We start from the raw sequence: 72,089 nt of genomic DNA, 5'->3' as shown, positions 1-72,089 counted from the left end.
CTTAATAGAGTCTATGCCATTAGAAATTTAGTGTTATTAAGATTGTTTTTGAGGGTGCGTCTCTTGGAACGTGAATTTGATTACATTGAATATCAGCATATTCCAAGGTCTTTAAATACATTAGCAGATGCAATGGCGTCTCAAATGTTAAATAGACATTTGTAACAATCATAAATGTAAATTTATAAACATTTCATCACACATGTTTAACAAAATAAGCCAGTAATAATGATATATATAGATAGGAGTGTGTCAAAAAAATATACATCGTCTTCGATCATAGGTTGAAAAACACCTTATGATCGACAAAAATGATAAGTACAAAAAACCAAAAATGTCACATGTGTCTACAAAAGTGACTAGCCAATCATTGGTGGTGCTCTCTATATGAGACCACTGCCCGCGCTACCCTACACAGGAACCTCCTGAAAGGTCCTGGGACTGCGACCACATAGCGCTGAAGTCGGATAGGAATATCGTCTATAGTCGTCTCTGGTATGTCCGCCATGAGACACTCTAAGTCCTGTTCCAGCTCGGCTAAGGTCTCTGCGGCCGCATCCTGTGGGGTTGGTGCTGGTGCAACTGGTACTTTTCTCTCAAAAGCCCGGAGATTGGCCGGACGCCATGGGCCTACATCTGCATTTTGAAAATTTTTTGTTGTCAGTTTTGAGACGATATATAAAAAACAAAAAAAATAGATAATTTAAAAACTTGTGAAAAATGAAGTACCTCTGTCGTCCCATTGTTCTCCCTGTGGAAGAACCATGTCTGGATCATTGCGAAAATCTACTCCGGCATAAGGAAAATCCTGAATCGAAAAGACCTGGCTCTCCAACCAGTGAAAGTAACCCGCAGGAAATTGGAAAACTCCCGCTCCCTCATAAGGATGTCGGGCCATTACCGAAACCCACCGCGTCAACTTAGGCTCCCGAGGAGGCCCAACTGGAATAGTAAGATGCCGGGGGATCAGCATTGGAACTCTCTCTAGGGAAAAGCTCACAACTAAAGGCCCATATCCAAAGGTCTTCAATTGTCCGTTCTTTGCCCTAGTCAGTTGGCCTTTCATATTGGCCAGCACAGCATCGCACCAGTTGAAAATGGTGCCTCGGAAGAAATCTATAGCCATCCGCATTTGGGAACCAGTGGCTATGTGCAAAGCGGCAGCACCACAAAGTCTGGTAACTGTAAAGGCAATTACAATAAGTTCAGGTCGGGATATGTATTTGATTTCTATCCCCTTATCCTGGTTTTGATTGTTGCACCACTCTAGCCGGAGACTAGCAAGGGATTGGCCACCCGGCCTAGTCCCGAATAGAGAGAGTTACTCGCCCCTGTTAGGCAAGCCAGTGAGAAAATATATGTCGAAGGACTCTATCTCGAGTTGGTGTTCTCCGATGTAAAAACATTGATCCTGAATGTTCCACCTTTCAACCAGCCACTCTAAGAATGGCACCTAGGCCCTCATGCCAGGTATGGCCTAGTACTTGTAGAGACCGCATGCCTTTAAAGCATCAATGGAAGGTTGATGACCTATTGCGGCCAAATCGACATCTTCGTGTTCTCTTTCACGCCAATCTAGCATGGTGGGAAATCTACACACCAAAAAACATTGATTAGAATTCATTAAATCAATTTTTGATGGTTAGGTTTTGAGTTCGGGTTTTGAAAATCCACTTTGTGCGGAGTACGCACCCCGCATTTAGAAAACAGAGTGTGGGTACGCAGTTGTTCTGAAGGTGGGCTGCGTACTCCGACCATTTTCCCATTTACGAAAATGTCGGGGTACGCAGGTCACCCATGGGGCACCTGCGTCCCCCGAAAAGCGGACCCTAAAACCCCAAACCCTCCAAAAAATCAAACTAGAACTTAAAATGGAATTGTAAATAGATGAAATTGAAGAGGAGGATGTTGTGAAATACCTGAAAGAGACGGCGCTCGATTCTGACGGTCGGATTCTCCGCAAAGTCCACGGGAAGTTTCTTGCCAAAAGCCCTTTTCTCACCCTCAACAGTAAAATGGTAAAAATGACATGGTAAAAAGTCTTTTTATAGGTTTTTTGGATAAATGAATGCTAAGTTTGTTTATTTTTCACCGTGAAAGGATATTTTTCAATGTATTTTTTCCCATCTTAAACAGGTATGAGTAATGTGTTGTTTTTGTGCAGGACAAAAAGGACTTTAGGGTAAAATCATCATTTTTCACAAACAAAGACATCAGAGTCATCTTTTAAGCTCTTTTCTGACTCCTAAAACATGAAAAGATTGCCGAGCATTTCTTTTACACTCGTTAAAATTGAATTAAAAGACGGTCCTCTTACAGCCCTTTTCTGACCGTAAAAACATGAAAAGATTGCCGGACGTTTGTCGTTTCAAATTCGATATTGGAAATAAAACGACATGCCTCTGATCGTTTTTTACTTTTCAGGTCAAAGGCTTTAATCATGAAAGTACTCCTTGGTCGCAAGGCTAAGCGGTTCTCTCAGGTATTATTTTATACTTTTTCAGGCTTGGGAGACACAAATTTACGAAAAAGTTCACCTTGGAGTCTTCTTTAGTTTTTTCAGACTCTCTAAAATTGAAAAATGCCGAGTTTCTCCTATACTGGACTCGTTAAAATTTCACAGTAAAGGACCTATTTGATTACAAACAGGAACGGACCACTCCTTCTTAGGGTCCGAATCTAAATTAAGTTGGACTCGTCCGAAGGATGAGCTTATAATCAAGCATATGTTATCCTCCTCAAGCTTGTAAAAAATAAAGAGGTACTTGCCAGAAATGGTGGGGGAAAAGAGAGAAGAATGAACCTATTTGTTATCCTTTGTTACAGAAGAACCTTATCACCGCTCTTGAACACGACACGTTTCATTCACCTGGGTTGGGAAATCCTTTGCCTTAAAGCTGGTAAAACCACTCTGAAAGTCTTCAACCGTTTCTAGGTATCAACTTTGGGTCAATTGTCACCAAGCCATCTGTCGTGTTGTTATGTGTTCAAGAGGTCTCTACAAATAAACCATTCATATGCAAAATACTTTTCATCCATTTGACCATCCCTGAGTCAGTCCTTACAGCAACATTTCTTCAACTTGAACAATGATTTCGTGTTGTGGGCTTCCCTGCAACGGGTCACTTTCTATCGACATCAGCACATTATCTAGAAAGATGACTTAGAAATCGTCAGTACCTTGAAGTCTGCATGCATCAATGGCAGGTTTCTCGCCTTTGATGACAGTTTACATCATTGACTTTCGATCAAAGGATTCCGTGACGTGTTCGACATCAACCCATTCATTCACATTTCATGGATTGTACTGGGTACTTTGAGAACCATTGACATCACTGGTGGTCTCTCTCACACTTGTTAACAGTTTACATCATCGACTGGTAATCAAGTGGTTTCTACCATGTTCGACATCAACTCATTTATTCGCATGGATAGAATCGTACCAATTCAGGAAGTAGAGATGAAGACCCTGGATCTAGTTTCCACCATCCAGGCTGCGAGGAGTTTTGTATTCATTATATAGTAGACTAACCATAAACAGATGGATTCGTCTATACTGTGTCTACAAAAGTCTACGATTGTGATGTACTGCAAAATCATTCTTGTATCAGAGCAGTAGTTAGATTGTTAGTTAAAGTTTTCAATCTGAGTATGGGAATGCCTACCTCAGCGATGATATCATCTTATATATGTATTTTGTATTGAATATTTGCAGGTTCTGATCGGGCTCTCCGCAAGATACTCCTTGAAATGATAAAGTACTTCACCCTTCCTAGATCATATAAAACCCTAATCTACTACAGGCTTCGCACTTTAGGGGGCAATCTGTTACACTAAAAAATGTCACCATGACTATTTGCAGTTAGTATGGCTCCATCCACTGTCATACTATCCTCCTTGGCAAGTCTCATGCCTCTGCTCTTCATGTCAAACTTCAAGAAAGAGAGAAAAGTCATTTAAAGTCAATTATCTCTGGTACGCAGTTTCTCTTAGCCTGACCTGCATGTACGCAACCCAAGTTCACAATACCTGCGTACTTGTATGCTCTGTATGTAAAGGGGTGGGTGCGTACCCCTGTAAAGGTCAAAAGGCGCGAGTTTCATCTTAAAAAAGTTACTTGTGGTCATTTCTAGAGTCTTCTAGAAGCTTGTTTGACGTGTATGAAGCGCCTCCAGATGGTTCATGTATCCCTACCAAAGAGGAACTTATCCCATCAAGAGGGGAGCTATCCCATCCAAAGAGGAGCTTATCCCATTGATGGTGGACCTGAATAACTTCCTCTAGAGCACTATAAATACAGGCATTGGGCCAAAGGGAGAGGAGGTTGAAAGCTTAACATTCCTAAGGGTAGATGCTGCTGGAATTAGGACTTCCTTGTAGAGGCTTGTGAGGAGAGATTACCATCTTTGCTTGTTCTATTTGGAAGTGGGTGAGCTGATCAGAGTAAAGGAGAACTCTTGTGGACCCTGGGAGGGACTTGCACAACACCAAGGCTCAAGTTGTAATGGTTCCTTTTGTTACCTTTTAATACAAATTAGTCCATTCTTCTCAACAATTTGTTATTTATGAGTTGTTTCATATACTCCTTCGTCTATATGTTAAATATGTTTTATTTTATGTGATATTCAGGTGCTATTTAATCGTTTGATTGTTAGTGAATGCAGGTTTCGAAGGGAAGGAGGAGCTCATCCGGATCAACGAAGCTGGACTACTACAACAGCGTTGGGTTACAAGTAGGATCTAAACACTTGATTTCTCATATTGTAAAAGCATATTTAGAGAAGGATTGCTCTTATTTGTCTTGTTTGTCACTAGAAAGTCTTAGGCTTCTAGGGAGGTCGGTTGTGTCCGCACTAACGACTCTTTCCGCATGACAGGATTGATGAGCATGCAATTCATAAGCAATATGAACTATCCCAAGCATTGAGTAAGTTGCAATCATTAAATGAACAGATGAGTAAATCAAAGGAAGAACAGATTGCTCAGCTATCACTCCAGATAGAAAGATTCAAGGAATATCCCCAAGTGGGAGAATTCAGATTGGAGGCCCTACAAATTACCAGGGAATTGTCTAGTCAGTTGAGCCTATTATGTCATAATATCTCACTCGTTCTTCCTATGTGTGAAATCTCATCATCCATGGTTGAAAAATCAGTTGATGTGAGACTGAACTTGGAAAAAGCAGATGAAATACTAACAAATTTTCTCTCTTGGCAAGAAACTAAAGAGGGGAAAGTTGCTAATCTACCACAAATTCTGGAATTACATAAAGAAATTTTATTTACTGAATGGAAATCTCAACTAATAAAAGCAGAAAGAGTGACATCAAGATGCAGATCAACAATAGGAAATATGATTGAATTGATTAATAATAGTCTTTATTTATCAAATTTAATAACAGAGTGTTCTCCAGGGAAACTTCCATCAGTAAAAGCATTAGAACAGACATGGAAACAAGAGCTGGAGTAGAGGGAAAGATTGATTGCAGGTATTCAAAGTTTAACATGGGAAACCTTTTGGTTTTTCCTTGTCAAACCATATAGTCAGCGGACAATGATGAAATGCCTCACCGATGCAATCGGCCATATGATTCCCGAACTTACTGATGCCACATACACCGCTCAGTTACACTCACACATGAGTCATCCACCAGAACTTCAACTGATGCTCGCCATTTGTCAGCTCCAATCACAAGATGATCAGCCAATACAATGAACCATTCTGACTGACTGCAGCATGCCTATTTCGAGAAGATTTTCACATTTTTGTGATTTGGTTATACCAACGCATAGCATATTTATTTCATAGTTTATTAGTTTAAGTAGTATTTATAGACCCTTTCATGTTTTTAGAAGGGGTCTTAAATTTTTTGTATTAAGACTTGGATTGGAAGTTGCACTACTGTACTTCCAATATACTTATTTTTATAAAAGCTAGACCTGAATTCTGAGTTTTGATGAAGAATGCTTTTATGTGATATGCACTATTGCTTCCTGTAAAAGTATTTCCAAGTTAAAAGGCGGGATTTGAATGTGATTCATATCGAAGGAGACTCAAATGCATATGGTACTACTATCTATGTTTTTGCTTCATGCTTTTATGTGAATCAACATTTATTTATTTTGCTATCATTGATATATGTACAACAATTCTTTGACTTAGCACTATTGAATGTTTAAGAGTTGTTATCTTTCATGTATATGTGTGTCAGTAATATATAAAGATTAGTGTGATAACATTTTAATTATTACTTTTTTCAACTACTTGAACAAAGTAATTATCATATGAATGAATATTTTTGTTTATGAGTAGAGTCATCTATATGCCTACTTGTCAATAAGAACCATAAAAAATTTCACTAAGAGAAAGACTTGGATAGATTAGTTACTTTATATTGTTGCATTTTAGAATAGATTATCCATTATTCCCATTAGATATTAGAAAATCGATCACTTATCTATCCCATTTATAAATCATTGGGAAACTGGTCCCATTATATCCAGTTGGAGCCACCACACCAAACGGAAAAGGAGCTACTTTTAAGGTTCGGACCGAGTGGTTCTCCCTGATGTTGATGCAACGATTTTCGAGGCATCAACATGTCCCAAATCCACATCACTTGGTTAAATATTGTTGGCATGTATCAGGGAACAAAAATCAATTTTCTTTACCTTATGCATGTCATTTTAGCAGTGACTATTATAAATAGACTGTCAATTTGTTATGTTTTCCTACAGTTATTTTTTTATGATAGTCCATGGAATATAGTTGTAAGGAAGGATGCATGCCTGCACACTATATTGGTAAGACCATATCACTCTAAATGGGAATCGACCCTTTCGTAATAGGGGGGCTATTCCAATATTTTTTAGTTCTTATAATGGATTTCACTGTGAACAGTTGGGGACTTCGGTCCAGACAAAGGGAGCAAATTTTTCCCTTGAAAGCATTCACAACGTTAGAGAAACACTCCCTGAGATATGGGTTGAAGAAGATGTAGGGAGCTGAAAAACATGTTGTGCGTTCAAGAGGAGCAACTGCAACAATTGAAACAATTATCATTTTATAATCCATGATCTCATAGAATGAAACAATAGGAGGATTATGCTAATCCCTTTCGAGATCTACAAAAGGCTAGAAGAAACCTTGTTTAAGTGTGTATGCAAAGTAGACTCCTATATTTGTTTTTGTAATATCAAATCCAGACACTTTGATGAAATTAACTACACAAATGTGCACTACCTAAGTGTTTTAACTATGGGCATGGACTCGGTTAATGATTGAGACATTGTTAACAAGCTTAATTATGATAGAGCATGTAGGATTTGTTGTACCTAGGGTTTAAGACTTCAGATAGTTTTGTGCAACATACTAAGTGTCCTCGACATTTAGTGTCCAACAGGAAATACACTATTTGGAGTGCAACCTCCCATGTATCTTTTTTGAAGCCTAAAGAGGGATGAGCTAAAACAAGGGAAAGGACTATCTTAGTAAACCAATGCCCTTAAGCCCTACCTATTAAAGACTTTCACTTGTCGAAGCTAAAAAGGGATATATGTAGGCATATTAAACTATGCATGTCCATTCCACCTTGAAGTATGGAAGGACAATCACTTTTCTCATAGAAATAAAATTGGGGCCTTTTCACTTTTCAATCTCAGAAAAAATTGCATTGTTGTTGAATATTTTGTCATTAAGTCAGAAACACGATCTGAACACACATTTTTTTTAATAACAACAACATTCAGTGGCAACAATGATCATCTTCAACCAACAAATAACCATCAGAATGCAAACTTTTCCAAGAAATAATTCTTTTTGAAACAATTTAGAAAATTACACTCAACCAAAGTGTAGAATTACATCCAATATAAGTGCCAATTTTCTACCTCTATCAATACATTCAAAAAATAAGTTCAAATAATTTTTACCTAGAAAAAGTTGGAATGTGACGAGGACAATAGTTCAATTATGATTTGTTTACATTGTACTTGGTTCGTTTGGGTTCTACGAACATTGTATCACTCTAGATTGAAGACCATATCATGGCTTTGGATTTCCTCCCTGAGGGCTTTCATGGTGACATGGTGGAGAAGAAGTAGGGGTTTATTGTTTAAGGTGGGTGCGACAATTGATCATTTTGGCACATCCTTCTACTACAGATGGAACATTGTTTTGGAGGTGAGGATGATGGGTGTCCCATTATGGCCTGACCACCACTTCAACTCTAAGTTTGTGTTCGACGAATACAAATCTCCCAAATCCTAAATTTGGTTTTTAAAATAGATGCAAACTTCTAAACAAATCCAAAAAAAAAAAACCCTTCATTTCCCATCAAGTGGTCTCACCCAAAAAATGGTGGGGAATTCACCACGCCCTAGTCTTTGCCTTTCCCATGATATTCTCTATCTATATATGTTTTCTTCCTCTACCCCTGTCTCTGATGGTGGCTACCTTTACTACTACCCATGCTATTGTAGGTTGTGGGTAATCTTTATATTTTCTATCAATATTTGACAACGATGAACTATGGAGGCTTACAAATAATTAATCCTTATTAACTCAATGCCATGAGTAGTTTTCTAACTCATTCCCTCAACGCTGACCCACCCACTCAACCATCCTTCCTAATATCTAAATACCTAAACCTAATCTATCTAATTCCTCAGCATCTGAAACATCGTTTTCTCAATAACCAATGGCTTTAAGAAATCAAGGCTGCTATAACGAAGTTGTTTGTGTCGTGGAGCTTTCAACACGCCCTAAGCTCTGCACCTCTCTTATATAAATTGGTTTCCTTGCACCCTACTCAGTATAGAACTAAGGCAGATGGTAGGAAACAACACCACTGAATAGACAAATGGATATTCACTATAGTAAATCCTTGGTGCGATGCCCTAAGTCCAAAAAGTCCATATCCCACCCTGATAATTATTTCTTTCATCATAGTTAAAAAATCCAACCTCACGCCCGAGGATGATTATTTCTTTTAGTCTTAATTAAGACAATTAACTGTCTTATTTTTAATTGAATAGATAATGAAGAAATCATTTTAAGGTGAAAACATATTTTCATTTTTTGTAGTAGTGAAAAATTGCATATCATGGATTTTATGTCAAATAATAGAAGATAAGAAGGGAAGAAAAATAAATTATATTCTAGTGAGTTTTGAAAATGGTTTTCCTTTCTCAGAATTAAAGGTGGTAAGAACTTAAAAGAACCTACTCCTCAGCAAAGAAAATTTGTGTTTAGATCTAATTGACAATTACTCATGAGAAATTAGTGCGCGAGAGTGATTTAAATGTTCAACATTTCCTTCATGTTGTAATAGGGCTTGATTAATGTCAATGTTAGGCTCTTCTATTGTTTTAATTATTACAACATCATCATGTGTACGTGTAAATGGCATCATCATACATTTCCCGAGTTGTATACATTTACATTAACATCGCCATACATTGACGAGGGATATTGTTGTTGAACTAGGAAGCATTCCTTACTTTTAAAACTACCTAACACAATGTTCACTTGTCAATGGAAAAATTTGCAATACAAATGAAAAGGATCAAAGGATATTAAATTATAGAAAAATTCTTGCTTAGAAAGTTACAATGTGCTCTTGATAAAAGTTCAAAAAAAATTAGGACTGAAAATAAAGCAATTGTATTCAAGAAGATATAACCAAAACCAAATTGCAACTTTACAAGAATGTTAGAATGGAGAAATTGGCAAACATATAACCTTTTATCCAAAAACATACAATATCATAGCATCATCTCTTCTTTTTGTGGATATTTATATGCAGTCTCTTCTTTTATCTAACATCACATGTTAATAAAAAGGAATAACATGAATTAATGTTTCCGATGAAGTTGCATCTCCTCAAGAATGATGACCAATCAAAAAATTGACCTAGTACTCAAAATAATAGACTGAAATAATAATGATTATAAAAATGTTTCTTACTAGTGGTCAACGTGGACCAAACCAACACCCTAAAATAAACTGTAACTAAGTAAAAAGTGAATAGAAGACCTAAGAAGATATATTTCCTTTAATTCAAACTTAATGTTCTTGCACACTACTTCCAATTCTAACAAGAAAAACCTTCCCTAGAGGGTTTCCAAAGAAATTGGTCCTTTTTCACTTATAGAATATAGCAAAGTTAAAAATTTACAATAAAGATCATTACATAATAATGCCAAAGCTACAAGCATGGTAAACAAGAAGCTCGCCAAATTCTTTTTATGCTCTACTTTACATCATAAATGAAAAAAACACAGATAAAAAGACTCACACAGGTCTACTAAGCATGATCATATTATCATACCAAGAATCAAATAGTCAATCAATCCCAAATAGACCTTTCCCTGCACAATATCTACTTTTTATCAGTTCTACAAACCACAAAGTGTAGACCTAGTATTATACTTATATTTCACAAGTTGAAGAACATAATGTGATTAGTAAATATACCTTGGATCATAGAAAATGTGTAACATGCCTCTTGTGGAAAATGCATGAGCTATAACAACTAGCACACCTGAATGTATTCCATGGCTAGAGAGCACTAAAGAAGGCACGATGCTTTGTTGTTGGGAAGCTCCTAGATTTTCCAACCTTAATTCTCCATTTTCATGATGAAAAGGTACAATGTTAGAATACAAAAGCATGCTATGTGAGGTAGCCCTAGTGACAAGTAACAATAGGTCTTTCAACATGAATAGTGAATTCCTATAATACTGGAGTGTACCATAGAAAAGGTACAACATCTCTATCAACAAGACTTTTGTAATTGAAAAAGACACTCCATCTTGTAGTAAGCAAATGCCCACGAGGCTGATCCACAAAAAGATCCTAGGTATAATGGGAAATTCTCAATTCTCATCAATGATTCAACACTCTAATTCTCAGTGGCTTACATGAAAACAACATTTGACAAATTTAATATCTTATATCGCTAATACATGCCTCCTCAACAGGGAAAATTTGTGCAAAAACTAATCCATCACAAAACATCTAAAATAAACATCAAAAACTTCAATCCTATTACATTTTGGTAATAAGGATTTAATAGAGAAATAACCATCAATTGATTGTACCCTCCTATTTTGTGCATGGACTTTTTGCAAGGCACCACATATTACATCATAATCATGTGCCAGAGCTTTATCTATGTGAGGCTAACATAATGAGATTCTTATATGCAACAGGAGAATGGATGGAATTTGTAACCATCCTCTTCATAGAACTTGTTTTGAAACTCAACCTAATGAAGATGCAATGCACGGAGAAAAGCACTGGGAATTTCCATAAGGAGAAACACAATTCTGCTTATAGAAATAAATACAAAAAATCCAACTATATGTATGAATATGTTATAGTTGCATAAAAATCACAATTAAAATGAGACAAGCAAAGACAAAGCAAGATGAGAAGCTAGAAGACATGTAGTTGCAAGAGAAAGGGACCTCTTTAGAAAATAGAGAAAGGGACCTAATACAAACTTAATAGTATGTATCATTTGGTGGAGAAAACCTCACTGAATTCGAATTCTTCATATCCATAATCAAGGTCATGTTCCATTTCAAGAGAATACATGTCTGAATTCCTAAGAATTACAAATGCACTAACTTGAAATCTCTTAATTCCACCAAAATGATATATTTGAAGATCGTTCTTTGAAGAAAGGATAATATAAAGTAAAAATGTCAAATGATTGTTTCAGGCACTTTGTCTAAACAACTTCAATGAACCACATTAACCATTAACTAGGTCCTTGTCTGAATCCTTTCTAGTCACTCTGCTCATACCACAAAAGTTTTACATGTGCTAGACACCCAACATTTTGGGCTTGTAAAAAACATGGATTAATAGTGAACGAAGTTGGAGATGGTTTCACATTTCATTTATTTATAAGTTACCTTGTGAATTAATGTATATAACAAATTCAACACTTGAACTATCTTCTAAGAAGAGAGCATGTTAATATTTTATTTGCAACAATCAAAATTTGATTTGAAAACTCTTTTGAAAATGGATAAATAAGGTGACCAGGGGAAAAATTATATCCCTTTGATTCAACATAATAGTATATAGAGTAAATGATTTATTTCCATGTTTAAGACTAATTACTTTATAAGAAACAGAAAGCCAAATATATTTTCTACGCAAAACAAGATAATTTGAAAGGTGACATGGGGAAAAATCACATCCCTTTGAGGTTAACATGGGTCATTTTGTATCTAAAAGAGGCAAAAGATGTTTGACTTCTCCCTATGAGAGAAAATAAAATCAAAATTATGTTTGTTATTTTACACTGTATATTTGGAAAAGAATAAATTATTGTGGAATCTAGGGGTACATTTACTTTTATGCTAATATTTTATCTCCCTGTTCTTCTAGTATTGGTATGCAATTTCCCATTTTGGCCCCTCTCTATTATCCTATATTTTTATCTATAATTATATTAAAAATATTGTTGCACACATTAGTAGTTTGAACTTTTCTATGTGTCTTTAGGATGCTATATTATATTTAAAATTGCATTCAGAAATATAAATATGCATATAGAGAAGTCAACTATAAATAGTGTTGAATTTATGAAATCAGAAATGACTTCCTCCATTTTTTGTTTTCACTAAAGAAATAAGGTGGAAATGCTTCCAGGAAACAATTTTTTTGGATGTCTCCCACCTGGGAATTCTGGAACCAAAGATTCAAGATGACAACAACAAAAAAATGCGGTTTAAGGGTTACAAATCTTATAAAAGCATAAGTAAAATGATAATAAAAAAATGGAAACAATACATTAAAGTAAAAAAACAAACAAAATATTCAAAACAACACATTGATGATTAACAGTGGAAAAAAATGAAAACATGATTTAAAAAAGGGGGTTTTGTAATCTTTCATCACACATTTTACTTTTGTGAGTTGCTTGGGAAGTGCAAGTTGTTATTGAGGGTTTGTGGACCAAAATCTCCTAAAAGGATTTGCACGAGTCTTGCATGTTGAAATAGATTTTGTAGGTTTTTGCATTTTTTTAACTCTTGAAGAAGGAATATTGCATATTTTCTACATACATCTTTTTTCCTATTCGATGGCATCTTCACAATTTTTCATAGAAGCAATCTCAAATAGCTTGAATGGGCCTATGGTTAAAAACATGTTCTTCCTCATAACATGTTATAGGTTCAAATCTAGAGGAAGGTAGAGCATGTGAACCTCCTTAGACTTTAGTAATCAAATCAAGGAAAACGGTTGCTTCTCTTATGCTAGTAACATTACAATGATCTACCCAAAGGCAACATCAACAATGTGAGTAACATTACAATGGTCTGCCCAAAAGCAACATCAACAATGTCATATTTGGAGGAGCATGATCTATTTTCAACAACTTCCACATGTATTTATGTGTTCATGCTTCTCAAACCATTAAAGGTATTTTTTGTTAAAATCATTGTTTCGAAAACTGAAATATTCTTTTATTTTTCTAGTGACTTAACGTTGAATAGAGCAGTAGGTTCAGATGGTTGAAGTTGTCAATATGGGAGTGTTGTATGAGTGAAATTGGATGCTAGTGTAGGAGCAGGTGCAAGCCTTTTAAACACTGGCACTGCTAAAATTTGATTTAAAAAGAGGCAATTTTCAGGATAAAATAACTCATGCTACTTCAAATTAGAATTAACCAATCTCGGGTCCCTCCAAGTTCAAAAAAACACAAGCATTCGAGCTAAGGCAGGCCATTAAAACTGGGAGTTTAGGGATAAAAAGTGCAGACTTATTTTCTATGGTTGTAGAGAGGGTAGGTGTTATGAAACCAGCTCAAGAGAAGATAGAAAAGAAAGATCAACGCCTTAGAATTCAGCCTCTTCGAGGGGGCAACCTCCTTTACATTACATAAATGAACAATTCTTGGATGATACAAATGACAAAACCTCCTTTCTATATATAGGAGTTTAAGGAGTCACAATATAATCCAGCCGACCTAACAATAATAATATAAAGCCACAAAAATAACAATAGAGGGATTCTATGGGGCACAAAAATAACAATATGGGGGTAATAGGGGCACAACAATATAAATAAGGGGTATAACTACAATAGTAATGGGGTAATCACTAGTATTATAGGGACCCAACATGCCCCTCTCCTTCAAAAAAGTGTTGTCCTCAACGCTTGAGTAGTTCTGGATACTTCTGCATAAAATTCTCATCCTCCCATGTGGAATCTTCAGCGGATAAGTTCTTCCACTTGATAAGATACTCTGAAATTGATCGATTTCGTAGCTGTCGAGTTCTTGTTTCTGTGACTGCTTCCGGTTCCAATATAATTTTTCCTTCCTCGTCAAGTTCTGGCAATATTGTTTGAATTGGGAGCTTGTCACCTATAACCTTCTTTAAACATGAAACATGGAAAACTGGGTGCAATCGAGAAGCTGCAGGAAGCTCCAATTTGTATGCCATAGTACCAATCTTTTCCAACACCTTGTACGGACCATAATACTTTGGTGATAATTTATTATCCTTCTTAGCTTGCTTTAGGGACATTTGCTTATATGGTTGTAGCCGTAGGAATACCCAATCACCTACATCAAAACTTCTTTCACTGCGATGTTGATCTGCCTGTTGTTTCATTCTATTTTGTGCCAACACGAGGTTATCCTTTAAGAGTTGGAGGACTTGTTGTTGATGTTCGATGTGATGTTCCACTGCCTGAACCTTAGAATTTTCTCTTAAATATGATGTGATGGATGGTGGTTGATACCCATAAAGTGCCATAAATGGGGTCATTTTTGTTGCTGTATGGAAGGAAGTGTTATACCACCATTCAGCCAGAGGCAACCATTTGACCCATTGTGTCTGTTTATCAGATACAAAGCAACGAAGATATCCTTCCAAACATTTGTTTACTATCTCAGTTTGCCCATCAGATTGAGGATGATAAGATGAGCTATGAGCTAACTGAGTACCAAGACAAGAAAATAATTCTGTCCAAAAATTTCCAGTGAAAATGGGATCTCTGTCACTTACAATAATCTTTGGGTTTCCATGTAGCTTTTGAACTGTTTCCATAAATGCAGTAGAAACTGTACTGGCTTTAAATGGATGTGATAATGCACAAAAGTGTGCATACTTGGTAAGTCTGTCAACTACCACCATGATGACACTCTTTCCCTCAGACTTGGGTAAACCTGTGATAAAATCCATTGAAACCTCCTCCCAACGTTGGCTTGGAATGGATAAAGGTTGTAATAGACCCGGTGTCTTAATTGTTTCAACTTTATTTTGTTGGCAAACCAAACATTCCGCCACAAACTTTTGAATATCTGATTTAAGGCCATCCCAAAAAAATTCCTTCTTAACCCTGTGGTAAGTTTTTAAAAATCCTGAGTGCCCTCCTAAGGGAGAAGTGTGCAATTCCATAAGAATCTTTTGTTTTAGCTGGGAATTCTTACAGAGGTATAAGCGATCTTTGTACCATAACGAATCATTTTGCCAGCTAAATGTATCAGAAGTACTGGAATCTTGTTGTAGCTTTCGAATAAGTGCCCACACTTCTTCGTCATTCTTCCATTCCTCCCTTGCTTCGTTTATCCAATCTGGTTGGATAATAGAAATGGCACACAACAATGCTTCCACATCCTCATCCTTTCTTGAGAGTGCATCTGCCACCACATTTTGCTTCCCTTTTTTGTAGATGATTTCAAAGTCATAACCCAACATCTTTGTGACCCACTTTTGTTGCTCTTCAGAGGATAATCTTTGTTCTAAAAAGTATTTAAGGCTATCATGATCCGTTTTTACCTTGAAGTGTCTTCCCATTAGGTAGGGTCGCCATTTCTTAAGTGCATGGAGTATTGCCAACATTTCCTTCTCATAAATAGCTTTGCTTAAAAACTTTCCCTTGATTGGACGACTTTCAAAAGCAATGGGTCTTTCATCTTGCATTAGAACAACACCAATTCCATTTCCTGAAGCATCACATTCCACAATAAAGGTTTTTGTGAAGTCCGGTGTAGCTAAGACCGGTGCTTGGCACATTGCCTCTTTAAGATGTTCAAAGGCCTTTGTTGCTTCCGGAGTCCATGAAAATGAATCTTTCTTCAATAATGTTGTTAGAGGTGCTGCTATTCTCCCATAATTCTTAACAAACTTGCGATAATACCCTGTCAACCCAAGAAATCCTCGCAGATGCTTTATGGATGTGGGGATTTTCCATTCCTTAATGGCTTTAATTTTGCTAGGGTCTACCTTAACTCCTTCATGAGATACAATATGACCCAAATATTCCACCTCCTGGACTCCAAAGAAACATTTGGATCTTTTTGCATATAATTGTTTCTCCTCCAATAGTTGTAGCACCTTGTCAACATGTTCAACATGATCCTTCCAAGACTTGCTGTAGATTAGTATATCATCAAAAAATACTAACACAAATTTTCTAAGGAATGGTTTGAAAATTGAATTCATCAAACCTTGAAATGTTGAAGGTGCATTGGTAAGGCCAAAAGGCATGACCAAAAATTCATAATGACCCTCATGAGTTCTAAATGTCGTTTTCGGAATGTCTTCAATCTTCATTCTGATTTGATGATATCCCGAACGAAGATCCAACTTGGTGAAGTAAATTGATCCATGCAATTCATCCAGTAATTCATCAATGACAGGAATGGGGAACTTATCTTTAATAGTGAGCTTGTTGAGCTCCCTATAATTGGACACATGCGCCATGATCCATCCTTCTTGTGCACCAATACTACTGGAGCTGAGAAAGAACTTTGACTCGGTTGAATTATACCAGCCTCTAGCATTTCTGCAACCATACGTTCAATTTCACTTTTTTGGACATAGGGATATCTGTACGGCCTGATGTTTGGAGGAACACTTCCTGGAATCAGATGAATAGCATGATCATGATCACGCATAGGTGGGAGACCTTTGGGAGTCTCAAATACCTTGGAATGATTGTCCAGGACTTTTTGGAGATCTGGAGAAATAGATGATTCCAATGTGGAAACATCTAGCGAACATAATTGTGCAATTACACCTCTTTGCTCCTTTTTTAGAAGCTTTGTCATGCCATTAGAGCTGATTATCTTTCCTGGTTTCCCTGCAATACCCCTTAATTCAACTTCCTTTCCTTCCACAGAAAATTTCATGAAAAGTTCTTGAAAATTAAAAGCTATTGTACCCAAGGATTGTAGCCATTGGACTCCTAGTACAACATCAGCACCTCCCATTGGAATGGAAAGCATTGGGCTAGTCAATACATATTCTCCCATGGATAGCTTGATATTATGGCACTTTCCAGAACAATTTATTGTTCCTCCATTTGCAATCATCACTTGACACTCTGGTGCTGGATATAGGAAGCAATTCAATTCTTTTGCTACCCTACAATGAATAAAATTGTGGGTGCTTCCTGAATCAATCAACACTATTACCTTTTTCTTCTTGATTTGTCCTTCTATCTTGATGGTTTGAGGAGTGGTAATTCCCGCCAATGCATTACAAGATATGGTCGGATTTATTTTTTCTTCATCTAGGCTTTGTTCCTGGAATATATCCTCTTCTTTTGACCTTTCTTGCTCCTTTTCTTCTTCCTCTTCACAATCTATGTAGAATAATTTCTTCTCAGCACACTTATGACCTTTTGTGTATTTGCTATCACAATTGTAACAAAGCCCTTTTGCTCTTTTTTCTTCCAATTGTTGTGGTGTCAACCTTGTAGGTTGTGGAAGACTATGGGCAACAACACTTCCGTCTTTATAGTTGTGAGTGGTATGCTTCCTAGTTGCCATAATTTTGCTTTCCATTTTTCTTGCTAACCTGAATGCCTTCTCTAATGAATCAGGTTCCCAAAGGCGCACATCATGTTGGATATTATCCTTTAAAGACCCTATGAACACATCAATCCTATGCTCCTCTGGAATATCTTTTACCCTTATGTTCAATTTTTGGAACTCCTCAATGTGCTCCATTATTGAACCCTTTTGTTTGAGACTTATCAATTGGCTAAAAAAAGTGTTGCTTTTTGTATCCTCATAATGTGCTATCAATTCTTCCGTAAAAATTGCCCAAGTGATAAATTGTTTACGAGAACAAAGCCATTGATACCATACAAACTGATTTGGTTCCAAATATAAAGTTGCCATACGTACCTTTTGTGTGTTTTGCACATTATTGAGATCGAAGAATTGCTCCATCTGTAATATCCATGTGGCGGGATCCTTGCCATCAAACTTCCTCATATCGATTTTTGGAACATGGTGAGTCTTCGATCCAACATTAGAGTCTATGGAATCATGATTAACATTTCTTTTGTTCTCATCATGAGTTTCCTTTAGTACTCTTTCACCCTTAGTGACCATTTCTTGTAGCAACTTATTCATATTTATCTTCAATTCTTCCATCTTATCATCCATGCCATCAATTTTAGCATCCATGCCATTCACCTTAGCTTCCATGCCATCCATCTTAGCTTCTACGCCTTTCTTTAAACAATCCATCTTAGATTCTACACCTTTCTTTAAACCATCCATCTTAGCTTCTACATCTTTCTTTAAACCATCCATCTTAGATTCTGTTCCTTTTTGTGCAAGGGACAATTGTTGCACTTGGTCTTGTAATTTTGATATATCATGTAGCATTTCTTCCTCTTCTTCATGAGTCATGCTAGAGCTTTCAGGTTCCTTACTAGGTGTTTGCATTTTCTTTCCTCGGGGCATCAGTTACCGATAATAATGCTCTACTATGCCCTTTGAATTCCTTCAAAATAAATTTTCAAACCAAGCTTAAGCAAAAATTTAAAAAAATCTACACACCTTTTTTCACTTTGTAGGAGCTTGATATTGCCTCTGATGTATCTCTGTACTTTCCAATCATCTAGTTCTGAAATTGTGACCTGTAGTAGCCTTCTGTGTCCTCTTTCCAATGCCACCAGTCTGATCCAAATTGGATTCTCCAAGAAAGAGTTATGCACAATCTCCCACATGACCTGATTATAGACTTTCAGTAGAGCGAACTTGTATGAAGTGCCACGTGTACACTTTTTTACCTTTGGATCTGAAAAAGATATACAAGAAACTACAGTCCATCCTCTTTCTGTACCTTCTTACGAAATTTCAATCCGATCCACAGAGAGAAAGTTATGACGATTTTCCCCAGGTCACCTGTTTTGAATGTAATTCAGGAGTCTGCAAAAAGACCAACTTCCTCAGATCATATCTCCGCAAATATCATGCGAAAAGCTCTGAAATTCGGACCCAAGGTTCAGCGCGATTTCTTCTCAAATGGGTTTTTTTTTCGACTTCTGAAACGTCACAGAAAAAAATTTATAGCGAAAATTCCACGATGACCTGTTTGGAGCAGCGAAACCCTAGAATCCAAAGCTCTGATACCAAATGTTATGAAACCAGCTCAAGAAAAGATAGAAAAGATAGATCAACGCCTTAGAATTCAGCCTCTTCGAGGGGGAAACCTCCTTTACATTACATAAATGAACAATTCTTGGATGATACAAATGACAAAACCTCCTTTCTATATATAGGAGTCTAAGGAGTCACAATATAATCCAGCCGACCTAACAATAATAATATAAAGCCACAAAAATAACAATAGAGGGATTCTATGGGGCACAGAAATAACAATATGGGGTAATAGGGGCACAACAATATAAATAAGGGGTATAACTACAATAGTAATGGGGTAATCACTAGTATTATAGGGACCCAACAGTAGGACTTTTTTGTTGAAACTATATTAGAAACCATGAATGCCAATAAATTTAACTAGAGAATTTTTTCCACAACAAATTTTTGTTGAAGGATGCTTCGCTTGAATCGAACTACTTGTGGAACCAATTTATCATAAATGTTGTTAATTTTAGAATCCAACAATCTAAAAATTGATATACAAGCATGCATTGCTACATTAGAAGAAGATGTGGCACCCAAAGATTGAAATTGGGTGGTTTCCACTCCGGAAGTAGCACATTGATTATTTAGTGGTATATCCTCCAAATCATCCACCTCAGCCTTAGCCTCGGTGTCCATTATATCTGCATATGAAGAAAGAATGTGCGAGCCAACGTATCATCTTCATACATTTCCTCTAATACACTCTAGCTCTCCATATCCTCCTCAGGATAAATGGTGATAATGAAGCTTGCAAGCATAGGAAAATACTTAAACCGTAGGAGTTTAAGTGTTGGACATTTGATGATATGAAGGTGGTTTGTTGTGTGGTTGTGTAAGTGTTAGCATTGATGTCAATGTAGATGATAATTAGGCTTCATACCTTGGTGGTTGTGTTCTCAGGTTTGCAGATACTTTTGAGCCCTCTTTGAGGTAGAAAATGGGCTCAATGATCAATTAGACCCCATCCATTGGTTAGAGCTCAAAATAAGCTTTCTATCAATATGTAGATGTCCAGAAATGGACTTGTGGTTCGAAAGTTAGAGCTAGTTGAAATTATACCTCTTTAAAAGAGAACTTCCAGTGTTCGTGTGACATGTGTCCAATCGAAGGTCCCGACAAATTGCAATCGTAGATCAGAGGATGGAGAATCAGTGGTGTAGCACAACATTAAGTTGCGATATGCAATATCGCATATTGGAGGTCCCGACTGTCGGCGCAAAGGTGTATCAGTGTGCAACGATGCATCGGAGAATCAATGATTGGTGGTTTCGTATGTCACATCCATTGGAATTTGTCAATCAGCAAATGATGGTTGAGGCCTCCAATGTCAAATCATTGGGAGAGACGAAAATGTTTTTACAAAGAAAATCACTGCAAAAACAAGAAGGGTAGGCCTCTTTCTCTCTCCTCTAGGAGGAAACGTAGAGGTATCTTATTGGTTCCGATAACGGACACATGGTTTCTTATGTCAGCATGACATCATAGTACGGAGGGACATGTGGTTGGATGTTTTAGTGTTTATGGATGGCCTAATGGGCCATATCGGAGTGACACGTGTCACTGGTCAGATGATGCCACGTGGCATAAGATGACGCCACTTTGATAATCAACGATCAGAGGATTGTGATGGTTGGTTCATGTGCTACAATGTAATTCCACTGATATACAGGAAAGTAGGTGGTCGCAGTGTCCTAAGGAAACCAAGGGCTAGGGCTTCGTACAGGGTGCCCATTACCTATCAGCAATCGATGATTAACATTCTTTGGTGGCTAGAAAAAGTGTAATAGATGGAAAGCATCGATAAGGGGCTCTGATAGTATTAGCGCTTGGTCTGAAAGAAAGGAAAAAAACCAAGGACACAAAACTTTAACACAAGGAGAAAGGCCCCTGACAGATTTTAAAGGACTTAGCACCTCAAGTTTGAGCCATCGGTCACCTCCCTCGGTCCTATGAAGAAAAGCAAGAAAATAGAGCTTATACAAAAGGGGCTAAGGACGATCGAACACCATTGTTTTGTATGGGTTTTATATGTAAAAGCACTGATTTGAAAAGCTCAGATAGTGTTATGCGGTGTAAAACCACTGATATAACAACAATACATAGGTGTATTAAACATGTATGAATCGACAGTTGTGGCTTTGAATGCATATTAGTAAGGTTGATGGCAGAAGGCCTCCCATGCATGCATTATAAAGATTAATGAAGAACATAGGTTCCATGACGATGTACAGGTAGATCTCTACGAGCCATAAAGAAGCATGGGGAACCTCTGTGAAATATGTAAGGGAAACTGAAAGTTAATACACAACATGGAGAGTGAGTTGTATGACAGAGAAGTGATCGTCACCCATCCTTATGAGTATAATGCAACGAATGAACTTGTTATGAAACCAGCTCAAGAAAAATATAGAAAAGATAGATCAACGCCTTAAAATTCAGCCTCTTCGAGGGGGAAACCTCATTTACATTACATAAATGAACAATTCTTGGATGATTCAAATGACAAAACCTCATTTCTATATATAGGAGTCTAAGGAGTCACAATATAACCTAGCCGACCTAACAATAATAATATAAAGCCACAAAAATAACAATAGAGGGATTCTATGGGGCACAGTAATAACAATATGGGGACAATAGGGGCACAACAATATTAATAAGGGGTACAACTACAATAGTAATGGGATAATCACTAGTATTATAGGGACCCAACATGCCCCTATCCTTCAAAAAAGTGTTGTCCTCAACGCTTGAGTAGTTCTGGATGCTTCTGTATAAAATTCTCATCCTCCCATGTGGAATCTTTAGCAGATAACTTCTTCCACTTGATAAGATACTCTGAAATTGATCGATTTCGTAGCTATTGAGTTCTTGTTTCTATGACTGCTTCTGGTTCCAATATAATTTTTCCTTCCTCGTCAACTTCTGGCAATATTGTTTGAACAGGGAGCTTATCGCCTATAACCTTATTTAAACATGAAACATGGAAAATTGGGTGCAATCGAGAAGCTGCAGGAAGCTCCAATTTGTATGCCATAGTACCAATCTTTTGGAACACCTTGTACGGACCATAATACTCTGGTGATAATTTATTATCCTTCTTAGCTTGCTTGAGGGACATTTGCTTATATGGTTGTAGCCGTAGGAATACCCAATCACCTACATCAAAACTTCTTTCGTTGCGATGTTGATCTTCCTGTTGTTTCATTCTATTCTGTGCCAACACAAGGTTATCCTTTAAGAGTTGGAGGACTTGTTGTTAATGTTCGATGTGATGTTCCACTGCTTGAACCTTAGAATTTTCTCTTAAATATGATGTGATGGATGGTGGCTGATACCCATAAAGTGCCATAAATGGGGTCATTTTTGTTGTTGTATGGAAGGAAGTGTTATACCACCATTCAGCCAGAGGTAACCATTTGACCCATTGTGTCTATTTATCAGATACAAAGCAACGAAGATATCCTTCCAAACATTTGTTTACTATCTCAGTTTTCCCATCAGATTGAGGATTATAAGATGAGCTATGAGCTTACTGAGTACCAAGACAAGAAAACAATTCTGTCCAAAAATTTCCAGTGAAAATGGGATCCCTGTCACTTACAATAATCTTTGGGTTTCCATGTAGCAGTTGAATTGTTTCCATAAATGCAGTACAAACTGTATTGGCTTAAAATGGATGTGATAATGCACAAAAGTGTGCATACTTGATAAGTCTATCAACTACCACCATGATGACACTTTTTCCTTCAGACTTGGGTAAACCTATGATAAAATGCATTCAAACCTCCTCCCAACGTTGGCTTGGAATGGATAAAGGTTGTAATAGACCCAGTGTCTTAATTGTTTCAACTTTATTTTGTTGGCAAACCAAACATTCCACCACAAACTTTTGAATATCTGATCTAAGTCCATCCCAAAAAAATTCCTTCTTAACCCTATGGTAAGTTTTTAAAAATCCCGAGTGCCCTCCTAAGGGAGAAGTGTGCAATTCCATAAGAATCATTTGTTTTAGCTGGGAATTATTACAGAGGTATAAGCGATCTTTGTACCATAACGAATCATTTTTCCAACTAAATGTATCTGACGTACTGGAATCTTGTTGTAACTTTTGAATAGGTTCCCACACTTCTTCGTCATTCTTCCATTCCTCCCTTGCTTCATTTATCCAATTTGGTTGAATAATAGAAATGGTGCACAACAATGATTCCACATCCTCATCCTTTCTTGAGAGTGCATCTGCCACCACATTTTGCTTCCCTTTTTTGTAGATGATTTCAAAGTCATAACCCACTTTTGTTGCTCTTCGGAGGATAATATTTGTTCTAAAAAGTATTTAAGGCTATCATGATCCATTTTTACCTTGAAGTGTCTTCCCATTAGGAAGGGTCACCATTTCTTAAGTGCATGGAGTATTGCCAACATTTCCTTCTCATAAATAGCTTTGTGTAAAAACTTTCCCTTGAATGGACAACTTTCAAAAGAAATGGGTCTTTCATCTTGCATTAAAACAGCACCAATTCCATTTCCTAAAGCATCACATTCCACAATAAAGGTTTTTGTGAAGTCCGGTGTAGCTAAGACAGGTGCTTGGCACATTGCCTCTTTAAGATGTTCGAAGGCCATTGTTGCTTCTGGAGTCCATGAAAGTGCATCTTTCTTCAATAGTGTTGTTAGAGGTGCTGCTATTCTCCCATAATCCTTAACAAACTTGCGATAATACCCTGTCGACCCGAGAAATCCTCGCAGATGCTTTATGGATGTGGGGATTTTCCGTTCCTTAATGGATTTAATTTTGCTAGGGTCTACCTTAACTCCTTCATGAGATACAATATGACCCAGATATTCAACCTCTTGTACTTCAAAGAAACATTTGGATCCTTTTGCATATAATTGTTTCTCCTCTAATAGTTGTAGCACCCTGTCAACATGTTCAACATGATCCTTCCAAGACTTTCTATAGATTAGTATATCATCAAAAAATACTAACACAAATTTTCTAAGGAATGGTTTGAAAATTGAATTCATCAAACCTTGAAATGTTGAGGGTGCATTGGTAAGGCCAAAAGGCATGACCAAAAATTCATAATGACCCTCATGAGTTCTAAATGTTGTTTTCAGAATGTCTTCAGTCTTCATTCTGATTTGATGATATCCTGAATGAAGATCCAACTTGGTGAAGTAAATTGATCCATGCAATTCCTCCAGTAATTCATCAATGATAGGAATGGGAAACTTATCTTTAATAGTGAGCTTGTTGAGCTCCCTATAATCTGGACACATGTGTCATGATCCATCCTTCTTGTGCACCAATATTACTAGAGCAGAGAAAGAACTTTGACTCGGTTGAATTATACCAGCCTCTAGCATTTCTACAACCATACGTTCAATTTCACTCTTTTGGGCATAGGGATATCTGTACGGCCTGATGTTTGGAGGAACACTTCCTGGAATCAGATGAATAGCATGATCATGATCAAAAATAGGTGGGAGACCTTTGGGAGTCTCAAATACCTTGGAATGATTGTCCGAGACTTTTTGGAGATCTGGAGAAATAGATGATTCCAATGTGGAAACATCTAGCGAACATAATTGTGAAATTACACCTTTTCATTCCTTTTTTAGAAGCTTTTTCATACCGTTAGAGCTTATTATCTTTCGCGGTTTCCCTGCAATACCCCTTAATTCAACTTCCTTTCCTTCCACAGAAAATTTCATGAAAAGTTCTTGAAAATTAAAAGCTATTGTACCCAAGGATTGTAGCCATTGGACTCCTAATACAACATCAGCACCTCCCATTGGAATGGAAAGCATTGGGCTAGTCAATACATATTCTCCCATGGATAGCTTGATATTATGGCACTTTCCAGAGCAATTTATTGTTCTTCCATTTGCAACCATCACTTGACACTCTGGTGCTAGATATAAGAAGCAATTCAATTCTTTTGCTACCTTACAATGAATAAAATTGTGGGTACTTCCTGAATCAGTCAACACTATTACCTTTTTCTTCTTGATTTGTCCTTCTATCTTGATGGTTTGAGGAGTGGTAGTTCCTGCCAATGCATTACAAGATATGGTCGGATTCATTTGTTCTTCATCTAGGCTTTGTTCTTGGAGTATATCCTCTTCTTTTGACCTTTCTTGCTCCTTTTCTTATTCCTCTTCACAATCTATGTAGAATAATTTCTTCTCAGCACACTTATGACCTTTAGTGTATTTTCTATCACAACTGTAACAAAGCCCTTTTGCTCTTTTTTCTTCCAATTGTTGTGGTGTCAACCTTATAGGTTGTGGAAGACTAACGGCAACAACACTTCTATCTTTATAGTTGTGAGTGGTATGCTTCCTGGTTGCCATAATTTTGCTTTCCATTTTTCTTGCTAATCTGAATTCCTTCTCTAATGAATTAGGTTCCCAAAGGCGAACATCATGTTGGATATTATCCTTTAAAGACCCTATGAACACATCAATCCTATGCTCCTCTGGAATATTTTTTACCCTTATGTTCAATTTTTGGAACTCCTCAATGTGCTCCGTTATTGAACCGTTTTGTTTGAGACTTATCAATTGGCTAAAAAAAGTGTTGCTTTTTGTATCCTCATAATGTGCTATCGATTCTTCTGTAAAAATTTCCCAACTGATAAATTGTTCACGAGAGAAAATCCATTGATACCATACAAACTGATTTGGTTGCAAATATAAAGTTGTAATACGTATCTTTTGTGTGTTTTGCACATTATTGAGATCGAAAGATTGCTCCATCTGTAATATCCATATTGCGGGATCCTTGCCATCAAACTTCCTCATATCGATTTTTGGAATATGGTGCGTCTTCGATCCAACATTAGAGTCTATGAAATCATGATTAACATTTCCTTTGTTTGCATCATGAGTTTCCTTTCCTCCCCTTTCACCATTAGTAAGTATTTCTTGTAGAAAATTTGTCAAATCTGCCTTCAAATCTATCTTCAAATTGTCAATCTTGGCTTCCACACCCTTTATCTTATATTCCACTCCATTTATCTTAGCTTCTGTTAGCTTTTGTGAGAGTGAAATTTGTTGCACTTGGTCGTGTAATTTTGATATATCATGTAGCATTTCTTCCTCTTCTTCATGAGTCATGCTAGAGCTTTCGGATTGCTTACTAGGTGTTTGCATTTTCTTTGCTCGGGGCATCAGTTACCAATACTAATGCTCTACTATGCCCTTTGAATTCCTTCAAAATAATTTTTCAAACCAAACTTAAGCAAAAATTTAAAAAATCTACACACTTTTTTTCACTTTGTAGGAGCTCGATATTGCCTCTGATGTATCTCTGTAATTTCGGATCATCCAATTCTAAAATTTAGACTTGTGGTAGCGCTCTATGTCCTCTTTCCAATGCCACCAGTCTGACCCCAATTGGATTCTCCAATGAAGAGTTATGCCAAATCTCCCACAGTGACCGGATTATAGACTAATTCAGTAGAGCGAACTTGTACGACGTGCCACGTGTCCCTGTTTTGACCTTTGGCTCTGAAAAATATATACAAGAAACTACAATCTGTTCTCTTTCTGTAGCTTCTTACAAAATTTCAATCCGATGCTCAGAGAGACGGTTATGATGATTTTTCCCAGGTCACCTATTTGGAATGTAATTCAGGAGTCTCCAAAAATACCAACTTCCTCCAATCATATCTCCGCAAATATAGCACAAAAAAATCTGAACTTTGGACCCAAGCTTCAAAGCGACGTCTTCTCAAATGGGTTTTCTTTTTAGCTTTTGAAACGTCACAGAAAAAACATTATAGCGAAAATTCCACGATGACCTGTTTGGAGCAGCGAAACCCTAGAATCCAAAGCTCTGATACCAAATGTTATGAAACCAGCTCAAGAAAAAGATAGAAAAGATAGATCAACGCCTTAAAATTCAGCCTCTTCGAGGGGGCAACCTCCTTTACATTATGTAAATGAACAATTATTGTATGATTCAAATGACAAAACCTCCTTTCTATATATAGGAGTCTAAGGAGTCACAATATAACCCAGCCAACCTAACAATAATAATATAAAGCCACAAAAATAACAATAGAGGGATTCTATGGGGCACAGTAATAATAGTATGGGAACAATAGGGGCACAATAATATTAATAAGGGGTACAACTACAATAGTAATGGGGTAATCACTAGTATTATAGGGACCCAATAGAACTGGAGTTAGTAAATCAACAGAAGCATGGGGTTCCATGCCTAGGGTACATGCATGGGCATAATTGATGATGAAAATGACTACATCGAGCCAAGAGAAGCATAGGAACAAAAGTATGAACCTCCATTGAGCTATTGGGGTGTGTGAGCATACTTGCGAAGGAGTAGAGTAGTGAGCTGAGCATCAGAGCATAGGGTTGCAAGGGTACTGCTATAGTGAAACAATGGAGAGCCCTGAGTAGAGAAACAAGAGCACATAGCAAGTGTTTCAGTGAGAAATAAGAGGAAGAATTCCACAAGTGTTTAGAAAGAAAAGTGTAGAAGTTGAATCTGCAGACAACCATTAAGTTGGTATTTTACTTGTATTTTGTATGCCTATGTTTTCAATTTGAAAATTGTATGAAATATTAAAAGAGTGGCAGTGATAGGTTGGTGCCTTTAGGCAAGTTGGTGCTTGCTAAGAAAAATAGGTTGGTGCATCTTGGAAAGTTGGTGCTTGCTAAACAAACGAGGTTGATGCCTCTTGGCAAGTTGGTTCTTGCTAAAAAAAAAGAGGTTGATGCCTCTTGGCAAGTTGATGCTTGCTAAACAAAGGGGCCTGGTGCCTCCAGTGAGTGGGTGCTCACAAAAAAACATATGTAATTAAGTTGGTGGTTACATTACATCATAAAACAAACAAAAAAATTGATGGTTTTTTCCCTCCGAGTTTCCACATGAAAATATTGTGTCAAATGTATGTTGACCATGATATTATTGTTTGAGTATGTGTTCTAAAAGTTTATCACTTTACTGCTTCATGAATGAATTCGTTACATAGGAAATAACATAAGACATAAGAAGGAACTATAAGCACAATAAGAAATGAAAATAAAGAGTTTCTTAAATTACTGGTTCACCCCCCCCCCCCAAGCGATTCCTTAATTCCAACAATTGTTGTTAGAGCAAGGTTCCTTCAGTAACAATTTAACCACTGAAAGGTAGATCCTTAAGGAATTATGAATAGGCAAAAGAGTCAAGAAGTTTGCTCGAGTAGGGTACCGATGTTTGATGGAGTCGATTATGCCTTTTGGAAAGTAAGAATGGAGGCATATCTTATGTCCCTAGGGGTAGATGTTTGGACCTCAATATTAGTAAACTACAATGTCCCAGATATTCCCCCCACAGATGCATATGGTCAGAAACTGTATCTAGGCAATGGTAAAGCCAAGCATGCCATTCTTGTTGGTCTCAGTTAGTCAAAACTTGTGAAAGTCATGCATTATAAGTCTTCTTTTGAAGTGTGGGAGAATCTTAACCAATGTCATGAAGGAGATGAAAAAGTAAATCAAGAAAAACTTTAGACCTTCAAAATGAGGTTTGAAAGCTTGAAGATGACTGAGAATGAGAGCATAGTTGAATACCTCCTCAGAGTTGATGAGGTGGTTAATATGATTAGGGGACTTGGTGAGGAAGTCAAGGAAGAGTTGATAATTCAAAAGGTATTAAGATCTCTACCCATGAGATTTAATCCTAAAATTTCAGTTATAGAGGAAATGGTCAACCTAAAGGATCTCAAGATGGATTAGCTACATGGTACGCTCACTGCCTATGAGATGAGAGTAGGAATGGAGAATTATGAACCAAAGGAAGTTGCATTTAGAGTATCCAATAAGGGCAAGGAACACAAAGTTCATCAAGGGTTCTCTAACAGTGAGTTTGATCGGGATCTGGCTCAACTAGCCAAAAAATTGAAGTGTGGCTCTGGTAAATATAAAGGGAAGCTACCCTTTAAGTGTTTCCACTGTGGAAGAGTTGGACATTTCTCTTCCAAATGCCCTTTCAAAGAGGGGATTGAAAGAGAAGAAGGTATGAAATTTAGAAATAAGTCCAAGACATTTCAAAATAAGAAACCCTACAAGAAGAAGGGCTTCTATTCCAAAGAGGATAGTTCAGACCCATAATCATATTGTGAAGACTCATTGGAAAATGATTCAAATGGATATCTTATTATCGCCCTCGAAATAGACTCCAAGAAACAAGGTCTAATGGACTCTAAAGAGGAAGGATTGGTAGAGCTTGAGGGATACCTCATCAATGCCCTTAATGAGTTGATGAAAGCAAGGAAGACAAACAAGCAGTTGAAGGAACAATTGTAGCATGCAGAAGAAGGAATGTATAACTCAGATAATGAGGATTTTTCATAACAAAAATAAAAACTTGAAGAGACTATCAGGAGCAAGGATAGTTGATCTCTTCTGCTAAAAGGAGAACAATGAAATAGTGAGATGCTAGAAGAGGAGAACAAGCAGTTGAAACATGAGTTGCTCAAGTTGAAAAAGGAAACGACCTCAAAAATATGCAAAGATGATTTTCTGTCTTTAAAGGTTGAGCTGGAGGAAGCCAGACAAAAAGAAGAGGTACTTCAAGATATGATTCAAGAATGGGAAGAAAAATGTTAGTATCTTGAAGCAGAGGTGGTCTCTCTAAGAAATGACCTTGAGAAAGAAAAGACCGAGAAGGGTCTAAGTGAGAGATTTGCTGAAGGGACTAGAAGAATAAATCAGATTCTGAGTTATCAAAGGCCCTCGGGAATCAAAACCGGACTGGGGTACTCAAAGTAACATAAATAATATTCTTTTGGGAAGAAGAAGATAAAATTTAGGTCTGCAGGAGTTGAAGAACCACAGAGTCATAGGAGGAATCATCATGAAAGAGTTCATGAAGACAAAAGAGTAGTCAAACAAAGAGGAGACTGTCAATGGAGGACAAGTCAAACAAACAATTGACCAAGGTATTTCTCTACTAAACCTCATAATGTTTTTGATAATAGGCGTTCCTACTTATTTTATGGTCATTGCTACAAGTGTCATATATTTGGACACAAAGCCATTAATTGTAGAAGTGTCAAAGTTTAAAGAGATGAAAATCTCAGGTTTAATTCACTCTAGAATGATAAGTCACAAGATTCCTCTTTTAGGAATCAGAATGCCTGCACTCCCCTACAAAGTGATGTCGAATTTTTTAAATGTAATAATTTTGGGCACAAGGCAAACGAGTGTAGAAGAAGGTTTTAATACCTATATAAATCTCAAACTGACATAAAGACTCACATATAAAAGGATAAAAGAAGATTGAAACAAAAGACCAAAAAGAGCATGCTATGTGGGCTTGTCTTATCAATGCATGATAAAGAAAACAAATGGTATGTAGACAGTGGTTGTTCCAAAAACATGACTGGAGAAAACAACAAGTTTCTATGACTAAAAGAAAAAGACAGAGGAGGAAATGTCACCTTTGGCAACAATTCTCCAGCAAGAATCAAAGGAAAAGGAATGGTCGGTCTTCATCAGAAGACAAAATCACAAAATGTGTTGTATGTGGAAGGCCTCAAACAAAATCTGCTAAGTTTTAGCCAAATGTGTGACAACGACTATGATGTGACATTCCGATCTAAAGATTTTGAGATCCTAAATATAAAAAATGGAAAACTAGTGGGAAAGGCAATCAAGACTCACAATAACATTTATGTGTTTGATGACTCAAGGGTTAGTTGTTACTTGAGCAAAACCAATAAAGCACGACTATGGCATAAGAGGCTCAGACGCATTAATTTTGATAGCTTGATAAGGATAATCAAGATAGGCACGGTAAAAAGATTACCTAGATTTTCAAGGCCTAATAACACCATCTACAAGTCATGTCAGTTTGGCAAGAAGACTAGGACTCATTTCAAAAAGAAAGAGTCCTCCTAATCCACACCATTGGAGATTATTCACATAGATATATGTGGCCCCACAAGAACAAAAATATCAAAAGGAGAAAGGTACTTCCTACTGTTCATTGATGATTACACAAGGGTTGCTGGATTCTCCTCCTAAAAGAAAAGTCGAAAGAATTTGAGCACTTCAAGAAGTTTAAGGCTTAGGTAGAAAATGAGAAAGATTTGAAGATAAAATGCTTGAGATCAAACAGAGGGGGAGACTTCACCTCAAAAGACTTTGAAGAATTATGTGAAGAGAAAGGTATTAGAAGGAAGTTATCAATGTCCAAAATTCCTCAGCAAAATGGAGTTGTGGAGAGGAAGAGTCGAATAATCCAGGAAATGGCCAGAGCGATGTTATATGAGGCAGGAGTGGCTCACCACTTCTGGGGAGAAGCAGCTCAGGTGGGAGTATACTTGCCAAATAAAACTCATCTTAGGCATGCATGACAGTGAAAAAACTCCATATGAGTTATGGAAGGGTAGATCTGCATTACTTAAACACCTCAAGGTGTTTGGGAGAAAGTGCTTCATTAAAAGAAATGAAAATAACCTTGGGAAGCTTGAATTAAGTGTTGATGAAGGAATACTGCTTGGATGCTACATTCACGGAAAAGGGTACAAATTCTACAACAAGAGGACAAGGAAGATAGAAGACTGAATTGACATAATGGTTGATGAAGTAGGCTCACAACCTGAACCCTCCGAAAGAAACTTGGAATCAGATGATGAAGAGAATCCAGAGTTGAGGGACGCAGATCTGAATGAACCAAATTCAGACAATGAAGGTGAGGAAGCAAGCACATCTTCAAGGTCAAGAACACCTTTGAGGTATGTGCAAAAGGAACACCTTGAGAGTCAGATTTTTTGAGATCAAAGAAAGGGTTTCCAGACCAGAAGGAGACTTGTAGGAAATAAAAAACATGCGAATTTGGCTCTACTATCACAAATAAAACCCAAAATCTCTATCAAGCAAGGGAAGATAAGTTCTTGGTGAAATCCATGAATGAAGAGCTAGACCAAATTGAAAATAATGACACATGGGAGCTTGTCCCAAGACTAAAAGAGAAAAATGTTATTGGAACCAAGTAGGTTTTCAAGAATAAGCTGAATGAAAAAGGTCAAGTAATCAGGAACAAAGCTCAGTTGGTTTGCAAAGGCTATGCCCAGATAGAAGGGGTAGAATTTAAAGAAACCTTTGCACCAGTAGCCTGACTAGAATCCATAAGAATCTTCCTTGCTCTTTCCATTCACAAGAACATCAAATTTTATTAGATGGATGTAAAGTTTTCCTTTCTCAATGGAGACTTAGAAGGTTTTCAAGAATAAGTTGAATGAAAAAGGTCAAGTAATTAGGAACAAAGCTCAGTTGGTTTGCAAAGGGTATGCCCAGATAGAAGGGGTAGAATTTGAAGAAACCTTTGCACCAGTAGCCTGACTAGAAGCCATAAGAATCTTCCTTGCTCTTTCCATTCACAAGAACATCAAATTTTATTAGATGGATGTAAAGTTTGCCTTTCTCAATGGAGACTTAGAAGAGGAGGTTTACATTGAGCAACCTGAAGGTTTTATGCTCTCCTTTGATGAAGGGCTTGTATGCAAATTAAAGAAGGCTTTGTATGGTTTGAAATAGGCCCCTAGAGCCTAGTATGAAAGGCTGGATAAGTATCTCCAACAACAAGGTTTTAAGAAAGGCTCAGTTGACAAAAATCTCTATGTAAAATATGAAGATGATCATTTTCTGATAGTGGTGCGATACGTGGATGAAATCATATTTGGCAACGATGTGGAGAATTTGGGCCATCGATTTGCAAACTGTATGCAAAAAAAGTATGAAATGTCAATGATTGGTGAGTTGCCCTTCGTCTTGGGTCTGCAAAATACTCAGTCTCAACAAGGAGTTTTTATATCTCTATCCAAATACCTCAAGGAAACTTTGAAGAAGTTTGGAATGGAAGACTGAAAACTGATCAACACACCCATGACTACAAGCTGTAAATTGTGCAAGGAAGATGCAACACCACATGTAAATCAGACTGAATAAAGATCAATGATAGGAAGCTTACTGTATCTGATAGCTTCAGGGCCAGATACCATGAAAGTTGTGGGAGTTGTGGCAAGATTTCAGGCCTATCAGTGAGAAATTCATGTGGTAGATGTTAAGGGGATTTTCAAATATCTTCAAGGTACTATTGAATATGGTCTGTGGTATGTTAGGAGTGAATACTTCAGTTTAAAGGCCTACAAAGATGCAAATTGGGTTGGAAGTCTTGATGACAGGAAAAGTACTTCATGTGCAACCTTATTTTTGGGTGATTGCTTGGTATCGTGGGTTAGTAAGAAACAAGGCTCCATCTCTCTATCGACTCCTGAAGCATAATATATTACTGCTACAACTTTCTGTACACAAATTATTTGGAATCTGGATGAAGCAGACCTTAAAGGATATACAGGTAGAGTTTTCTAATCCCATTCCAATAACGTGTGACAACACTAGTGCAATCAACATCTCAAAAAATAAGTCATGCATTAAAAAACCAAGCATATTCCCATCAAGTTTCATTTCTTGAGGGAACAAGTTGCAATCAACATTATTAAATGTGTATATGTTCCCACTAAATATCAAATGATTGATATATTTACCAGACCACTTGCAAGAGAACCATTTGAGTATCTCACGCAGAAGATAGGAGTTGTGACTCCTCCCTCCAAATGATCTCTCTTTGGTAGGTGGTGGAAGCTACATAGCAAGAGGAATACATAGGAGAGTATGTTGCATTGTTTTAGGGGGAGTACATGTGAAGCTTTCTTTACCACTGATGTCAAAGGGGGAGAAATTTGGCATTAGAGAAAATTATGCCAAGCTGAGGGGGAGTCTGTAGTGTTTCCATCAATGCCAAAGGTGGAGATTGTTGGACATTTGATGGTATGAAGGTGGTTGGCTATGTGGCTGTGTAAGTGTTGGCACTGATGTCAACGTCGCTGATAATTTAGCTTCATGCCTTGGTGGTTGTGTTCCCAGGCTTCTAGAGACTTTTGAACCCTATTTGAGGAAAAATATGGGCTCAACGATCAATCAACTCCCCTCCATTGGTTAGAGATAAAAATAATATTTCCAACAATATGTGGAAGTCGAGAAATGGACTTGTGGTTCGAAAGTTAGAGCCAGTTGAAGTTATGCCTCTTTAAAAGAGAAACTCCAATGTTCGCATGACACGTGTCCAATCAGAGGTCCCAACAAATCGCAATCTGAGATTGGAGGATGGAGAATTAGTGGTGCAGCACAACAAGAAGTTGTGATATGTGATATTGCATATCGGAGGTCCCGACAATCAGTGCAGAGGTGTATCGATTCACAATGATGGATCGGAGAATTGAAGATCAATGGTTTCATATGTCACATCCGTTGGAATTCGTTGATTAGTGAACGTCAATTGAGGCCTCCACTGTTAAATCATCGGGAGAGCCAAAAATGTTTTTACAAAGAAAATTGCTACAAAACCAAGAAGGCGGGCCTCTTTCTCTCTCCTCAAGGAGGACACATGGAGGTATCTGATTGGTTCTGATAAGGGACCCATGGCCTCTTATGTCAACATGATGTCACAGTATGGAGGGACACGTGGTAGGATGTTTCACTGTTTATGGATGGCCTAATGGGTCATATCTGAGTGACACATGTCACTGGTCTGAAGATGCTATGTGGCATAAGATGACATCACTTCGATAATCAATGATCGAAGGATTGGGATGGTTGGTTCATGTGATGCAGTGTAATTCCTCCAATATGTAGGAAAGAAGGTGGTTGATGTGTCCTAAGGAAACCAAGGGCTAGGGATTAGTATAGGGTGCCTATCCCCTATAGGAAATCGATGATTAGCAATCCTTGATGGCTAGAAAAAGTGTAATAGATGGAAAATGATGATAAGGGGCTTTGATAGTGTTAGCACTTGGTTTGGAAGAAAGGAAGAAAACCAATGGTGCAGCACTTTAACACAAGAAGTAAGGCCCCCTGCAGAGTCTAAAGGACCTAGCACCTCAAGTCTAAGCCATCGGTCATTGCCCTCGGTCCTATGAACAAAAACGAGAAAAAGGAGCTTATATGAAAGGGGCTAAGGATGATCTGACCCCACTGTTTTGTATGGCTTTTATGTGTAAAAGCGTAGATTTAAAAATGCTCCAATGGTGTTATGCAGTGTAAAACTACTGATATAACAATAGTACAAAGGTGTATTAAAGATGTATGAATCAACAATTGTGGCTTTGAATGTAGATCAGTAAGGTTGATGGCTGAAGACCTCCCGTGCACATATTATAAATATTAATGAAGAACAAAGGTGCCATTACGGTGTACATGTAGATCTCTATGAGCCATAAAGAAGCATGGGTAACCTCTATGAAATATGTAAGAGGTTTGAAAGTTAATACACAACATGGAGAGTTAGTTGTATGATAGAGAAGTGATCATCACCCACCCTTATCAGTTTAATGCAATGACTGAACTGTAGTTAGCGTAAATCAACATAAGAATGGGGTGCCATGCCTAGGGTACATGTGTGGTCAAAATTTATAATGACAGTGACTACATTGAGCCAAGAGTAGCACAAGAATAAAAGGGTGAACCTCCATTGAGATAATGGGGTGTGTAGGCATACTTGGAAAAGAGTAGAGCAGTGAGATGAGCATTAGAGTAGAGTGTTGTAAGGGTAGTGTTGTAGTGAAATAGTGGATATTTCTGATTAGAGAAGGAAGAACACAAAGCAAGTGTTGAAGTGAGTAGCAAGAGGAAGACTACCACAAGTGTTCTAAAAGAAGAGTGCAAAAGTTGAATCTGCGGACAGCCTTTAAGTTGGTATTTTACTTGTATTTTGTATGCCTATGTTTTCAGTTTGAAAATTGTATGAAATAGTAAAACAATGGCAGTGACAGGTTGGTGTCTACACACTTAAGAGGTTGGTGCCTCTTGGCAAGTTGGTTCTTGCTAAACAAACAAGGTTGATTCCTCTTGGAAAGTTGGTGCTTTCTAAACAAAGGAGGTTGATGGCTCTTGGCAAGTTGCTGCTTGCTAAACAAAGGGGTTTGGTGCCTCCAATGAGTGGGTGCTCAGAAACAAACAAATGTAATTAAGTCATTGCTTAAATTACATCATAAAACAAACAACAAAATTGGTGGTTTTTTACCTCTGGGTTTCCACGTGAAAATATTGTGTCAAATGTATGCTAATCATGAGATTGTTGTTTGAGTATGTGCTCTGAAAGTTTACCACTTTACTGCTTCACGAATGAATGATTTACATATGAAAGAGCATAAGACATAAGAAGGAACTATAAGCAAAGTAAGAAATTAAAATAAAGAGTTTCTTAAATTACTGATTCACCCCCACCACCCCCCCCCTAATCAATTCCTTAGTTCCAACATTAAGTAGGAAGGTTTCTTTTATTCAACAATTTCCATGGAGAGTTTCCATCTAAAGCGTCTTCCAATTGAAAACCATAGCAGCCAAACTTGAAATAAATCCTAGTAGATAGACCCATGATATATATAAAACCTTACTAGACATCCATGGTCAAAATAAACATTTCAATTCATTGCTTGGAGGCCAGAGGAATATTTTTGCATAAAATCCCAACATTGACCTCGTCGACTTTCTCAAGTTACTTCTACAAAATTGAATTTTAAGAATCCTTCTTAGCCTTGCATTTTTCATGTTCCCCAAGATGTTGGAAATCATTTTCATAGATGTACTCAAGGTGAAAACCCTTTTCCTCATCATAAAGCATCATATGGATGTGCCATTTACATACATGGTAGCCAGATTCCATCTTCTTCGTTTTGGAAACACAAGAGTGATGTCCCCCAACCTCAACCACATTACAAGAATTAGGTTTCAATTTGTCCCCTTTGCCACTTAAAATTATGGAAAAAATATTTTGTTCAAGATTTGTGGTCTCCTTTGCAATCTTCGACACCTTGGACTCATTTTCGATGACTTTATCACAAAAATCAGCCAGGAGAGAATATATGTTGAAATATGGAGGTCAAATCCCCAATCTCCCCATAATGTTGCTCAACTTGGATCCATCAAGGGCAGATCCCCAATCTTTCCATCACTCTAGACTCAGCCTAGATACATCAAGAGGATATTTAGGGCTCAATTTCCACATACTCCCCCCTCCAGATGCAAAAGTCACAAAAAATACAAGCCATACAATGCATAAAGGTTTAGTTATGCGCGCGATACCACTTTACTTTAAAATTATTAAAAAAAAATTGAATAGGTATAAATAGTTAAGATGAAATGATAATTTTAAAACAAAATGATTATTTCATCTTAAACAAATGCCTTAAATACACTCTTCATGTAATAGTGACATTTGTGTTCCCGTACGGAAATATGACACCTACACTAGAGGATGTATAATAGATCATGGGTATCCCTATAGATGGTGCCATCATAGAGGCAAAAGTATTTGACCAAGAAGAATATATTTTGTACGAATTGGAGGTAATCTATTGGCTCTCTCCACCTACAACAGATGATAGCTCTTCTCATTTTATAGCTTGTATTGAAACCTTATGGTCACTAGGTTAAGACTTGAACAAGTCTCCAGTGGAACACCATCTCTATGGAATTTGTGAATTCCAATCTTATCTAAAATAAATTCCAAGTCTTTTCTATGATGAAGTCCGAGCCCATTCTAATGGTGAAGCTCAAGCCTTGTCTTTGATAATAGATGAGCACATTCAGAGTTTAAATCAAAGTCTATTATGTGGTGAAGGCTGAGATTTTTGGGATAGTAAAGAAGCCCTAAATTTGGCCCTAATACAACTCTAAGTCAAGACTTTGATCAAGTTCAATGTGGACAGTTGAAAGAAAATTTGTGGACAACTTTTGGAGGGTGTTGAGGGTGCTAGACCTACCAACATGTCAACGGATATCCCCAGTAAGAAATCTCAATTAGACCTTAGACCGTTTGGTGTAGGAGTCCTAGCAGTGGGTCGTACGGTAATGCCTTGACCACGATTTTGCACAGAGGCAAGTAAGATAACCCTATTGGTAGCAAGGGTGTGATAGCTGCAGTAAGACAAAGAAGGTGCATGAGAGGTTCTAACACATTGAGGGTGAGGTGAGTGTGCCACTTAGAAACCTGTAATAGTACTCAGCTTGGAAGGGAGCACACGAGTGAAGATGCATCACAGGTTGGAAAGAAAGTTAGCAAGCAATCCAAAGTGATGGTTAAACCAACAACACATTGAAGAAATATTCATACATACTTATACATAATACTCCATACATGCATGCGTAATCAAACAATACATATATCATTTAGAGTAAACTAGATAGCATAGAACAAAATACAACATATGCATGAAAAGTGTTGGCTCTATTATATTAAGAAGTGTAAGTTCCAGTCATACAATACATCCATGTCCATCCACTAGTTCCAATAGTGGAACGTTACAGCCACAACCACTTGCTCCTCCAAAGAGATGTATTAGCTTTGCACAGTGGAGAAGCCAATGCTCGTTACAATACTGTCCAAGCTCTCTCCAAGAAAATGTTATTGGAAGCTTGGATAACCAAAAGCCTTTACAATGAGTTATGAGGTTCTATTTATAGTAAAGGGTGGGGTGACCCTTGAAATTCCCGTTTGTGAAATTTCATCTACCCTCATGACTCTTCATCTAATCTATGAATGTTACATCCAACTATCAACACTTGAACTTCCACTTGACAAGACATTACATTACAATGCACATATGCTCATGTGAGACAAAATGGCTTGAGCAAGCCATGCAAGACATCATTGACACTCAGTCCGTTGTGGTGAGACAAACTCTTTGACATGCTTGTGATGGTGAAGGTGGTGAGATGATGCCAAGCTTGGTCATCCATGATGGTGTGTATGCGCTAAACAGTGACATCTTGCTGAAGCGAACTCTTGCCTCTGTTGCATCTGAGTGCATTAGTATGGCTCCTCCATCTGACTCGTCTACTAGCATCATATGATATTTTTGGGTGTGGATGAAATAGAAACAAACTAATGCATAGTGTCCGTGTTGATCTTCTAGTGTGTCCTGGTGGTCATTGCATCAACTGTCAACTACATGTTCAGTTCCAGTCAGACTTTCTTCTTGTCTTCACCTTGGTGAGTGTGATGAATGGGTGGGATCGCATGCATGCACACAATGTCATGCATGTTTATGCATTCCCTTGCATGTGATCAATGACACTACTAACCATGTTTGCTCCATGCCAGCTGCTGGGATGGATCTCTAACTTGTACAGGTTCATGACTATACCTATTCTTGTTGCAACTCATTCGCTTGTCTATGCAGCTCATGTTCTTCCTTGAGTTGCTACTTCAATAGATGAAACTCATTCTCTATTTTTTTCTTTGTATTCACATGATCTCCATGTCACACCATCACCTCATAGCCTGAGTCTCCAAAGTTGCTTTCATTCACAAGTGTATCTGCTTGAGCTTGCAACTTTGTTCCGCTTTTGTGTTGTCAACAATCTTCCTCTTGCATTCATTGCATCCAGTATGCTACTTTCAGCTGTTGTTTATGATGCTTCTTGTTGTGATGTTACCACCATCATATCTTGATGTCCTTTTCTATGAACAACTTGATGTCTTTGTGGTTAGGAAAGTCCATAGACACTTGAATGAATACATCTCTAAGTGTGCTCTGAATGGTGTCTTCAACTCTACTCTCCTGGAAACCATTGTACCTATACTACTAAGAGGCAGATGAATGCCTATGATACCTGGAGATATGGTAACACTCATGGCAAGCAATCTATTAGTTGAAAACCAAAATGAACTTGAGAACTAACTCGAAACATACCTGTGTGACTGATCATGAAGGTTACGCAATTTCCACCGTGAGGTTAGGAGACTGACTAGTGAGATTGTGTAGGGAATAGTATGGGCTATTGGGAGGTTGGCTGACTACTGGAATTATGCAATTCACAGTCCAGTCTGGCTGCTAACTTCTGGAATTTCTCAATGCGCAATCTCAGGTGGCAATGGTTACAAGCTCAGTGACTGCATTATGTAATTTTCTGGGCCAACAATCATTGCCCCTCAAAAATGCATAAAATAGTTTGGGAGGGGAGTGCCTACGTAGAATGTGCATTTCTAGAGAGGAAGATAGAGCCTTCATTCCTTGCATTGTGTAATGCTGTCTCGCTGAAGGAAAAGTCCAGGCCAAGGTTGCCTAGACTTGGCGATGGGCAACTGAAAGTGAATGTGAATGCGAATACATGGCAATACTAAGTGTAAGAATAAGTGAATGATCAAGCCTGCAAATGGTGAATGACAGATTTAGAAAATGGAACAACATGCATGTGGGTGAGGCAAGTCACCAAATCAATGACCATTCATGAAAAACAGTTTCATGCATGGGACAACAGTGAGAAGTTAACGAAAATTGAAATGGTGCTAGTGGAAGCTAGTATGTATCAAAATGATAGCAAGTTCTCACTGAGATCAAGAAGACAACGTTCATACGAATTGAAACACAAAAAGCACCATAAATGCAACACAAGACATGGAAAGCTGGCTTACCCCAAAAGAGTTGAGTTGAATGTGCCGACAACACCTAGATATGATGTGGGATGTCATAGCTATAAGATTGATGTGAGGAATGAGCTCTACAATGTCTAGTTGATGAGTTTTGATAAAATCGAGGTTGTGATGCACATGTCACAAATCTAGGGAAAGCGACACTTGGTGGGAGGTTTCTGAAATGATCCTTGCATGTAATCTCCAACTACCAAAAATAGATCCTTGAAACAAGGGATTTCTTTGTATGTTGCCTTGGGAGAAGTATCCCATGCATGTAAATATGTTTTGCTCGGTATCAGAGGGAACCGATCAACTCAGTTGCACGTGCAAGAGGTTTCTCAACTACTGGGAGAAAATGCGCATTTATGGCTAGGAGATGGGTTGGCTACTCAAAATATTTGCGCAATTTCTAGGAAGAGCAGTTGAATTCTACCCAGATTTGTGCAAATTCTGGGCTAAGCAACCAGTTGAGAAGGATTGTGTAATTTTATGTGTGAATCTTGCTCAATAGAATTGTGCAATTTTCGAGCCTAGCAGGCTGCCAGTCAGGATTGCACAATTTATGGAGGGAAGGCTGGTTTCCCTCCAGATTTGTAAAAATTCTTGAAGCAGTTGCTCAACCTGCTACTAGACCAAGTCTAGATGAATGACATGTGAGGGGAATGCATCAAGGTTTGATCGATAGGTTTTCTTTCTGAAAGAAAATCACTGGAGCTTCTGCACTTGACAAAGCAAGACATGTTGCTATGAAGATTGGTAGGGAGGCTCCAAAACAATGCTAAGGAAACTTTTTGGAGGGTGGTTGTAGCTAATACAACACTTGGTGACACACTGGTAAAACTCCAGCTCTCTAAATGGACCTTATTTGTGAAAATAAAGTCTAACACCTCTAGAAGTATTGTTCAGTTCTCAACTTGTCTTGGTTTCACACTAGCTTGATTGTAAGATGTATCATCCGCCAAGATCTTGGTTGATTGTCACACATTCCAAGCCAAGTCAACACAGTTGTTTCGATTGGGGTTGAGGGGTATATTGATGCACAAGAATTATAGTCGTCAGAGTCTTAGTTTCATCTCTGGTATTGCTCTGCTGCCAGCAAGCCTGGATAGTACCCCGATGGAGTCACATAGGAAAAAAAGCATGGCTCTGCTGCCAAAAAGCCTAGTCAGTACCCCAGCGGAGTTACTTGAATCACCTCTCTGCACAGTAATCCCTTCTCTTCTTTCACCTTATTCGTTTTTCATCTTTTTCAAACTTTTTTCACTTTTTTCATTTTTTATTTTATTTTCGTAACTGTGCATATCACTTAGTCATTTCAGAGGTGGAAGAGGGATCCCAACTTATTGAGAGAAGAAGAGGTTTTTCTAGTAAATAAGTATTTTATTATACCTCTGACGTGCCTATTAAGTTTTCCCCCCTCACCTTACTCTACTTGACTGAGCTGACAAGGGTTAACCCAAAAACAACTGACTAGAGTAGGTGATACTAGTTAGCATGCAAGTGTTGTGTTTTCACCAAGGTTCACTTCGAACAATACGTATTTTCCATCGACGTATCATGGACTAAAAGTAACAAGTTCTTCATACAGAGGCAGGATGACAGATAACCAAGTAGTGATAGCTGCAAAAGGCCTCTTGTACTTTACCCAGCTTGTTTCAAGAGTCATACATGGTTTCATGTGAAACTAACCTATGGATGAAAAAGCAAACAAACAAACAAAGCAAAGCAAGAGAAGAAGAAAAAGCGAAAGCAAAGCCAATAAGAAAACAAGCAAGTGGACAAACAAACAAAGCAAGTGAGCAAACAAGCATGCAAGCAAACCAACTGAAAGCAAACACTACTCCTACTCCTACACTAACGATGCATGGGCTTGATCATGTGAACTAATATTTCCAATGTAACCACTGACGCATTGGTTGACCCATGTTGGTGAAGGCTTGGTCTGCGAGCAACCCAGTTGTGTGGACCAACAAGTAAGAAAGATATAACAATGAAGACAAAAACACTTGGCATTTCAAAGTGCCCATGAGAAATAAGTGAGTGCAAGTGCATAACAAGCAATCCGTGGACTTATCATGGTGTTGTGCGATACTATGTGTAGATTTAAAGCATAAGCACACTCTTGACTGTGACATGCAAGAAAAAGAAAGAAAGAAAGGTAACTTGCATCGTGCACACGTGCTTGAAATGTAAGATTCCTCCAATGCATGAGAGATAGGATCGTGCAGTTCGAGTGGAGGAAGCATGATTTGTGTGTGAGATTGATCTTCAATGCATATAGATGAGTGATGAGGAGCCTTGGGTGATTGAATAGTTTCCTGATTGGAAGTGAGCCTAACCCCAAGAGAGTGAGGACCTGACATAACCATCAGCTCAGGCTGAAGTGCCTTGATAGTCTTGGGTGTTTCAACTTCATCGTTAGATAGCTCATCATAGACTAGTGACTTCGAAAAATAAACTATGATAGGGTCATGATCATGATCAAATATGGAAGAAAATGGATCACGACTGCCAAAATCAGAAAAATCAATGATTTCATCAACACCCTCATGATCAAATGAATCAAACAGAGGGGTAGATGAAAAGCATACAAATTCATCCTCTGTTTTTCTAGGAAAGATAGATGAAAGATCAAGTGGATTTTCAGTGAATAACTTATCCTCTCCATTGTTGAATGATGGACCAACACCCGTGTGTCCAGTGAGTGATCAACAATGTGGATGGAGATACACATGTGAAATCGTGGATGGCAGGTTCACCAAAGATGTCAAGAAAGAACGAAGGAGGCTCCGATGGAAGGGATTCATCCTTTGCCAAGTGTTGATGCTCAAACTCCCACTCATACTCTTCATGAATGACAGTGCATGTTGGTTGTGCAACACCAACTCCATCAATGACTTGTTCCTCATTCACAACAAGTGTAGAGTCTAGAATGGAAGAACACAAGACAATATCATCCGGAGGAACAACCGAGTGCAAAGACAGAGGTTATGGAAGAGAATGCATACGAGAACTTGATGGCTTCACAACCAAATCTGTGCGAAAATTAAGTGAAGTGATGTTGGGAGGATGTGAAAGCTGAACAAGTGTCTGAGCATGATCCTCAACATCATTCGATATTGGTGGATATGTTTGATGAGTGGATGGCGGACAATCACTTGTGACAGTGACCACATCCGTCTGAGATTGCACAGCTCCATCACTAAAGAATGTTGAATGAGGCTTGATTTCAAACTTCTTCTTGGGACAAGTAGATTTCTTAACACAATACTCAAATCGGTCCCAAAGATAGAAAAAATTTCATCTGGCTCCTCGGAGCTTGAAACTGTAAGTCATGGAAGCGCTGCCAAAACTCCATAATCGATTCATGCAGAGCCTTCCGTTGTTGTAATAGTTTTTGGTCAAGATGGTCTAGATAAAAAAAGATAGAAAGTGTCTTCAATGAGATCACAGAAGTGCTCAAGTGAGTGCACATTGTCAGCCAATAGGCTACACAACCATCGAAGTGGAGATTCGCAAAGTGTGTATGAAAGCAACAAGCTAGACTGTTCGTCAGAACACCCATCTTCCTCATGAAGCATGGAAATAAAGTCATGTAAGAACTCAGGCCAGGCCACTTCACCTTCACCATCATACATGTAAGTGGAAAAGAGATCGAAAAACTGCCTTGTGATGGTGACATCTTCACCATTCGAAAAACATCGTGGAGGGAGAAGAGTGAAAGAATCCATGAAAGATATGCAAAGGTTCAAAACGTGATGAGAGGACACAATTTGTCATCTAGCCCTCATTCTAGTGCCATAAATTTTGATGGTGCTGGATCCACCAACATGTCAGGGGATCTCCCCCATAAGAAGTCCCAATTAAACCTTAGATCGTTTGGTGTAGGAGTCCCAACAGTGGGTCGTATGGTAATGCCTTGACCATGACTTCGCACAGAGACAAGTAAGATAATTCTATTGGTAGCAAGGGTGTGACAGATGCAGTAAGACAAGGAAGCTGCATGAGAGATTCTAACACATCGAGGGTGAGGTGAGTGCACCCCTTGGAAACCTATAATAGTACTCAGCTTGGAAGGGAGCACATGAGCGAAGATGCATCACAAGCTAGAAAGCAAGTTAGCAAGCAATCTAAAGTGATGGTTAAACCAACAACACATTTAAAAAAGATTCATACATACTTATACAAAATAGTCCATACATGCATGCGTAAGCAAACAATACATATATCATCTAGAGTAAACCAAATAACATAAAATACAATACAACATATGCATGAAACATGCTTGCACTATTATATTAAAAAGTGTAAGTTCCAGTCATACAATACATACATGTCCATCCACTAGTTCCAATAGTGGATCGTTACATCCACAACCACCAGCTCCTCCAAAGAGATGTTCTAGCTCTGCACAGTGGAGAAGCCAAGGCTCGTTACAATATTGTCCAAGCTCTCTCCAAGATAGTCTTATCGGAAGCTTGGCTGAACAAAAGCCTTTACAATGAGTTATGAGGTTCTATTTATAGCGAAGGGTGGGGTGACCCTTGAAATTCCCCTTTGTGACAGTTCATCTACCCTCATGACTCTTCATCTACTCTATGACTGTTACATTCAACTATCAACACTTGAACTTCCACTTGACAAGACATTACATTACAATGCACATGTGCTCATGTGAGACAAAATGGCTTGAGCAAGTCATGCAAGAAATCACTGACACTTGCTCCATTGTGGTGAGACCAACTCTTTGACATGCTTGTGATGGTGAAGGTGGTGAGCTGATGCCAAGCTTGGTGATCTGTGATGGTGTGTATGTGCTCAACGGTGACATCTTGCTGAAGCGAACTCTTTCCTCTATTGCATCCAAGTGCATTGGTATGGCTCCTCCATCCGACTTGTCTCCTAGCATGTGCATGATCCTTTTGAGTGCAGATGAGCTGACAATACACTGATGCATAGTTTCCATGCTGATCTTCCATTGTGTGGTAGTGGTCATGTGCATCAACTATAAACTACATGTTTAGCTCTAGTCAGACTTGCTTCTTGTCTTTGCCTTCGTGAGTGTGATGAATGGGTGGGATCGCATGCATGCGCACAATGTCATGCATGCTGCCACATTCCCTTGCATGCGATCAACAACACTGCTCACAATGTCTACTTCGTGCCCGCTGATGGGATGGATCTTTAACTTGTACAAGTGCAGTTTCGTCTGTGAGTGCATGTTTCACCCCCTATTGTACATGTTCCTGCTGCAATTTATTCGCTTGATTGTGTAGCTCATGCTCTTCATTGAGTTTCTGCTTCAGCACATGCAACTCCTTCTCTATTCTATTCTCTGTCTTCACGCGATCTCCATGTCACGTCATCACCTCATAGCCTGAGTCTCTAAAGTTGCTTTCATTCACAAGTGGATCTACTTGAGCTTGCAACTTTGTTCTGCCTTTGTGTTGTCAACAACCTTCCTCTTGCGTTCATTGCATTCAGTATGCTGCCTTCAGCTACTGCTTATGATGTTGCTTGCTGTGATGTTGCTACTATCATATATTGATGTCCTTGTCTATGAACAACTTGATGTCTTCATGGGTAGGAAAGTCCATAGACACTTGATCAACTGCATCTCGAAGTGTGATATGAATGGTATCTTCGATTCTGCTCTCTTGGAAACCATTGTATCTGTACTGCTGAGAGGAAGATGAACGATACCTAGAGACATGGAAACACTCATGGCAAGCAATCTGTTGTCAGAAACCAAAATGAACTTGAGAACTGACTTGCAACATACCCTATGTGACTGATCATGAAGGTTGTGAAATTTCCACCGGGAGGTCGAGAGATTGACTGCCAAGACTACGCAAGGCACAGTCTGGGTTGCTAGGAGGCTGAATGACTACTGGAACTATATAATCCACAGTCCATCCTTGTTGATGACTGCTGGAATTGTGAATGCGCAATCTCAGTTAGAAATGGTTGTAGGCTCAGTGACTGTGTTGTGCAATTTTCTGGGCCAGTAGTCACTGTCCATCAAAAATGCACAAAACAGTCTTGAAGGACAGTGCCTAGGCAAAAATGTGGATTTATAGAGAGGAAGATAGAGCCTTCCTTACCCAAATTGCGCAATGTTGTCTCGGTGAAGGTAGAGTCCAGGCCAAGGCTGCCCAGACTTGTTGACAGGCAACTGAAAGCGAATGTGAATGTGAATGCATGGCGATAGTGAGTTTAAGCATAAGTGATTGATCATGCATGAAAATGGTGAATGAAAAATTCAGAAAATGGAACAACATGCATGTGGGTGAGGCGAGTCATTGAATCGGCGATCGTTCGTGAAAAAAAGTTTCATGCATGTGACAATAGTGAGATGTTAATGAAAATCGAAATAGTGCTAGTACAAGCTAGTATGTATCAAAACGACAGCAACCTCTCACTAAAATCAAGCTAAACAACGTTTATATGAAGCGAAACACAAAAAGTGCCAAAAACACAAGACATGGAAAGCGGGCTTACCCGAAAACAATTGAGCTGAATGTGCCTACAACTTGTAGATGTGATGTGGGATGTCATAGCTGCAAAGTTGATGTGAGGAATGAGCTCTGCAGCATCCGGTTGATGAGTTTTGATAAAATCGAGGTTGTGACGTGCATGCCACAAATCTAGGGAAAGTGACACTTGGTGGGAGGTTTTTGAAATGATCCTTGCATGTAACCTCCAACTACCAAAAATAGATCCCTGAAATAAGGGATGCCTTTGCATGCTACCTTGGGAGAAGCAACCCATGCATGCAAGTCATTTTGCTCAGTCCCGGAGGGAACCGGTCAACTCAGCTACACATGTAGGATGTTGCTCAAATTCTAGGAGAAAATGATGAAAAGAGATCTTGGTTATAGGCCAAAATCCCCTTTCGTAAATAAATCTCAACCCTTGACCTGTGGTTTATAGCCCACAAGCCTTATCGGAAGCACTCTAGGCTATAAGCCTACAAACAATGGACTTACATTAAAATAGAGTCATCCCTTTATCGGTGCCTTTATAACCATCAGAATCCACCACACACCCGCTTTTATTAATTAGTAGAGCTTTAAAGCCCCGCGGCTCCACATATGTTAATACACAGGAACCATGTAATTCCTGCTCATGCGGATTTCAAACACTATATGCCTGCCTGTATAAATATCGGCGGGTCCGACTATCGGCCATCACAGCTCCGCACTCAACTCCCCTTCCTTTCCTCTGATGCGATAGTCGCATATATTATATATTATATATATGCGATAGTCGCAGACCCAACACCTCTTATGCCCCTTCCTATAATGACTTCAGGTCCGGGATATCGACGATTCCTTCGGTGGGTCTATAGTGTAATCGGTCCTGCAGACCCGACGCCCCTTTGAGCTGCGCTTTGTAATATTTTGGCTCTGGAACGTTAGAGCTTACACTTCGGCGGTTCCAAAGGCAGCCACTCCTCTACACTCCTCCGATGCGATATTTGGTTTGGACCCGATATGGGTATGAACCAATCTTAATACAATTTCATGTCCGGAACAATGTTCTGCGTATGGAAATATCACGAATCCTCTGTGTAAACAGGACTATCCATAGGGATTTGTAAAATGAATTAGATAGCCAGCGTACGCCGCTTATGAAAAGGAAACGACCCCAAAGCTTCAATCACACCTCCAGCAGGAAAATAAAGCAGATTTAACACTTTCGATACACAGTAAAATAAGCTGTCTGATACATGCATATATATATTAACAAAAAGCCCTTAATTCAGATACACGGGGAAAGAAGCTTTCCAAGGAATAATGCTTCCGGCACCTGCTCCTCTCTCTCTGTGCTTCACCCTCGAGCGTGGTTGCTTAAAATTATTTCCACCCTACCATTTCACATCATAAACAATCACAGAACACACACTTCCTATGTTCTGACATAGTCAGGAAACTCTGCATATATTAATATGAAAGCATAAATTTACATTGAGAGACTTTGGTCTCATGCACACACACACAGAGGCCTAATTTTCCTCATTAGTGGCCCCCTCTCTCACAGGCCCGATTATCAACACTAGTGGCCTCCCCCTTGCCCGTAGGCTTACATACATATATATAATAAACATTGAATCAGATCCTTGAGGTCCGATCAAAAGCCTAAAGCTTTTACATGCATGCATACATGGCAAAAACCCTCTTGAGGCTTTATTCTATCTTTTCCCTGTTTTAAAACAAGAAAGCCTCCTTATCGCTTAATGGTCCACATCAATTCCTTTTATGCCTAAAATCTCTCCCTAATTCCTATGTTCTCATTTATTTATTTTGAGAATATCTAATTAAATCACACTTAAATATTTCCTTGACTTGGAACTTAGGAAACTAATTCCTAAAATGCATGACCCCCTATGTCTACTATTTACAATGATTTTCCTTGGGCTCAATGCTCCTGCATCAGTAAATGTGCATTTCTATATGATAGCTATGCTGGCTGCTCAGAAGATTTGCGCAATTTTTGGGCAGAGCATGTGACTGCTACCCAGATTTGTACAAATTCTGGGCAGAGCAGCTGACCGCTACCCAGATTTGCGCAAATTTTTGGCTGAGCAACACGGTTGGGAAGGATTGCGCAATTTTCTAGGTGAAGCTTGCTCAACAAAATTGTGCAATTCTGGGGCCCAACAGGCTGCCAGTCAAGATTGCACAATTTCTAGAGGGAAGTCTGGTTTCCCTCTAGATTTGTGCAAATTCTTGAAGGAGTTGTTCAGCCTATTGCTGGACCAAGTCTGGATGAACAACTTGTGAGGGGAATGCATCAAGGTTTGATCGACAGGCTATCTTTCTGCAAGAAAATCACTGGAGCTTGTGTACTTGACGAAGCAAGACATGCTGCTGTGAAGGTTGGTAGGGAGGCTCCAAAATGAAGCTAAGGAAAAATTTTGGAGGGTGTTTGTCACTGCTACAACAAAGGGCTAACTTAGTATTTGTTGGACACTTGTCGATCTCACATTAGGAGAGAGAATAAAGTTATGTGTCTCTAGAATGTTATATATTTGCATGCAACATCCTATCAAATGTTTCAACATGTTGTTTTGAAACCCATAAAATGTAGATTTCTTATCATTATCTTAGAAAAGGTATGATGTCTGACATTTTTATAATATAGAATTTTTCATTGGAATGTGGCTAGGGAAATGGAACAATATTCTATGTCTTAGAAGTCCTTTTGTTCCATCTTGTACTTTGTAGAAGTCCTTTTTCCCAAGGCAGTTTAACTCATTAACATTGTAGAAGTTTCAAAATTTAGTGATACCATATTTGACTAGTATCTCTACAAAGTATCGATGCCAAGATGATCACTTATTGATCATTGGACCTCTTCACCTAGTATTCTAGAAATGTACTTATTTATTGACCTCACCATTATTGAAAGTGAAATTTCACATCAATATTTTTCATCTTTTTCATTGATTCCATGACTTGTAAGCTCCTTTAATTGATTATTATAATGATTTTTTTGTATTAGAGGGCAAGGGGATGCATTGGATATTAGGTAGGATTGAAGGTGGATCTCTATTTAGGGATTGGTATCCCTATACAGGGTCCCCTTTGCAGACACATGAGGGTGCCCTTGTACCCCCATACCCACTTGGGAGCACCATGAGTTCTTGCTTGGAAAACAAGGGGCAAACCCCTTTTCCACTATTTTAGGAGTCCATTTCTACATCATGGCACCCCTTGGACTTCATTACGTCTCCTCAAAGACTGAAAAACTCACTTTTTTTTTATCATTCAACCCTCTTGAGAGGCTTATCATGTATTATTGAGCTATTTGGTGGGCGTGTCACCAAAAATATTGTTATTATGCACATCATTTTATTTTAGGGGCCCAATTAGGCTAAATTAGCTAAATCTAACTCATTAGACATTGTATAAATGCATGAGAGTTGATTCATTCTCTCATCATCACTTTGATTGGGTTATCTCCTCTTGTGAGAATTTCGCTATCCTTTCTGGAGGACAAGTTGGGATGAATGGAAGAATTTTGATTTTTATATCTCTTTCATTTTTCCTTGGAACTTCTCTATTGGCATATCTTGGTGATTGGATATACTCTTTTTCCATGTAAGTTCCTTTTTAATGCTATTCTTGTTATTTACTTTTTTCACATGCATGTTGTTGGGATTTTTTCTATACTACACTGAAATTTGCTTCTTTTCTTATGTGAAATTATGGAAATTTGATATTTTATAGCGTTGCATCATGTCATGGGCCATGTATGAATGAGTGAATGTTATTAGAGATAATTTGTGTCAAATTTATCATGATAAGTCATCGAATATTGAAAATTTGAAGTGAAAATACCTTAATGTTGATTCTAACATGCCCTTAAATGCCATGTGAAGTTATTTAAAGGCCTCCTTGACCAGATGAATCTATTTCAAGCTATAAATTGTTCCTTGACTCCATCTCTCCAAAAGGATTAGGCATTAATCCTTCCATAGGTGATCACATTAAAATCTTATTTCACTCACCTTCTTATATTTTCTAGGCCTAGCTTCCATAAGTCATTTAGGGCATAAATTTTCTCATGATTCATCCATAAAAAAGTTCAATCTTTTGCATTGGCATGTCTCCTAGGTGCCCTCCAAAATTCATGAAATTATAACAATGGTATCTTGAGATATTTCAAGCCTTAGCTCCGAGATTGATTCTTGCCTTTGGTTTCCTTTGGCTAGTGATCTCATTGGGATCATTGCATCAATATCAAAGAAAATTTCTCCTTTGATCCCTTTCTCCTCCTCAATTAGGTCAAGCATATCACTGATTGATAAATTCCAACCCATTTACCTAATTTTGGGTCCACCTGGTCCCTTGTCATCCCACTTCTTATCAAAGCCATATCTTCAAAGACCATTTAGTAACAAAGTTTCCACAAGGATTTTGAGGTCTATTAATCTCTTTTACAAGACATATCTTCAAATCCTAGCCCTTCCTAGAGAGCTTTTCACCTTTCTTTCTAAGAAAGAAAGCCACATATTTGAGCCTCTCTTATGAATAGGCTTTTGGGGTTCACCTTTCACTCTATCATTGATATATTCATTATTGTGGTCCTTAATATAACAGGTCTCCTTCCATCAGTAAAAGTCCATAAAGAGTACAAATCCTTAGCCAAGGCGACAACATGGTATCACTCCATTTTTTCCCTTGACCTAGTAGCCACCCTTTAGGATCCCCTCCTAGGATCCTTACTAGTTTGAGTGGTAACAACACAAAAAATGCCATTTAAAGTCCATCCAAGTGTAGGTTTTAACCCCATACAGAAATTACCTGCATACAAATTCTAAAACACAGAAAATAAACAATGCGAGATCATAACACATAAAACACATATACACAAAGATTTTTCCCTGGATCCCAAAACTGGGACTACCAGCTTGATTTTTCATTATGTTCCTGTCAATGTTACAATACATATTTATACATGCCGAAGCATCCAATACCATGGACCGAAAACCATCGCGTACAAAAAACATGTGCGAAAATCATGCACAAAACCATAGGTGGGTCCGCCCAACCTAACATAGGGTCCAAAACCAAAATTTTCCGGGGCGCTGCCCCGGACCCCATAAAGTGGGGTTACGAGTGCCCTTCGAACCCCCTGTTAACTATGTGGAAAGAATATAACACAACCCAACATTATCCCACTTGTTGTTTTCTTTCCACAAGGGCCACAACAGAGCTTAGTCATTTTCCCAGCCCTGAAATGCCCATTGTCTCTCTACACTAAAGAACTTCTCAGAGCTCACAGATTTTGTCAATGCATCCACAGTATTCTTCAAAGTGTCCACCTTTACCAGTAACACCTTTTTTTCTTCTATCATATCCCTCACAAAGTGATACTAAACATGAATGGGCTTTTTCTTTGAATGATATGCAAGGTTCTTTTCTAGGAAAATTGCACTTTGGCTATCACAGTCTATCCTCATAGATTCATGTACTAACCCCATACTTGAACACAATCTCTGCAACCAAACTACTTCCTTGCTTGCATGAGTGGCTGCCATGTATTCTGCCTTTGTAGTTGATAGTGCCACTATAGATTATTTCTTACTCATCCAACTGACACTACCTTCAAATAGGTTAAACACATACCCACTTGTAGATCTTCTCTGATCCAGATATCCAACCCAGCCTACATCAACAAAGTCACAAATATCCAACACTCTATCCAATCCTAGTCTTCCTTGGTAGCACAAACCATAATCACTAGTGCCACACAAATACCTAAAACCTGCTTCACTGTTGTCCAATGCTCATTTCCTCATTTTGACATAAACTTGCTCAATACTCCCACTGCATGTGCAATGTCTGGTCTAGTACAGACCATTGCATACATCAGGCTACCAATTGCACTTGCATATGGAACACAGGACATGTCCTCTTCATCTTCTTATGTCTTGGGACATTGTTCAGCAAATAACCTCACACCTACAAGAATAGGAACCTTCACCGGTTTACTATCCTGCATATTAAACATCTACATTATTGTCTCGATATACTTCCTCTGGTTTAACCAGAGCTTCCTCTCTACTCGATCTCTTTTAATTTCCATGCCCAAAATATAGTTTGTAGCACCAAGATCTTTCATGTCGAATTTGGAGGACAATTGGGTCTTCAAATCCTGGATAATTTCTTTGTCATTTCCAACCGGAAACATATCATCCACATACAAGACCAGATAAATAACACGGTCACCAATTAATTTAAAATACACACAGTGATCTGCTTTGCTTTTGGTGAAGCCAAGTCCCCGTATAAATGTATCAAATTTCTGATACCACATCCTTGGTGATTATTTTAATCCATACAGGAACTTCTTTAACTTGCATACCAGTTCTTTTTTACCCTTCGCTGCAGAGCCTTCAAGTTGCTTCATGTAGATTTCCTCTTCTAGATCCCCGTGAAGAAATGTTGTCTTCACATCCATCTATTCTACCTCAAAATCAAAAGCAACAACAATAGATAAAAGTAATCTAATAGAAGTCACCTTGGCAACAGGAGAAAAAATATCACCAAAATCAATTCTCGGCACCTAGGAATAACCTTTTGCTACCAACCGAGCTTTGTATTTCTCCACATTTCCTTTTGCATTTGTCTTCTTTTTGAACACCCATTTGCTGCCAATGGGTTTCCTTCCAGCCAACAACTCAACCAGATCCCAAGCTTCATTTTTGTGCAAAGATGCCATTTCATCAACCATGGCCTCTTTCTAGAGTTTTCCATCCTCTGAATCTACTACTTCCTTCACAGTTCTAGGATCATCATCAATAATATATAAAGCAAAATTTGAATAGAAAGCAGATGGACTATACCTTTCAGGCTGCCTTCTTTCTCGAACTGATCTTCTCATAGTTGGAGTGTGTGGCTCTTCATCTCCTGATTCCTCCTCTGTTGTAGAGTTTGATTCTTACTCCTTTAGCTCAAACTCTATCTTCTCAGGTTCCTTTCATTGGACTTCATGTTTAATAACATCTTTCACCTCTCTGAACACCACATCTTGGTTGTACACAACCTTCCGTGTGATTGGGTTCCGAAGCTTATAACCCTTTAAACCATCCTTATACCCAATAAAGATGCACTTTTCAGATTTACTATCCAACTTGGTTCGTTTCTCCTTTGGAACATGTACATATGCATCACATCCAAATACCCTCAGATGTGAAAGAGAGGGTTTCTTACTAGTCTATACCTCTTGTGGAGTCTTATCCTCCAACGCTGCTGAAGGTGACCTGTTGACCAGGTAACATGCAGTATCCACTGCCTCTGCCCAGAATTCTTGTCCTAACTCAGAACCACTGAGCATGCTTCTTGCCCTTTCCATAAAAGTCTTATTCATTCTTTTTACAACTCCATTTTGCTGAGGCGTATATGGAGTAGTCTTCTACCGTGCTATACCACGCTTCTTACAGAATTCTAAAAATTCCTTACTGCAAAACTCTCCACCATTATCTGTCCTCAGCACCTTTATCTTCTTCTCTGTCTGGTTTTCCACCAAAGCCTTAAATTCTTTAAACCTGTCAAAGACTTCAAATTTCTTCTTAAGGAAATATATCCATGTATTCCTTGAGAAGTCATCTATAAATGATACATAGTACACAGACGTACCCAGTGATGGAACCTTCACAGGTCCAAACACATCACTGTGTACAATTTCTAATATCTGTTTCACCCTCTTACTACCAAAGGGGAAACAAACCCAATTTTGCTTCCCATATACACAATTTTCACAGAAATCAAAATCCAGAGAGCTATTACTCATACCTTCTACCATACCTTTACCATGAAGTATCCAAAGGTCCTTTTCAACAATATGTCCAAGCCTTTGATGCCACAGCATGATCTTCTCTCCAGAGACCACTAGATTTTCTGCTCCACTTTCAAGAACCACAGAACTATTACACCCATCAATAACAATGCTACCTTGTAGCTTGTACAGAGTTCCAGTCTGAACTCCCCACGTCAATACTAGTGCTCCCCAAACCATCTTGTAGGTATCCTTCTCGAACACTGTTTTTACACCTACATCATCCAGCTTGCTAACAGAAATCAGATTTCTAGCTAATGCAGGAATATGTAGAACACCTGGAAGCGTTCCAACCCTTCCACCTTGCAACTTTAACTTTACTTTTCTGCAACCAATGATTCTAGCCTTCCTATCATCACCCAAGAAGAAATCACCACCATCATATTTCTGATACTCGCAGAACCACTCTCTATGGGGAGTGAAGTGAAAGGATGCACTTGAGTCAATCCATCATGCTTCATGATCTACATGTGTACTTGAAGAAGCCAATTACACATCCCCACCTTCATCTGAGGTGGTTTTTTCCTCTGTAGAAGGAGCCTCATCAGATCCCTTTCCTTTGTCAAGAGCTTTAGATTTAAAGTCCCTTTCGTAGTGCCCTTCCTTTCCACATTTCCAGCACACCACCTTTATAGTTTTTCCTGGAGATTTAGATCTCCCTTTATATTTAGATCTCCCACTCAATGACTTATTTTTGTTTCTGTTATGGGTCCGCCCTTGTACAGACAAGGCATCACCATTTTGGATCTCCATATTCTTCCGTCTCATCTCCTCCATCACCAAGGATGAGACTATTTCATCAAAATGCAAGGCAGTTCAATTGCTACATATTGCAATAACCAGACCATCCCACGAATCTGGTAGAGAACACAACAAACTGATGCTCTTATCTTCATTTGAAATTTTAATATCAACAGATGCTAACTAACTTACCACAGTATTAAATGCATTCAGATGCTCTATCACCGAGTCTCCATCTTTCATCCTCAGGTTATACAACTTTCTTGGCAGGAACAGTTTATTCATCAGAGACTTAGATTGGTACAAAGTCCCTAACTTGTCCCACAAAGCCTTCGTCGTAACTTCCCCTGATACATTCAGCAATAATAAATCTGAGACACACAATCATATTGTGCTCTTTGCCTTCCGATCCAACTTCTTCCATTCTTCATCGGACACTCCCATTGGTTTAGTAGCCACATCTACCATGATCCACTGGTCTTTATCAACCAGCAGATCCTCCATCTTGAGTTTCCACAACCCAAAACTCTAACCATTAAATTTCTCGATCTCTATCTTTCCACTGCTCGCCATCTTCTTTCACCACCATAATCGATCTCGCAGATCTCCCACTGAACAGGGTCTACCATAGGCCCGAGCGAAACCCCTCAACAATAAAGGCGTCCCCTTGAAGTCAAAACAACTCTGATACCAAATGTAGGTTTTAACCCTGTATAGAAATTACCTACATACGAATTCTAAAACACAGAAAATAAACAATGCGAGATCATAACACATAAAACACATATACACAGAGATTTTCCCCTGGATCCCAAAACCGGGACTACCAACTTGATTTTTCATTATGTTCCTTTCAATGTTACAATACATATTTATACATGTCGAAGCATCCAATACTATGGACCGAAAACCATCGTGTCTAATACCATGGACCGAAAACCATCGCGTCCAATTCCATGGACAGAAAACCATCGCTTCAGGTGGGTCCGCCCAAGCTAACATAGGGTCCAAAACCAAAATTTTATGGGGTGCTGCCCTAGACTCCATAAAGTGGGGTTACAGGTGCCCTTCAAACCCCCTATTAACTACGTGGAAAGAATATAACACAACCCAACACCAAGAGAAACCAAGATACCATGGGGAAATAAAAGATCCATCTTTCATATAGTTAATATGTCTAGTAAAGATAAATAACGTAGTGTGGAAGACAAATATCCACACAATCAAGCTAATCTATTGACATAATTTGAGAATCATCCATATAGTCATCCAATATATCTTGTAGACTTGTGAGTAGAAATTGCATTAAAGGACCCGTGAAGGGTCTCCTTTTGCAAACAAGCATCCATAGGACAAGTCATGACCCAATGTATAACATGATTGGGTGGGTCATTTCTCAAGTCTTGACATGATTTTCTTACATGACAAAGTGTAGGGACATAAGTTTTTGTTATTTAGAGGCAAATAAAAGCATACAAACACAAGACAAAGAAATACACAAGCTTATGCTTTAATAAATAATTTCTTTTCATTAATTATTCTCTCATACACATCCACTGAGCTACAATTATTATCTCTTCTTGCTTCACATTACAATGGCCCAACCACATGTCTATAAACACTGCAAATTTTAAATATGGAATCATGCAAACTCTAACTTTCCTTTCCTCATGTAAACTGATATTTCATGATTTAACTAAACTATTCTAATTTTCCTTTAACTTAACTCAACATTTGTCTTTTTCTTGACTTATCTTTTCTAGACAAAGCATTAACCTTCTAACTTTGGCTCGCTTGACTTCTAATATTAGACTCTAATTTCTTTCCTTAACTCTACTCTTCATGCATTGCATTCAAATAGGAGTAATTACTATTTCTAAAACTCCCCCTTAATTACGACCATATGACTCAACCATGTATGCTACACTTGCAATAAAAAATTGACGCAAAACAATTTTACAATGGAATTTTTTAGTTTTCATTTCTTCCATATTATATACCCGTGAAACTGCTACATTTTCAGTTGCACTTTCTTGATGCAAGCTCCATATTTCTTCACTTGCCTCTACTGCAATTTTTATTTGAAATCTTTTATATTTGTTCTAAAAAAATCTTTAAGATTTCAGAACCTATCTTCTATAGCCTCCTCTTGAAATATTTGTTCATTGATGGACTACTACCAAAACACTTCATCTTCAAACTATGAACTTTTCCATGCTTCTTTTGCTTCATATTTCTAATCTTCTTTCTCTGCCATAATTCTTGATGGTAGAATTTGATCTCTTATTGACTCCATCCTTGAAAGGTTGTTTTAATGCTTTCTTCTTCACCTTTAGAAACTTCCATGCCCTTTCATACATCTTTTTATTCATATTCTCTTTCAGCTAAAACTGTAACTCGATCGTTGTGTTGTCTACTTGCACACCCAAAAATCAATGTTAAAAACTGTAGAAATTTCACCTGTAGAACAAACCGATATATGCAATGTCCTAAAGCATAATACTTGTTCTACTTCTACAAAACATTAAGCAAAAGCATAATCAAATTCATGAGCAACATCAAGTAGAAACATGCATAACTGATCGAGAGAAATAATCACACATAACACAAGATATATCTAGGGGAAAGCACCAGCATAAAACCCCAACCATGTATTATCAATCAAGTGGAAATCCTCTTCACAATACAAAAAGAATCAGCTCTCAAGCTATTCAGTTCTCAATGAACTATAAAGATATGAAGATATATCTCATGAACCACCCAAGCCCTGTTTATATAGGCTTTCCCTATGGTCCTTACATAGTTTGCTTAGGAAATAATAGCAAAAGCATATGCTATTAATTCCAACATGCCAAAAACAACCAATGGTCCAACTATGTATTCCTTGAGAACACTAGTTCCTCAACCATGCAAAAACTACTTACTAGAAATAGTTAAGCATCTGATAATACATTGTCACACATCTAATCTCAACGGGGTCTCTAACAGAACCGGCATGCAACAGTTATCCATGAGTGAATCCTCAGTTATCTAAAATAATAGTTGTCACATGCATGCAAGCATTAACAAACTATATTTTATTATTTTAACAACTTGTTAAAATAATCTAACTGGACTTGACTAGTTAGAACTAAGTCAACTAATTCTATCATTATAGAACTCATACTTATTCCCTTAATCAATGGAGGAAATTAAGGATAAATTCCTCAATCAGTGGGACAACTCATGTGCATGCTCACAAATACTTCAAATTCGAATTTCCTTAACTAATTAACTCAACTGAATTAATTAATTAATATTTCCAACTGCTGTTAAGACCAAAATTAATTTTACTTCCTATAGATAGACTAGGGACTACTATAAATAGGAAGGGACCCAGAAATGCTATTTTTAGAACTTTCTATTTTTAGCAGTTTCACCTCTCACCCAATGTGGCCAATGACCTCACTGGCCAAACTGCTATTTTTAGACATGCTATTTTTAGGACTTCTATTTTTAGCACATTCTAAATTTAGCATTTCTTGTTGCACATTTTTCAACACTCCCTCTCAACAAGAAAGGCTTCCTCTCGAACTTGATCCTGTAACTCTGGAATGTTCTGCATGCAACACATCTACCCGGTCCACTTGCTCCAACAACACTTGGAACAAAAACACTCCCAACTGACCACTCTGTTGGGCTAGGAACATACTCTGATGCTGAAGCTCTACCTGCTGTTCACAAGTGCTCCCTCTTTGACATCTGCGCTACTGTAGCATCTCCATGCATCTCGCACCATTGCACACCTCTCAGTGCCACCTAGCACTATGCAAAATACTTGTTCCTCTCACATTGTTGTAGCCTGCTAGTTATGCATTGTCTTGGGATTCCCTGCACTATTGCTCTTTCTTCCACTCCATCCACATCTGTCTCTACCCAATCAATCAGTTCCTGCTACTCCGCATCGAGGCTCCTGTAGCAAGGTCTCATCTAAGAGGTTGGGTACCTCAAGGATCCTGCCCCTCCTCCTTGGGATGATCACTCTATATCTCCCCACCTCCTACCTGGAGGTATGGTTGCATGTGATCCCTCTACCCACCTGGCTCGGAGTTTCCCCCTACTAGAGGTCTCTGAATGAGCAGATGTCTCTACTCGATCTCCTCTCATCTTCCCCTATTGTGGGTGATCCACAACCTCCTAAAGTTGTTGCACCAATCGTGGCTCCTCCACAATCATCTGAGACTTCTTCTGGTGCTACATGTTGAGAGGTAACATACCCTCCCTCTCAACCACCAAGTCTCCATCAGTTGCCTTGCTACTCAAGGCTTTACATGCATCTTGAACCTTAAGAGCATACAGGTTCTTGACCCATGAACCAATCTGCTTCACCTGTTTAGTGATGATGTGTCTAAGGAAAACCTTTCCCTTACTGAAGACTACATCATAGCCTCTATCATCCAGCATTGCGATCGACACCAAGTTTCTTTTCATCCCTAGTACATACTTGACATCGATCAAGGCAAGGCAAGCTCCATGCTCCCTCTGAAAAATAACCGTGCCTACACCTGAGACACTATACTTCTCATCATTACCCATCACTATGAGTATCTGGAGATCTTTCTCCTCCAAAGTACTAAACAAACTCTTATCGCCAGTCATGTGGAAAGAAGCTCCACTGTCAAGAAACCAACCACTTCCCACCATGGATGAAACCATGCATGCGAAGAGTGTGAAATCGAACTCAAATTGTGAAGCAAGTGCCTCACCTTAAGATCCTTCCCCGGATCCCTTCTTTGATTTCATCCGTGGACAATTTGCAGCATAATGGCCCACCTCATGACAATGAAAGCATCGCACTTTTGATTTGTCAACCTTTTTCCCGTCATTGGAAGAACTGGATTCAGAAAGAGAAACCTTCTCCTTCCCCTTCTTCACCTCACTCACTAAGGCACAGTTCTCCTCATCATGCATAGATGAAGAACTATCTCTGGTGCTTCGTCTGATCTCCTCCTGCATCAAATCTGACCATAGTCGTTCCCAATCTGGCAGTTTCTCCCTTCCATTCATTGAGTCCTGGTAGCTATGCCAGCTCTTAGGAAGGCCAAGGACTGCTAGACTCACCATATCCCCATCCTATGTCACAACCCCTACACTTGCAAGCTCATCCCTGCATGTGATGAGCATCGTCAGATACATAGAGATTGTCTGATCCCTTTCACACTTGATCTTTCGAAGTTTGTCCTTCAGTGCCAGCTTCCTCTGATCACTGCTATTTTGATATAAATATTTCAATGTTTTCCACATTGCATGTGGAGTCTCCTTCCCATGGAGGCTCGAGACAATGTGATCTCACACTCCCTCCAAGAGAATTCTCCTAGCTCTAGCCACACACTTCCTCCATTCCACCTGCTCAGTCTTGTTAATAGGCTTAGGAATTTCTTGATCAATGAAATCCTTACGGCCATTATCTTCCAAAACTGCCTCCATGTGATCCTTCCAAGCTATATAGTTTGAGTTGCCATCAAGGGCATACTCAAGCCTCAAACCATAGAACACCATTGATGAAATAGATATGATAAGAACTTGAGATCTATATCTCGAATAATAAACTTTGAATTTCTCCTCCTAGTATATTTTTCTTGCTTGATCACCTTTGCTTCGATACCATGTAGAAATTTCACCTGTAGAACAAACCAATATATGCAATGTCCTAAAGCATAATACTTGTTCTACTTCTACAAAACATTAAGCAGATGCATAATCTAATTCATGAGAAACATCAAGTAGAAACATGCATAACTGATCAAGAGAAATAATCACACATAACACAAGATATATCTAGGGGAAAGCACCAACAAAAAACCCCAACCATGTATTATCAATCAAGTGGAAATCCTCTTCACAATACAAAAAGAATCAGCTCTCAAGCTATTCAGTTCTCAATGAACTATGAAGATATGAAGATATATCTCATGAACCACCCAAGCCTTGTTTATATAGGCTTTCCCTATGGCCCTTACGTAGTTTTCTTAGGAAATAATAGCAAAATCATATGCTATTAATTCCAACATACCAAAAACAACCAATGGTCCAACTACGTATTCCTTGAGAACACTAGTTCCTCAACCATGCAAAAACTACTTACTAGAAATAGCTAAGCATCTGATAGTACATTGTCCCACATCTGATCTCAACTTTGTCTCTGACAGAACTGACATGCAACAGTTATCCATGAGTGAATCCTTATTTATCTAAAATAATAGTTGTCACACACATGCAAGCATTAACAAACTATATTTTATTATTTTAACAACTTGTTAAAATAATCTAACTAGACTTGACTAGTTAGAACTAAGTCAATTGATTCTCTCATTATAGAACTCATACTTATTCTCTCAATCAGTGGAGGAAATTAAGAATAAATTCCTCAATCAGTGGGACAACTCATGTGCATGCTCACAAAGACTTCAAATTCAAATTTTCTTAACTAATTAACTCAACTGAATTAATTAATTAATACTTCCAACTGTTGTTAAGACCAAAATTAATTTTACTTCCTATAGATAGACTAGGGACTGCTATAAATAGGAAGGGACCCAGAAATGCTATTTTTAGAACTTTCTATTTTTAGCAGTTTCACCTCTCACCCAATGTGGCCAATGACCTCACTGGCCAAACTGCTATTTTTAGACATTCTATTTTTAGGACTTCTATTTTTAGCACATTCTAAATTTAGCATTTCTTGTTGCACATTTTTCAACAAAAACATCTTCATTATGCTTTGCAGTGAGAGATTTCTCTCCTTCTTCTTTCTTCTCTGCCTCTTCAACTGCATTGAGGCTATCTTCCAATATTATTTTGTTAGTGGATATTCTCATAAAAAACTCATGAATCACTTTATACTCTTCTTAATAATCAATTGTTGCTAGATCATGCATTGCTTCATGAGAAATTCTAACTATTGCTTCATAACTTGATGCTATAGTGGTAGCTTCAACCTTCAATTCTTCATAAAACATGGCACTTTCCATATTTCCACAATTAGTCCTTGTTTCAAAAAAGATACCACAAATTTCATCAACATAATTTTCATCCACTTTGTGGTGAGATATCTGAGCATGCATGTGCTCATTAACAATTTCAACTTCACCAAATTCATCATTTGTTGCTGGATTCATGAGAGATGCACTTTCAGCTCTACAAACCATTACTTCATATGAAAAATTGTCTTTGTTATTCTCAAACTTAAATTCCTCAAACTCTAATGTAAAGAGGTCATCATCAGCTACACTCATTCCAACTAGATCACACGTGTTATTCACTTCTTTATTGGAAGATTCACCATCATCAACAAGGTCTATTGTTGGATTCACGAATTCACAATTCACTTTGCAGTCATCATCCACATGTGTCTTGTCATAGTGGAATTCACCATCATCTTCAACATCTATTTTATAGTGGGGTTCTCGAGCATGTATATGATTTTTCTCTACTTCACACATAGAGGCTTCAACTTCTCACTCCACAATCTTTTCTATGTCATATGCATTTTTTTCATGATGGATTTCACTTTTATAGCCTTTATTACCATCATCCACATTTGAGTGGGATTCTCCAAGCTCTGTTTTCCTCCTAGATTCTTTCTCATTTACTCTCAGACCTACAGTTGACTTTCTATTTATTCTTCAATAGGCTATAACAAAATTTGCTGCTTCATGTCACTTTCCTTTATACCAAATTATACTTCCAATGTCTTCCATGCTTCCTGGGAAGACGTAGCTTTTTCTATATTGCACAAGGAATTATGATACAATGCATGTTTTATAAGATCTAATACTAACGCAACACATACTTCAGCATATGCGTTATTAGACTGATACTTAATCAACTCTTTACATTGAAGAAAATTTTCATTTTGACAGTTCCCAAAAATTATTTTTTTTACCAGTAAATTTTGAAGGTGTTACCAGTTCTATCCTGATCCATTCATCCTTGAATTGTTATACTTTATCCACTTTTCTTTTAGATGCCTCAACTTGGAAATAACCTCTATGATCTCTTCGAAATACTTTGGCTCTTTCTTTCGATTTATTTTCTCGGTTTTCTTAAACCTTGCTTTGTTACCCATGACTATCGTATTTCTTTTGTCTTTTGCCTTATTTCCTTATTGTGTCAACATTCTAGAAATGAATATCACATACACTTGATTATCTTTAAAACTAAACATTTTAACCTTCACTTTAACGATGGCTCCCAACAACTACTAGCAACTTTGCTAAGCTCTTCTATGTAGATTCTTATGGAGGCTCATGGCTACAACTTATGGTGGAGACTCCTTCTTTGGTCAGTGGCAGTGGATCTTTCCTCTTGATATGGTGGTGGCTCTATAGGCTACTCACCCTAATCTTTTAGTAGTTGGGTTTACAAACTCTCAACAAGCTCTAGTTTCTACTTATGGACCAATGGATGCAAACTTTGATTTGTGGGCTACTCACAATAACCAAGGCTCTTAGTGGAAGTAGCTCATGACCTTCTTAACTCCTTTGGTTCTTTGAAACCTTGCTAAACCTTTCTTTGATACCACTTGTTATTTAGAGGCAGAGATAAACATGCAAACACAAGACAAATAAGTACACAAGCTTCTGTTTGAATAAAGAAATTCTATTCATTAATTATTCTCTCACATACATCCATTGAGTGGCAACTATGTTCTCTTCTTACTTCATGTTATAATGACCCAACCATGAGTATATAAGCACTAATTTTTTTAAATATGGAATCACGCAGACTCTAACTTTCTTTTCCTAATGAAAACTATGACTTGACGCTTTAACTAAACTTTTCTAACTTCACTTTAATATAAATCAACAATTTTCTTTTCCTTAACTTAGCTTTTCTTGACAAGGAATTAACGTTTTAACTTTGACTCACTTGAGTTCTAATATTAGACTTAACTTGCTTTCCTTCACTTAACTTAACTCTTCATACATTGCATGCATACAAGAGTACTTACTATTTCTATCAAGTGAAATGATTTTGATCTATGCCAAAGTTGCAATCAATAGCACTAAATCAAATAGGAAATTTGGGGATAGGTTTGTATGAATTGTGTGCTCTTATAATTTTTAAATTACTATACAAGAGTAGAGTTCACTTGGCTGTAATACATTTGAATATTTGACAACTCTTAGGCCAGTTGGGTTGTTGTTTCTATAAGATTACTTTCATTAATATCATTTGCATATTGGTTATGTTAAGCATAATTGTATGGAATGATTATCTACATACTTCAATAAGTGTTAAACTTATGAATTTTAATAATCGTGAAATATAAAAAGTGAGGTGTAGTATGGAATCACATAGTTTCAGATTGAGAAAATCGATGAGATGAAATGAGTCACGATGCACTGCAAACCTATAGTGACGCCATCTGGGTGCGCTAAGTCAACCTATAATGTGGGTGACTATAGGGGAATGACAACGGATTTTTAGGTTAAGTTAAAGTTTATGCTAGAGGTACTCTTTCAACCTCCTTCATAATTTATTTATATATATCTCTATTAAGTGAGGAAGATAAATCACATAGTCTTTATTCCCTAGTTTGAAATGATATCAGTTACTAATATTACTTGGTTTCTTAGTAATGCCTTCATGGTTTTATAATTACTAGACAAAAATATTTACCAAAATATTAATACCTAACAATAAAAACTACATTTTGTATTTTTTTTACAATATTAGTAGAAAGTTTTTTTTACAATAAGAAAAAATTTAAATATTAAAATATTATCTAAGAAATAATTAAATTGTTGTTATTTATCTCTTTGGTATGTTTTTTCAATAGTGAAAAGAAAATTGAAATGTGAGTATAAAACATATGCAAGAATCAAACTTGACTTTTCATCTAGAAAGGAAAAATGAACGTTTAAAATGCGTATATTGAAGAATTTGTATTTTATTTTTTTTGGATTTATTTATGTATAGTTTTGATATAATATATAATATTTTTAATTTTTTTCCTCATTATATTGTATCTAAATTCTTGCATATTTACATCAAAGTTTTAGTTGAAGTAATTTAAAACTTTTCAAATATTAAAAAAAAAAAAATTAGCCCATGGATTGTAACTCAATTGAGAATCATCTTGCTATGAAGTATTATATAAAAGAATGCGATTCAAAATTCAAATCCCTGTGAGTGACTTAGGCCAACCAAAAATAATAATTTTTATCTATTTATTTATTATATTTTAGAATGTGATATGCATATTGTAATTGTTTTCAAATCAAATTATCTTTAATTTATTACTTTTATGTAATTTTTAATATAAATTTCAAATAAACATATATTAAATTAAATACTTAAAAATTAGTTAAAAATATTTTAACTTTTCACAATGTTATATTTTAATTTTATAATTAATTAAAAATTTAATACAATTAACACATTCTAATTTTATATTTAATTAAAAAAGGTTAATATAATTTTCAATATGTGTTATATTTTAATTTTATAATTAACTAAAAAATTAATATAATTAGCATATTTTATTTTTATATTTAATTAAAAAAGATTAATAATAATAATAATAATAATAATAATAATAATAATAATAATAATAATAATAAAAAATTTCATGTGGTTTGAATATCTATTTTCAAAAATTAAAAACATAATTTCAAAGGTTTCTTATTTCAACTTAAGGTGGATGAGGATGTTGAATTTTTTTTTTAATTGGTTAGATTGATTCTCAAGGGAATATATTCAACATATAACGAGCCTTAATGTTTATCAACTGTTATAGTTTGTTACAAAGTTTGTAGGTTGCATTGACTTTCAATAAATTTCAAAAATTAGATTCATGCCATGTGGCTCCCTTCCCATCAATTTCCTACCGATTTGAGATTATTCCATTGTAATAGGTTCACATTCTAATTAGATGGGGAAAATAATGTATAAGCAAATTTCATTTATCAAAATGATCCATTTTACAACAAAATGTATAATTCTTTTCCTTTTCTCAAATTAATTTTTTTTTTCTTAAGTTAAAGTTGACCCATAACCTTTTTACACATGGTTAATGAGGTAAATGTGTACATTGGTAATAATATTTTTGTTATATTTATAAAGCTTTCAACTATATCAACCACATTTATATTTTTAAGGTGGTTGTACTAGTTATCCCATATCCACTCATGGAATCTTTGTCCAAACTTCCTGAATGCAATGATAGATAAGTTGTCTCAAATCATATCAACAAAGATCGAAGGGACGAAAGAGGAATTGATGTCTGTTCTTTAGAGTTGGCTACCCCCGAAAAACGAAGAGCCCAACAAATCATTGTCTTTATATAAGATAACATGAATGGTAAGTGAAATAACAGTCTCGATATAGGCACATATAAGATAACATGAATGGTAAGTGAAATAACAGTATCGATATAAGCGGATATAAGATAACATGAATGGTAAGTGAAATAAGAGTCTCAATATAAGCGCGAGACAATAGTAGCCTACAAGCTAGTAGACTTAGGGCACACTCTCAAAGACAATTTTGCAAGTGTTACATAATATTATCTTAAATATAAATTTTTATCTTAAAATATTTTTTTTCCTGAAATTTATAATTAAGACAATTCAATTGATATTAAATTTTAATATAAAATAACTAAATTTTAAAATTAATATAAACTAACTAAAATAGAAAATAAATTTTTAAAACAAAATATTTCTTTTGTTTTAAAAAAATGTCTTACATCATTTTCTTAGTATCTAGAAAAACAGATGTTTAAATAATTTTATTTAAAAAAACTTCATAAAACTCATAAATCATTACTTTAAATAAAATAGAAAATAAAAACATGTCTTACCATTACCACAAACAAAAGAAACTACCATATAAATGTGATCATTATATATATATATATATATATATATATATATATATATATATATATATATATTATTTAAATGTTATATTAAATAACCGTTGTTATTTAAATGCGACAAATAAAAGAATTATTTAAATATTACAAAACTAGGGATGTTATTTAGAATATATAAAATAAATGCTTTAAAAATTTATTGATCATCCATAGTATCATAATAACGATAAATGAGATTACATTAATAAAATATAATAAATTAAAATATTATTTACAAAATATCAAGAACTTTTTTTAAAATGATCCACCATTATATAAACTAGTTTTTATATTCATTTATTTTTACAATAAGAATATATTTTTACAATAAGAATATATTAAATGGAATTAAATTATATGTACGTTTTTATTATTTTCATTATATAAAAAAATTAATTATATAAATTTATATTTTAAAAATTTTAAATTATTTAAAAAAAAATTATATATATATATATATATATGTGAATATTAAAAGTTTTATGATTTTTTTTTATAATTATGTAAATATATGGGAACTTAGAGTGATTGTAATACTATATTAACCTTTTTTTATGAATTACTATTTGACATTTTTAATCATGTCTAAAGGTTGAAGGAACTCCTTTTTAAGACTAATGACGTGGGTATATGGTGCAAAAGGAATTCAACTTCTCATATGTTTTTTTGGCGGAATTCATTTTTTTCTTTTCTACTGGAAAAGAAGAAACCAAAGCCGAAGACCATCACTAAATATTAGAGCTTCATTCACATGCAAGGCAGTACATGTCGAATCTCATCTCATGTCCTCCATGAAAGAGGAATAAGACATTACATGTTCAAATCTAGAGGGAGGTAAAGCATGTACACCTCCTTAGACTTTAGTAATCAAATCAAAGAACAAGGTTGCTTCTCCTATGTCAGTAACATTACAATGATCTTCCCAAAGGCAACATCAACAATGTTAGTAACATTACAATGCTCTACCCAAAGGCGACATCAACAATGTCATACATGGGAGGAGCATGATCTATTTTCAACAACTCCCACATGTATTTATGTGTGCATGTTTCTAAAATCATTAAAGATATATTTTTATTGAAGTTGTTGTTTCAAAAATTGAAACCATTCCTCTGTTTCCAGTGACTTAAGGTTGAATAGAGCGGTAGGGTCAGATGGCTCAAGTTTTCGATAGGGGAGTGTTGCAGGAGTGCAATTGAAAGCTAGTGTAGGAGTAGGTGCATGAAAGGGTGCAAACATTTTAAACAGTGTGGCACCGCTAAAATTTGATTTAAAAAGAGGAAATTTTTAGGATAGAAGAACTCATGCTACCTCAAATTAGAATCAACCAATCTCGAGTCTCACCAAATTCGAAAAAACACAAGCATTCTAGGAAGGTGGGCCATTAAAGCTAGGAGTTTAGGGATAGAAAGTGCAGACTCATTTGTTAGGGTTGCAGAGTGGGTACGGATTTTTTCTTGAAACTAGATTAGCAACAATTAATTTCAATAGTTTTAACCAGAGAATTTGGTCAACAACAAAGTTTTGTTGAACAACACTAAGCTTAAATCGAACAGGCTGTGGAACCGATTTATGAGACATGTCATTAATTTTAAAACCCAACAATCTAAACATTGATATACAATCATGCATACCTACATTCAAAGAAGATGTGGCATCTTGAGATTGAAATTGGGGGGTTTCCACTCCAGAAGTAGTGCATTGATTATTTAGTGGTATATCCTCCAAATCATCCACCTTGGCCTTAGCCTCGACGTCCATCATATCTGCATCTAAAGAAAGCCTATATGAGCCGACACAAAATCTTCGTACATCGCCTCTAATATGATCTCGCTCTCTATATTCTCATCCTTAGGATCAATAGAGATAATGAATCTTGCAAGAATAGGAAAATACTTAAACCGCAGGGGTTTGAGTAGCAAAGTTTCTTTTATTTAAAAATTTCCATGGACCATTGCCATCTAAAGTTTCTTCCCATTGAAAACCCTAACAGATAGACTTGAAATAAATCCTAGTAGATAGACCCATGATATATCTAAACCCTTATTAGACATCCATGGCCAGAATAAACATTTAAATTCAATGATTTCTCCAGCTACTCTCGCAAAACTGAATTCTAAGCATCCTTCTTAGCCTCACATTTTCACCTTGCCCCAAGGTGCTGGAAATTATTGTTGTAGATGTAATCAAGGTGAAAACCCTTTTCTTCATCGTTAAGAATCATATGGTTGTGCCATTTCCATATATGGTAGTGAGGTTTTGTCTTCTCCATAATGGAAACACGGGTGTGATGTCCCCCAACCTCAACCCCATTGCAAGAAGTGTGAGTTTTGTGGTCTCCTTGGTGATATTTGATAACTTGCACCCATATTCTATGAACTTATTGCAGATATCATCCATGAGAGGATTAGTGTTGAAATATGGAGGTTGAATCCCAAAATTCTCCATCATGCCGCTCAGCATGGATACATCGAGGGTGGATCCCAATCTTTCCACCATGCTAGACTTAGCCTAAATACATCAACAATATATTCAAGGCTCAGTTTCCACATATCTCCTCCTCCAAATGCAAAAGTCACACAAAAATCCAAGCCACACAGTGCATAAAGGTTTAGTTACCTGTGCAATACCATTTCACTTTAAAATAATTAAAAATATCAAAATAAAATAATTGAATAGGAATAAATAGTTAAGACGAAATGATAATTTTAAAACAAATTGATTATTTTGTCTTAAACAAATGTATTAAATACCCTCTTCATGTAGTAGTGACATTTGTGTCCCCGCAGGGAAAGATAACACCTACACTAGAGGATGTAGACTAGATCATGGGTATCCCTATAGATGGTTCCATCATAGAGGCTAAGGTGTTTGACCAAGAAGAATAAATTGCGTACGAATTGTATCTAATATATTGACTCTTTCCATCCACAACAAATGATAGATCTTCTCATTTTATAGTTTGTCTTGAAACTCTATTGTCACTATCCAAGACTTGAACAAGCCTCCAGTGGAACACCATCTCTATGGAATTTGTGAATTCCGATCCTATCTAAGATAAAGTCCAAGCTTGTTCTTTGATGAAGTCCGAGCCCATTCTGAGGGTGAAGTTCAAGCCTTGTATGTGATAACATTTGAGCCCATTCATAATTTAAATTAAATTTTATTATGTGGTGAAGGCTGAGATTTTTGGGATAGTAAAGAAGGCCTAAATTTGGCTCTAGCACAAATCTAAGTCAATACTTTGATCGAGTTCATTGTGGATAGTTGAAAGACAAGTTGTGCACAAATTTTGGAGGGCTGACTTGGTAATTGTTGGACACTTGGTTATCTCACATTAGGAGAGAGAAGAAAGCTATGCATGTCTTGAATGTTATAGATTTGCAAGCAACATCCTATTAAATGTTTCAACATGTTGTTTTGACACCCATAAAATGTAGATTTATTATCATTTTATTAGGAAGGGTATGTTGTCTTACAATTTTATAAGTATAGAGCTTTTCATTAGAATGTGGCCATGGAAATGGAACAATATTCTACTTTGTAGAAGTCATTTTATTCCATCTTATACTTTGTATAAGTCCTTTTTCCTGTGCCTGTTGGACTCATTAGAATTGTAGAAGTTCCAAAATTTATTGATAACATATTTTACTAGTATTCTCTACAAATTATCAATGCCAATATTATCACTTATTGATCAATAGACCTCTTCACCTAATATTCTAGAAATATATTCATTTATCGACCTCATCAGTATTGAAAATGAAATTTGACATCACTATTTTTCATTTTTTCATTGATTCCATGACTAGTAGGTTATTTTACTTGATTATTCTAATGATTTTTTGTATTGGAGGGAAAGGGGATGCATTGGATCTTATGCAAGATTGCAGGTGGATATTCATTTGGTGCTTGGTCTCCCTATACAGGGTCCTAGCTCTCCAGAGGGACACATTGGCACTTGTAGGGTGAGTGTTGAGAGCCATGGCCCTCCACTATAGCATAATTTAATTCATAGATCCCTAGTAACGCTCATTGACTGCTCGTGTTCCACCATTTTGGATGACGATGATACACCTGGTCCACCATGTCCAATAGGCTCCACAATTGCACCAAACACTTGGAAAATATTCCAGGGTCCATAGGATGTCTCCCATTGTAGAGGGAGGGAT

Source organism: Pinus tabuliformis, chromosome 3_2 (genome assembly GCF_031772625.1).
Source record: "Pinus tabuliformis cultivar Carrire ecotype Pingquan chromosome 3_2, CPIR1, whole genome shotgun sequence".
Lineage (NCBI taxonomy): Eukaryota > Viridiplantae > Streptophyta > Pinopsida > Pinales > Pinaceae > Pinus > Pinus tabuliformis.
This window is presented reverse-complemented; position numbering follows the sequence as displayed.